The sequence below is a fragment of the Rhinolophus sinicus genome, chromosome 2 (assembly GCF_057876585.1).
Source record: "Rhinolophus sinicus isolate RSI-liver-muscle chromosome 2, RSI-T2T, whole genome shotgun sequence".
Classification (NCBI taxonomy): Eukaryota; Metazoa; Chordata; class Mammalia; order Chiroptera; family Rhinolophidae; genus Rhinolophus; species Rhinolophus sinicus.
In genome coordinates this window covers 147,705,963-147,778,051 of record NC_142502.1, presented here as the reverse complement: position 1 = coordinate 147,778,051, position 72,089 = coordinate 147,705,963, and the positions used below count along the sequence as shown (strand labels likewise).

Here is a 72,089-nt window from a genome sequence, read left to right as displayed (position 1 = left end):
AAACTAAATCAGTTCAGGGTCACCCCTGATAATTAAAGTACAATTAATAAGCGTAAGAATAGAACCACACACTAGGAATTTGGGAGCTAAGAGGAGGACACCTAACTAACAGACTCAAAGGAGGCAAAAAGGAGTGTCAGGGAACTGCCTGGAGAATGTGATGTGTGAGATGAAACAAAAAAAGGATGAATGGAACTAGCCAAGCAAAGAAAAAAAACAGCATGCTAGGCATAGAGTACAGCCGGAGCAAAGGCACAGAGGCAAGAGATAGGACCCGTAGGAGACTACAAGCCATTCAATGTTGTTGGAGTATAAGATTCAAGACAGGGAGAGGGGACAGATAAAACAGGGACCAGATCTTGAAGGGCTCTGTTAGATCAGGTTAGGGAGCTTGAACTGTATTTTATAGGCCAGTGGTCCCCAACTGAGAACTGTACACACCCCAGGATGTTCACCGGAATCCAGGAAGAAAACGTTAGAACTTCTATCTTATGCTTTATTATTTTATTTTTGTGTGTGTTTTATAATGTACATACTATATTAGTGCCATAGGACATGTTTTATAATAAACAAATAAATAGTAGACATACAACGAAATTTGGGTTCAACCTCAGAATTCAACAAGTCTGCCAGTTAACGTTGGCTCTGACCAAGCGCCCACTTTCATGTCATTTTGGACATCCGTGAACCTCCTGTGTAATCAGTGATCCTGTAAAAGCACAGATCACCATCCTATCTAATCAGTGTAACAGCAACAATTACATACACAAGGCATGTAATTTGGTTTCATTGTTAGTATTAAAATATTTTCTAAAATGAGTGAGCATTCTAGATGTAATTTCAAGTAAATTTTCCTTAAGTGTTTTATTCGTGGAAATTCTACCTATTGGATGAAATAGGTATAAATGTATATTCATTATTGCAAGAGTAAAATGCTGCAATAATTAATGATGACTGTGAAACTAACAATTTGACATACAAAATCAGTTTAAAACTTATAAATTGTTAAGTAAATGGAAAAATAGATTGACACTTCATATAAAGATTTAGAAAGAGTGCAGTAGCTGAATAACTTTATGAAGAATTTTTTCTTTTTGAGCCAATATATTTATAAAATTTAAAGAATAATATAATGCAGAATAAAGGGGAGTCTATTATATTGTAATTCTAATATTTGTAGAAGTACTTGGTGTACTAGCCTGAATTCACAACACAAAATAACCTGTAAGAACTGTGTTAAAGTTTTAATTCTTTAATTCCATTTTGGCAAAGAGACTTTCAAGAAAAGAATACTTACTTGGGTGTTCTTTACATCTTGTGGACATGCAATCACAGAAAAATGTCAACTTTTCTACTTCAAAATTTCACTCCTATATCAAGTACCACAACATCCATGTAAGGTTTCGTATTTACAATATCCATTAAACACGATTTCATAAATTTAATGTGAAACAGGATTGTACAGATTAGAGATTCCCTTTTACTCTTTCACAATTTATTAAGGTTATCTTGACAAATCCTTTATTCTTAGCTAAATTCTAAAAGTTGCCTGTGGTCAGATGGTTTGGTACAAGAAGAACCAGAATTCCTGTGTCTCATTCCTGGCTCTAATTTTACACAGAGCACTTAATTTCTTCAATGCTTGCTTTTTCATTTACAAAGTGGGACTAATAATTCTGGTCTTCAAAGTACTTTCCTCAGGAGAGAGTCATAATTTGAGTGCAATTAACTGCTTCTAATTTTTCAAACATAAAATTCTCCTTGATGTTCACCTAATAGTAGAAACACAGTATCTCAAATAATTGTTGCATAAAAGTGATTCTTTTTTTCAAAGCCATCAATTCATTTTGCAGTAGCTTCATGAAATGGAGATTAAATTGGAAATAACTCAAACAAAATAATGTCATTTAACATTAGCCATAACAACAGCTCAACATTATCCTAGTAGGAAGGTTGTGCTACATGAGGGGGGTGGGGAAAGAGATAAAACGAAACAGTCAGCTCCACAGTTTCAATAATTATTGGTATCCACTCCTCCTGTAAGTTTTCTCAGAAAACAGCAGTGTCAGATTTTAATAGTGAGGACCAGACTTGGGGCCATACCTTAATTTAAATGGGACTGACAGGGGGATAGAGCATTCAGGTAGACACCAGGTACAAACAAGACGCTTTTGTTTGCTTATTGTTAAGCCCCTTCCCCCATGTCTTCAGAGGGTCTTTCAGGTTATTCTTTAGAAGACCAGGGAAACTGAGGGAGAAAAGATTGTTCATGTATTCATTACCTCTCCTCACAGAGAAATGATTACTTTTATAGTACAATAATTTTTTAAATGTTATTGCTCCTTTTTATTTTAATGTGAGTCTTTAGTTTAAATAGACAGACTCATAAAATGATAATAGTCATAAAGTCATGAAATATGCCTGTAGTATCAGAAATGGAAGAAGCTAGTGCTTAGAACATGCCTGAATAAAATTCTACAGTCCCTGTGCAGGGTTTGAAGGGCCATAGATCATAGAGTCATTTGATAAAAAAAAAAAAAGAGAGACTTTTTAGAAGTATGACATACATACAGAAAAGTATACAAATCCTAAGTGTACAGACAGATAAATAATAAAAAGTGCCACAGCTGTTTAAACAACAATCACGTCAAGAAATAGTAATCCATGAAGAAACTAATTCATGGTTAAAAAAAAAAAAAGGACAGAACAGTGGTTAATGTTGGGAATTATCATCTGGGAAGGGGACAAGTCTGCTGGGATATTCAGTGTTCCACATCTTGATCTGAGTGATGGTTACGAGTATTTACATATTTAAAAATTATCCTGTACATTTGAGATTTGCACATTTTCTCTACTTATGCTATAGTTCAATAAAAAATAAAATTTCTGGAAGGATTGGTTTTGCCTGTATGTAAATGGAATCAGACCACATGTGTTCTTTTATATCTTGCTCAACATTATGTTTGAGAAACTCATCCATGTGGCTGAATATAGTTGCAGTTCATTCGTTTTCATACTAAGAGTGCTCAATTGTATGAATATGCCAGTTTATTCATCCATTCTACTTTGGGGTTAAATCCAGTTTGGGACTAATATGAATATTTCTGTACATGTCTTTTGGGATATATTTGTATACATTTCTGTAGGGCATATATTTAGGAGTGAAACTGCTGGATCTTAGGGTGTGTAAATACTCAGCTGGATATACTGCTAAACAGTTTTCCAGTGCAGTCATACCAAGTTACATCCCCACCATCAATGTATAAGAATTCTCACTAGCTCCATCTTTACCAATAGTTGGTATTGTCAGTCTTGGTAATTTTAGTCATTCTGGTAGGAATATACAGTGCACTTCTTTGTTGTTTCCATTGTAATTTCCTTGATTACTAATGAGTTTGAGTACTTTTTCATTTTTTAGTAGTCATTTTTTGAAATCTGTTCATATATTTTGCCTATTTTTTAATAGTTTATCTGTATTTATCTTATTGATTTGAAAGAGTTCTTTATATATTCTGGGTATAAATCCTATGGCTGCCTTTTCACTCTCTTAATGATGTCTTTTGGTGACTAGACGTTGTTAATATTAGTTTGGTCCAATTTATCAATATTTTCCTTCATGGTTAGAGTACTTTTTGTGTCCAGTTTAAGAAATCTTTTTCATCATGCTCATTGTTTCCCATGTTACTCTTAGAAGCTTTATACATTTAGATCTGCAATTTTCTGGAATTTAATGTTCTATATGATATGATACAGAGGTCAGGCTCCATTTTATTTCCATATGGATATCCAATTGTACCAGCACCATTGATTTAAAATATTATCTTTCCCCACTTCTTTGAAGTGTCAACTTTGTCATAAACCAAATGTCCCTGTGTGTATCTATTGCCAGTTATTCTATTCTATCGAATTGGTCTATTTATCTATTCTTGCATGATACTATGCCGTCTTAATAACTGTAGGTTTATAAATTTGATACTCAATAGCAAGTCTTCTACTGTGTTTTTATTTTTCAAGATTGTCTTAACTATTTTTGACTTTTTGCATTTCCATATAAATTTTTAAATCATCTTGTCAAAACCCACCAAAACAAGAAAACAGATTTTACTAGGATTGCATTAATATTTGGATCAATTTAAAGAGTATTGTATTCTAGTCTGTGAACATGGTATTTTCTTCCATTTACATATTTTAGAGTAAATTGCAGGTAAAATTATTCTATTTTACCTCTAAATAGTTCAATCTGTAGTTTGTGCAAGGAATGATATCCTCTTGCATAACCACAATACATATTTTTTAAAAATCAGGAAATGAACATTCATATAATACTGTTATCTAATCTGCATGCTTTATTTAAGTTTCATCAATTCTTTCACTAATGTCCCCTGTAGCAAAAAGAAAAAAAAAAGTGTTGGTTTTTGGGTTTTCTTCTGGTCCAAAATCCAATCCAGGACCATGTATTGCACTTAGTTGTCATGTCTTTTTAGTCTTCATTAATCCGAACAGTTCTTCCATCTTTCTCTGTTTTCATGTATTTTTAAGAACGCAGGCCAGTTTGTAGAATGTCCTTGATTCGAGTTTGTCTGATATTTCCTCATGATTAGATATAGATTATGCATTTGGGGCAGAAAAAACTATGAAAGTGATATTGTGTCTTTCTGGGTACACCGTATCAGCAGGTACACAATGTTAATTTTTCTCTTTGCTTGTAATGTCACCTTTGTTCATTTAGTTAATGTGGGATCTGCCAGGTTTCTCAACTGTAAAGTTAGCTATTTTCCCTATTTGATGTGTTTTTTGATGCGATTTTAATGGTATTTTAAACCTGATTGTTGATGGTATATAGAAATTCAGTTGATTATATATTACCTTGTATCCAGCAACCTCGCTAGATTCTAACTTCTTTATAACTTTTAATGTTTTAACTCTAAAAATTCTTTTCATTCCAGTAATTATTAAATACTGATAATAAAATTATCAGATTATTTATGAATTTTCCACATATACAAATATGTCAGTTGCATATAATGATAGTTTTTTCCTTTTGTTCTAAGCCTTACACATTATATTTTGTTTCTTGCCTTTTGTGCTGGCTAGGACAGTATTAAATAAAAATGGTGATGGCGGACATCCTTGTTTTGTTCCCGACTTCAGGGAGAAAGGTTTTGATATTTTATTAGACTGGTGCAAAAGTAATTACAGTTTAAAAGGTTAAAAATAATTGCAAAAACCATAATTACTTTTGCACCAATCTAATACTATTCAATATGATATTTGCTATAAATCAGGTTAGGAAAGATCTTTTTCATCCATAGGAACAAGACTTTTTTTTTCAATCATAAATATATGTAGAATTTCACCAAATGCCTTTTTTTCTGTATTAAATTGATAATATTTTCCCTTTATTCTGTAAATATAGCTTATTACATTGATTAACTTTTTAATGTTAAATCAACCTTGAATTTCTGGAATAAATCCAACCTAGTCATACATATTTGCTATGGTTTTTGCTAGGTACTTATTTTTAAAACTGAATTTATACCTAGGTCATGGTCAATTTTGGTAAATATTTCAGGCTCCCTTTTCCAGACACTATGGCTGTGTAACAAAACACCAAAACTTAATGGCTTACAACAACAATAATTATTTTTATCTCTTATGGTATCTATATGTCAAGCTTTCCAGAGCAGAAAGATCCAAGATGGTGGAGTAGAAAAGCACTGTGCCTGCTTCTTTCCATGAACACATTAAAATGATAACTAAATTACAGAACAATCAAGCTGGAGAACCCTCTGAAGACTAGCAGAAGAGAGTTTTATAACTAAGGATATAAAGAAGAAGCCACGTCAAAACTGGTAGGAGGGGTAGAGACACAAAACAGGCCAGTCCCAAACCTCCATGTGGCAGTTGAGAATCAGGAGGATATCTCAGCTACAGAGGTTCCCGTCATAGAAGCAAGGGGCCCCAGCCCCACATCAGCCTCCCCAGTCCAGAGTGCTGATGCCAGGAAAGGAGGTCCCTACAACATCTGGCTGTGAAAGACAGTGGGGATTCTGATCATCCAGGTGGGACGAAAGACTGCGGGAAACCCAGACATCCTCTTGAACAGCCCGCACACAGACTCACTCACTCACAAGCACTTACCCTGGCCTCCGGTGGAAGAATGATGACTCAGGGGGTGTCAGAGGACAGTCGCTATTTTCCCTGTGAGGGGGTTACCTCCCATGCAGCTAGCAGGCAGGTGCCATCTTTCCTCTGTTGAGCCCTCCCCCTCCAGCCAAATCTGAATCTGATTGGCATGGTGAGCTCCACTGCTCTGCCCTGCTCCACCCAAATTTCTCAACGACAGAGTCACTTTCTCCATGAGCAGCCAGTCCCACCCACATTGTACTCTTTCTTGGAAAACCATTGGAGTCTACAGAACCCAGGTGGGTGGGGACTAGACTCAGTGTGCTCTGAGACTTTTGTTAAGTAGCTCCAGGCTCAGCCCTGGCACCAAACCAGAATCTACATTAACCTGGTAGCCACAACTTTTCCCACTCTAGTGACTCCCTGAGACCTTGCTTCACCCAACTTGTGTACGCACGAGCCTTTATCAGTGGCTGAAACTTAAGGGAGCCTGCAGGTGGCAGTAGGCCTCAGGGTGTCCTGGCTTTTTGCTCAGCTACCCCATACCTGGTACTGGTGGCAGCCGTCCTCAGTTCACAGTGTGGCCTCTCACACACACCTACAACTTTAGCACAGGCAGTGAACAACAGTAGTCTCTTTGGAGCTCCTACTAGGTAATACCCAGCAGGATACAGGCAGTGGGTGACCTGGGCCTGCACCAGAGCCTCTCCCAAGAGGCCCCAGAACCAACATACTTGGAGGCTGGCTTCAGGCCACAGCAGAGCACCACCCAATTTGCCCCACAAGCAGCACACCCAAACGGCGATCTCAACAGGCACCAAAGCCCACTGGGGTGAATCCCACTCAATGGGGTAACCCCCCACAAAGCAGCCTATAAGCTGTGGATATGGTCGAACTCCACAGCCAACCAGCCTGAGGGTCAATCCCACCCACTGATGCACAATGGCAATCAAGACTCAATTATAACAGGAGGGCACAAACAACCCACATAAGGGACACTCCTGGAGCACCCAGAGCAAGTGACCAGGGACACTGCCAGGGCCCCACAGGGCACCTACTACATAAGCTCACCCAGCCAAGACTGGGAGACATAGATCTACCTAATGTGCTGAAACAAACAGAGAGGCAGCCAAAATGATGAAACAAAGAACTATGCCCCAAATAAAAGAACAGGAGAAAACTCCAGAAAAAGAACTAAATGAAATGGAGGGAAGCAACCTACCAAATAGAGTTCAAAACACTGGTTATAAGGATGCTCAAGGAACTTACTGAGAACTTCAACAAAGAGACAGCAAGCATTAAAAAGGACATAGAAACCATAGAAAAGAACCAGTCAGAAGAGAAGAATATAATAACTGAAATGAAGAATGTACGAGAAAGGAACACCAGAGACAAGATGAAGCAGAGGATTGGCTCAGCGACTTGGAAGAAAGGTAGCAGAAAACACCCAATTGGAACAGCAAAATAGAAAAAAGAATACAGAAAAATGAGGATAGTTTAAGAGACCTCTGGGACTACATCAAGCATAACAACATTCACATCATAGGGGTCCCAGAAGGAGAAGAGAGAAAGCAAGGGACTGAGGACCTATTTGAAGAAATAATGAGTGAAAACTTCCCTAACTTGGTGAAAGAAATAGACATACAAGTCTAGGAAGCAGAGAGAGTCCCAAACAAGATGAACCCAAACAGGCCCACAGCAAGATACATTATAATTAAAATGGAGGGGCGGCCAGTTTGCTCAGTGGTTAGAGTGTGGTGTTCATTATACGAGGGTCACCGGTTCGATTCCCATATGGGCCAGTGAGAAACAACAGCTTGACCTGGAGCTGAGCTGCACCTCCCACAACTAGATTGAGAAAACAAACAAACAAACAAAAAAAACAATAACTTGACATGGAGCTGATGGGTCCTGGAAAAACAAACTGTTCCCCAATATTCCCCAATAAAAATTAAAATGAAAAAGGTTACAGACAAAGAGAGAATCGTAAAAGCAGCAAGAAAAAAGCAACTAGTACCTTATAAGGGCGATCCCTGTCAGCTGATTTCTCAACAGAAACTTAGCAGGCCAGAAGGGATTAGTGCAAAATATTCAACATGATGTAAAGCAAGGACCTACAACAAAGATTACTCTACCAACAAGGTTATCATTTAAAATTGAAGGGCAGATAAGGAGCTTCCCAGACAAGAAAAAGATAAGGGAGTCATCACCACCAAACCAGTATTACAAAGAATGTTAGAGGGACTTTATGATGAGAAGAAAAAAAAAATCAAAATTATGAATAATAAAATGGCAATAGCTACATATCTGTCAACTACTTTAAATATAAATGTATTAAATGCTCCAATCAAAAGACATAGGAGGGCCAAATAGATAAGAAAACAAAACCCTTACACATGCTACCTCATTTCAGATCAAAGACACACACAGATGGAAAGGGATGGAAAAAGATAGCTCATAAAAATGGAAATTAAAAGAAATCTGGGGTAGCAATACTTATCCCAGACAAAATAGACTGAAAACAAAGGCTATAACAGACAAAAAGAGACCCAATAATCCCATTTCTGGATATTTATTCAAAGAAACCCAAAACGCTACTTCAAGGGGACATGTGCATCCATATGTTCATTACAGCAGTGTTTACAATAGCCAAATGGATGAATGGATAAATAATAGGAGATATATTATATATATATATATATAATGGAATATTGCTCAGCCAGGAAAGAGAATGTGTTCTTGCCCTCTGTGGCGACATGAATGGACCTGGAGGGTAATGTGCTGAGTGGAATGTCAGACCAAGAAAGACAGATGTAATGTGATTTTGCTTATATACGGAATCTAAAGAACAAAATAAACAAACAGAAACAAACTCATAGATACAGAGAACATTTTAATGGTTGGCAGAAGGGTGGGGTGAGGGGTGAAAAAGGAGAATGGATTAAGAAGTATGAATTGGTTGTTACAAAGTTTTTATGGGGTATAGCATAAGAAATATAGTCAACAATACCTATATTAATAACTACGTATGGTGTCAGATGGGTACTGGAATTGTTGAGGTGAAAGATGGGAGGGGAGTTGGGGGGCTGGCTGAAAAAGGTGAAGGGATTAAGAAGTATAAATTGGTAGTTACAAAATAGTTATGGAGATGTAAAGTAAAGCATAGGGAACATAGTCAATAATATGGTAATAACTATGTATAGTGCCAGATGGGTACTAGGCTAGTCAGGGGGATCACTTCTTAATTATATAAATGTCTAACCATTATGCCACACACCTGAAAATAATATAGAATAATATTGAATGTCAACTCTAATTGAAAAATTTGAAAAGGGGCGAAAGGTGAAGGGGAGTAAGATGTCCAAATTTCCAGGTATAAAACAGATAAATCACAGGGATGTAATATGCAGCATGGGGAATATAGTCAATAATGTTGTGATAACATAGTACAGTGTCAGATGGTTGCTGGACTTATCATGGTGATCACTTCTCTGGGTATACAAATGTTGAATAACTATGGTCTACACCTGGAACTAATATAATATTGTATATTTGCTATGTTTTTAATTAAAATCCTGTTTAAAAATTCCAGAGCAGCTCATCTGGGCAGTTCTGCTCAAGTTCTCTCATGAGGTTGCAAGTCAGATTGGTTGGAGTTGGAGTTATCTCAAAGGCTTCCTTATCACATCCCTGGGGGCTAGGCTGGAGAGACTCCAACAGCTGGCTGGCTACTGGAACACCCTGTGGATACTCCACAAACATTGTCCTCTAAGTCTGGTATCTCCAGCATGGCAGCTTCAGGCTAGTTGGACTTACATAGCAGCTCAGGGTTCCAAAGGCATGTGTCCCAAGAGAGAGAAGGAAAGGAAAGCTGTGTTAACTTTCATGACCTAGTCTGGGAAGTCACACAGCATCTGTCCACCATCCTATTCCTTGAAGAAGTTAGAAAAGCCTACTCAAGATCAAGGGGTGGGAACATAGGCCCTTCACTTAATGTAGGAGTGTCAAGTCACATTGTAAGGAGAACAGATATATACTGGTGAGGCCATCTTTATAAAACGCAACCTGCGATAGCAGCACCCAACACATCCCACAGCCAACTTACACAGCCATCTTGCCATTACACCTGAGTCCAGCCTGTCTGCATTAGTGCCCATACCTCCTTTCTTATCTCTTCCCCAGTAACATAGTGCCCCAATCTTTATTTCATTGTCCTTCATGCACAGCCACACACTGGGGTCCTATAAACTCACTCGTAAGGTCAATCTCCCATATGTTTTCCCTAGAGTTTTGGAGGGTGAGGAAAAGCCCCAGTGGGCTTGAGAAATAGGTATCACATGTAACCCAGGTTAGAGGTCCTGAGAAACGTCATTGTGCACTTGGGACAACTGGACAGACCCCTGAATGCATTTTCATGTCAATGTGCTAAGATGAAATTCTTCCCTCAATGCCTCAAACATCTCCTCGGCGAGGACCTCCTCCTGTTAGGAGCTGGCAGAACAATGATAAAGGAAGAAGGAACTCACAGTGGAGAGAGGCCTGTATCACCTTGTTGGAGCATGATCCAAAGGATATAGGGAACATTAAAGGATGTTAAGCCAAGAAGTATCATGCTCAGTTTTGCACCTTAGAAAGATCATCACTGTTAAAGCACACATGCCAGGAAGCACAAACCGAAGAAAATCTGCAATGGAATGGAGTTTGTTTTCTTTGCTTCAGAAGACAAAATTAGGAGGTGGAGTAACAATGACCTTATCTTCTAATGAATTTACTCCAAGTGCTGAATTATTCTTTACCATACCAACAGATAAAGGCTAATTTGACTCCCGAGATATGAAAAATAGGCATAGTAAAATCGTTTTTAATACTCTGGGAACCTCTCTGATTTATTAAAAATGTCAGGGATGCATTCGACAACAAAATCCTCTAAAGTCATTAGAAAGGTGCGAAAGGAGTTTCACAATAGCATTTCATGGAATTCAGAACGACAGCAATTCCTAGTAGAACTGTCTTTTCTTGCACCATAACCGATATTGGACAAGGAAACTGTATACCTGATTGATTCAGGAAATCAAAGTAATAACACTACCAGCAACAGTGAGGCCAAGTGATTAGAAGAAGGCTGGTTGAAAATTTAAACACCCTTTTTACTCATTAATCTCCAACTGCTAACGACAAACAAAAAACAAAATTAACATGATTGTAAACTAAGCACTTGTGTCCTGTGGCTACCATGTTGGCCTGCTGAGAGGGAATGAGCTGATCAAAGCCAGTGAGTCTGTGGAGAACTGTGGGATTAGTGCTGCTTCGGGGAGCGCACAGCCAGCATCCATTACCCAGCCTGTTTCAGGAACAGGTGAATACCGTAATTAATCTTGGCTTCAATTTGGAGGGAAGCGGGGAACCTACCTGCTCTGTCCACTGAGTTTATGCGTTAATCCCCCATGCTCTGGGAAAAAGTTTTTAAATTGGCATAAAGACTTTCCCCCCTTCTGTATGTGTAGAGAAGAAACAGTTAGGAGGGGTTGCTGAGTTCCCTAACTTCAGGCAGTTAAGATGCCTCCCAGGAAAGATGTCGATTGCTACCTTGCTAGGTTTGATGCTTCTAAGCGCACAGAGCAAAGGCTCTTCCAATGAGGCTAGCAGGTTTTTTTAATGCAAGAAAATACTCGGAGATGCAGGGGGCCTTACTCACAAACATAAACTATGGAAAGCCAGGTATTTGGAGTTGCAGTTGCTCTCAGGGGCAAATTCATCTAATCAGTGGGCTGTTGAATTGCTTAAAGCATGTCCAGGACTTTACGTATTATTCTACATACAGATAAGTGAATAGGAACTTGCCTTGCCCCTCCTTTGCACCAAATTCATGTGTGTTTTTTAAAAAGCAATAATATGTACAAATGAAATATCTGCATCAATAGAAATTTCACATTAGAAACATTGACAATTTGTCTTAAATTTAATGCTGAATGAACCATGTAGCAAAATAAAACCAAGCCATGAAAGGCAACCCCAATTCTGAGAGGAGACCACAAATTATGGGTATAAACAGGAGGTGCTAGAAGGTGCCCTCTGACACCCTAACGTGGAGTGGTATCGGCCACTCTGTCGAAGAGGGAGAAAAGCTAAGCAGGTTGAGAGGCCTGTTAGCAATTGTAAAATGTGGGCCCCCCTCCCTCTTCAACAACCTCAGAGATGGGCTGAGGTTCCAGTGGGGTGCAAATTAGCCATCCAAGCATAAAGCCTTAAAGAGTAAGGTCCTTTCCCGGAGACCCTACGCACAGTGATAGCGATGTGGCTTCTCTATGACCACCTCCCCAATTCCACTCTGCTCCTCCCCCACAATTCTGTAACAAAATATTACTACATTTCTGAAATGTCATTACTGCCAGCTTTTTTCCTCATTAGTTCATCTGTATCTGATGTCCGACTATTACAATTTTGTTTGGGGACCTGTCTTAGCCATTTTGGGCTATTATAATAAGATACCATAGACTGGGTGGCTTAAATCACAAAAATTTTTTTCTCACAGCCTGGAGGCTACGAAGTCCAAGATCAAGGTGTCAGACAATTTGTATCTGGTGAGAGCCCTCTTCCTAGTTTGCAATGGCTGTCTCAGGGGTCTTTGCGAAGTTATGGCCCCTTTTGCTATCGGTAGAAAGTTTGGGCACAGCCTCTCCTGTTGGCAGAAGGGGAGACCCTAGTCCCTCCTGGCACGATATGTGGGCAGCCCCAGCATTCACTCCTGTCATGCGGGGGACCCTGCTCGCTGCGCCATTTGTCATGCGGGAGATCCTGCAGGGTCTCTGCTCCCGCTCCCCATACAAGAACGCAGGATATGGTGAGGCCAAAAAGGAACACCCACGGAGCCATAGGTAGGGGAGTCATACCACTTTATTCTCTCTGGCGGCACTATACTCTCACTGGAGGCTGGATACACACTGTCCGCAAACCGCCATCCACGCTTGCCAGCCCAGCCGCCATCTCCTTGCTAGCCCCATCCTTCTTCTCTTTCTCTTCCTTCCTCCTCTCCGTAGCCACAGCAGTTATATTGTGGCCAATGGCTCACTGGTTACAGCTGTCGGCCAACTAGCCACAGCTGATGGCCATGCAATCACAGTTGGCCATTTACTACCTGAGCCAGCACCTGTCTATGTGAGGCCGAGAGCCTGGAAACTACTCTCTGGGGCTCCGCCCCCACACTCCACCCCTACAGGCTCTCGCCTCACAATCTACGCGACAAGCGTCTTCCGCGAGGGGACCTGTGCGAGGAGCCTGGGGGTGAATGCAATATCCTGGACACAGCCAGGCTCTCTGGGCACAGCCAGGGTTTCTCAGGGCACCACCAGTGCTTCTGGGCACGGCCAGACTTCCTGGACTTCTTAGGGTACCACCTGTCTTCCCGGACACAGCCAGGGTTTCTCAGGGCACCACCAGTACTCCTGGGCACTGCCAGACTTCCTGGACTTCTTAGGGTACCACCTGTCTTCCCGGACACAGCCATGGTTTCTCAGGGCACCACCAGTACTCCTGGGCACAACCAGACTTCCTGGACTTCTTAGGGTACCACCTGTCTTCCCGGACACAGCCAGGGTTTCTCAGGGCACCACCAGTACTCCTGGGCACTGCCAGACTTCCTGGACTTCTTAGGGTACCACCTGTTTCCCCGGGCACAGCTAGGATTTCTCAGGGCACTGCCACTCTCTCTGGGAACAGCCACACTTCCTGGACACAGCCAGGGCTTCTCAGGGCACCACCACTCTCTGTGGGCACAGCCACACTTCCTGGACACAGCCAGGGCTCTCAGGGCACTGCCACTCTCTCTGGGAACAGCCCGACTTCCTGGGCACAGCCAGGGTACCTTCAGGGCTCTACTACTCTCTCTGGGAACAGCCCGACTTCCTGGGCACAGCCAGAGTACCTTCAGGGCTCTACTACTCTCTCTGGGAACAGCCCGACTTCCTGGGCACAGCCAGGGTATCTTCAGGGCTCAGCCACACTTCCTGGACTCAGCCAGGGCTCTCAAGGCACTGCCCCTCTCTCTGTGCCTCTCAGGGTACCCTGCTGGAACAACAGCGACTCACAACCAAGGTGCTTACATATTCTCAATGGCGGCCAGTCAAGAGACAAAAGCAAATATCCCCCAGTTCCACTAACAACAGTTCCCAAACAAACAGTCAAGCGGTCCATTAAATTAGGGATGGAAGGCAATTCCCCATAGTCCATAGTCATTCACCAGGGCTGTCCTGGGGGTGAGGGACGACCTTGACCTCACCCTCATCTCCCACGGAGGACTCAGCAAGCGTTACCTCCTGGGACTACAAGTCCTGCATCCGGGCTGCCTGAGCAGGAACTTCCCCGGCCCACAGGGCTGCAACGACCTTTGCTTTCTCCGGCCTGTGCTGGTTGGGGAACCGTCCACATCTTTCCACCTCTCCACGGGGCTCCATCTCTCCAGCAGCTGCATGGCTTTTCCTGTGCTGGTGGGAGAACCGTCCACGTCCTCCCACCCCTCCACGGGGGTCCAGCTCTCCGGCAGCTGCTCCTCCTGGTCTTCCTCAGACTGAGTGTTCATACACACAAACTGCTCCACCGTCCTTTGGAGAGCTTTGGCCGGCACCATATCCTGCCGACTACGCCATGTGTCATGCGGGGGACCCTGCTCGCTGCGCCATTTGTCATGCGGGAGATCCTGCAGGGTCTCTGCTCCCGCTCCCCATACAAGAACGCAGGATATGGTGAGGCCAAAAAGGAACACCCACGGAGCCATAGGTAGGGGAGTCATACCACTTTATTCTCTCTGGCGGCACTATACTCTCACTGGAGGCTGGATACACACTGTCCGCAAACCGCCATCCACGCTTGCCAGCCCAGCCGCCATCTCCTTGCTAGCCCCATCCTTCTTCTCTTTCTCTTCCTTCCTCCTCTCCGTAGCCACAGCAGTTATATTGTGGCCAATGGCTCACTGGTTACAGCTGTCGGCCAACTAGCCACAGCTGATGGCCATGCAATCACAGTTGGCCATTTACTACCTGAGCCAGCACCTGTCTATGTGAGGCCGAGAGCCTGGAAACTACTCTCTGGGGCTCCGCCCCCACAACTCCCAAAGTCATTTTTGGATGATCTTACCTGATTCACCAGACTCTTCATTCTTTAAAAAGTGTTAGTCAAAAAGAGTGCAGGAGACGTCATCAAAATGGCGGCGTGAGGTGAGCCTCTGTAAAGCTCCCCTGAAATTTACAACTAATCGAACAATAACTCCACAAAGGACTCCCTGCACAGCAGACAGGCAAGACGAAGAGGCCCACTACTGAATTCACCTAAAGGTGGGTGAATCGCGCGAGCTGGGGAGGAGAGAAGGGAGAAGTGCGGAGACAGAGCCGCTCAGGCACAGGACGCAGACCTAGCTCAGTGCTCCAAGCTCGCTTCTTCCCGGAACTACCGCAGCTGCGGGAGAGGGAAGAACTCGGACTGCTAGGGCGCTGCTTATGGCCCATAGCTCGGAGAAAAGACTGAGGGAAGAAGGCTGAAAATGCTTGTTTAAGCCCTCACTGCCGAGCAGAGCACGGAAGCCGTAGGCACTGAGACTAGCCACCCCCTCCCTCCCCTCCCAGAGCTCGCCCCGCCCCCACCTGCCCGGTGCTAGAAGCAGAACAGTAGCAGTGTCAGATCAAAATAACAGAATATTTGCTGTTCTGAGAACTGTAAACCGCAGACACAGATTCGTAGCCAAACTAGTTCCGGCAAAGGGGAGGGAGCTGTGGAAGCAGGACTGGCTGTGGTGGTAGTCACTGCCATTGCTCTGGGCCACCTCTCACAACTCACCCCGCCCCTGGCCCCACCTATCTGGGCGGATCCCTGCAGGAGTAAACAGAACTGCTGAAACATACGGGCTCTGAATCTGGTGCAGGAAGAGCTTTGGAACTTCAAAAGCTCTCCGCATACCCACACAGACACTGTGCCCTGTGACCCAGGTGAACTATTAACAGAGGAGAAGCCCATCTCCCAGGGAATCCCCCCATTGTGTGAGAAGCTGGAATCGTGCAGAGAAAACATAGCACTACCATGTGAGAGAGAGAAAAAAGGCTGCAGTCGGAGAGAAAATAAAACATTCTACCAACAAATGCTGGAAAACAAAAGAAAGACCTCTTCCTATCAACCTGTTGCAGAAGCCACTCCTGTAGATGTCTAGGAAGAGAAATAATAAATCAATAATTGCCATGAATAACCAAGATAACAAGACAGCTCAGAAAGAAAGTGAAAAGTCTCCAGAAAAGGAACTTAAAGATATGGAAATATGTGACTTAAATGACAGAGAATTCAAGATTGCAGTTCTGAAAAAACTAAACGAGATGCAAGAAAACACAGAAAGGCAGTTTAATGAACTCAGAAACACAATCAAAGAACAACGTGAGCATTTTATGAAAGAGATTGAAATTTTAAAAAAGAACCAAATTGAATCTCTGGAGATTAAGAACTCAATAGAAGAAATTAAGAATGAAATAACCAGCTTAGGTAGTAGAGTTGACCAGATGGAGGAAAGAATCAGTGACAGCGAAGATAGAAACCTGGAAATGACACAGGTGGAAGAAGAAACAGACTTGAGACTTAAAAGAAATGAAAGAACTCTACAAGAACTTTCTGACTCCATCAGAAAGAGCAATATAAGAATAATGGGCATACCAGAAGGAGAAGAAAGAGAGAAGGGAACAGAGAATATATTCAAACAAATTGTCGATGAGAACTTCCCAAACTTGTGGACAGAACTGGATCCTTGAATCCAAGAAGCAAATAGAACACCTAATTACCTCAATCGCAACAGGCCTTCTACAAGGCACATTGTATTGAAGCTGTCTAAAATCAACGACAAAGAAAGAATCCTCAAGGCAGCCAGGGAAAATAAGATGGTAACCTACAAAGGAAAGCCCATTAGATTATCATCAGATTTTTCAGCAGAAACTCTACAAGCCAGGAGGGAGTGGAACCAAATATTCAAACTATTGAAAGAGAGAAATTATGAGCCATATATGAGAAATATATATCCAGCAAAGATATCCTTTAGATAGGAAGGAGGAATAAAGACCTTTCCAGACATACAGAAGCTGAGGGAATTTTCTAATACACAACCTGCACTACAAGAAATACTAAAGGAGGCTATTCGACCACCATCAATAGGGACAATTTGTGGCAACCGAAAACATAAAAAGGGGGAGAATATGGGAATGGAGAAAGTAAGCGTGCTGAAGAAAATGGAATACTCTAAATATTACACTTTCTTTTACATAAACTTAAGGGTAACCACTCAAAAAAAATCCAGAACTGAAATATATACTGTAATAAAAGAAGAAACAGAGGGAAACATCATAGACTACCACCACACAGAAATAATAGAAAACAACAAAAAGGCAAACAAACAATGGAGACACAGCCTTACCAGAAAACTAAAGCTAGAATGACAGGAAATCCTCACATATCAATAATCACCCTAAATGTAAACGGACTGAACTCACCAATAAAAAGGCACAGAGTAGCAGATTGGATCAAAAAACTAAACCCAACCATATGCTGTCTCCAAGAGACACATCTCAGCTACAAGGACAAGCATAGACTCAAAGTGAAAGGGTGGAAATTGACACTCCAAGCAAATGGTACCCAGAGAAAATCAGGTGTAGCCATAATGATATCAGATGAAACAGACTTCAGGGTGAAAAAGATAACAAGAGACAAAGATGGACATTTCATAATGGTAAAGGGGACTATACAACAAGAAGACATAACAGTCATCAATATTTATGCCCCCAATCAGGGAGCACCAAAATATACCAAGCAACTACTAACAGAACTAAAGGGAGAAATTGACCAAAACACAATTATACTAGGGGACTTAAATACATCATTGACAGCTATGGATAGATCATCCAAACAGAAAATAAATAACGAAATAACAGCCCTAAATGACATATTAGATGAAATGGACATAATTGACATATATCGAGCACTTCATCCCAAAACATCAGACTATACTTTCTTTTCTAGTGTACAGGGAACATTCTCAAGGATAGACCATATATTGGGACATAAAATCAGCCTCAGCAAATTTAAGAAGATTGAAATCATACCAAGCATATTCGCTGATCACAAGGCTTTGAAATTGGATATCAACTGCAAAAAGAAAGCAGGATAAAACACAAATACATGGAGATTAAACAACATACTTTTAAAGAACGACTGGGTCAAAGAAGAAATTAGAGGAGAGATCAAAAGATACATAGAAACAAATGACAATGAAAATACATCCTACCAAAATTCTTGGGATGCAGCGAAAGCAGTTTTAAGAGGGAAATTTATATCATTACAGGCCTACCTCAAGAAACAAGAAAAATCCCAAATAAATAACCTCATGTTACACTTTAAAGAACTAGAAAAAGAAGAACAAGTGAAACTCAAAGTCAGCAGAAGAAAGGAAATAACAAAAATCAGAGCAGAACTAAATGAAATAGAGAACAAAAAGACAATAGAAAAAATTAATGTGACAAAGAGCTGGTTCTTTGAAAAGATTAACAAAATTGACAAACCATTGGCTAGACTCACTAAGATAAAAAGAGAGAAGACACTGATTAACAAAATCAGAAACGAAGAAGGGGAAGTTATCACGGACACCACAGAAATACAAAGGATCATCCAAGAATACTATGAAGGACTATATGCCACCAAATTCAATAACCTAGAAGAAATGGATAAGTTCTTAGAAACATATAGCCTTCCAAGGCTGAACCATAAAGAACTGGAAAATCTAAACAGACCGATCACCAGTAACAAAATCGAATCAGTCATCCAAAACTTTCCCAAAAGCAAAAGTCCGGCACCAGATGTCTTCACTAGTGAATTCTACCAAACCTTCAAAGAGGATCTAATACAAATCCTGCACAAACTCTTCCAAAAAATTGAAGAAGAGACAGTACTCCCTAACTCATTTTATGAGGCCAACATTACCCTGATACCAAAACCTGGTAAGGACAACACAAAAAAAAGAAAACTACAGACCAATATCTCTGATGAATACAGATGCAAAAATCCTAAACAAAATTCTAGCAAATCGAATACAACAACGCATTAAAAAGATCATTCATCACGACCAAGTGGGGTTCATCCCCGGGGCACAAGGATGGTTCAACATACGCAAATCCATCAATGTGATACATCACATAAACAAAATAAAGGGCAAAAATCATATGATTATATCCATTGATGCAGAAAAGCATTTGATAAGATACAACATCCATTTATGATTAAAACACTTAATAAAATAGGTATAGAAGGAAAATAACTTAACATAATAAAGGCCATATATGGCAAGCCCTCAGCTAATCTCATAATTAATGGTGAAAAACTGAAGCCGTTTGCTCTACGTTCAGGAACACGACAGGGCTGTCCCCTATCACCTCTGCTTTTCAACATAGTGTTGGAAGTCCTTGCCAGAGCAATCAGGCAAGAGAAAGAAATAAAAGGCATCCAAATTGGGAATGAAGAAGTTAAATTATCACTCTTTGCAGATGACATGATGGTATATATTGAAAACCCTAAAGACTCCACCAAAAAGCTATTAGAAACAATCAACGAATACAGTAAAGTTGCTGGCTACAAAATCAACATACAAAATTCCATTGCTTTCCTATATACTAACAATGAAATCTCAGAAAAAGAAATACAAAAAACAATTCCTTTGGCAATTGCAGCAAAAAGAATAAAATACCTAGGAATAAACTTAACCAAGGATGTGAAGGACCTATACGCTGAAAACTATAAGACATTTTTGAAAGAAATTGAAGAAGACACAAAGAAATAGAAAAACATTCTGTGCTCATGGATTGGAAGAATCAACATAGTTAAAATGGCCATATTACCCAAAGCAATATATAGATTTAATGCAATCTCCATCAAAATCCCAATGGCATTTTTTAAAGAAATAGAACAAAAAAATTATCAGATTTGTTTGGAACCACAAAAGACCCCAAATAGCCAAAACAATCTTAAGAAAAAAGAACAATACTGGAGGTATCACACTCCCCGACTTTAGCTTGTACTACAGGGCTACAATAATCAAAACAGCATGGTATTGGCAGAAAAACAGACACATAGACCAATGGAATAGAATTGAGAACCCAGAAATAAAACCACATAAATATGGACAGATAATTTTTGACAAAGAAGCAAAAAACATACAATGGAGGACAGACAGCCTCGTCAATAAATGGTGCTGGGAGAATTGGATAGCCACGTGCAAAAGAATGAAACTGGACTGCTATCTGTCACCATGTACCAAAATTAATTCAAAATGGATCAAAGACTTAAGCATAAGACCTGACACAATAAACTGAGTAGAAGAAAACATAGGTACTAAACTTATGGACCTTAGGTTCAAAGAGCATTTTATGAATTTGACTCCAAAGGCAATGGAAGTAAAAGCGAAAATAAATGAATGGGACTATATATGAAACTTAAAAGCTTCTGCACAGCAAAAGAAACCATCGACAAAATAAAGAGGCAACCAACTGAATGGGAGAAGGTGTTTGCAAACAGTGCCTCCGATAAGGGGCTAATATCCAAAATATACAAAGAACTCATGAAACTCAACAACAAAAAAACAAACAAGCCAATTGAAAAATGAGCAGAGGACCTGAGAGACATTTGTCCAAAGAGGACATACAAATGGCAAATAGACATATGAAAAAATGCTCAACATCACTAATCATCAGAGAAATGCAAATAAAAACCACAATGAGATATCACCTCACTCCAGTCAGAATGGCTATCATCAACGAGACAAGTAGTAACAAGTGTTGGAGAGGCTGTGGAGAAAAAGGAACCCTCATACACTGTTGGTGGGAATGCAGACTGGTGCAGCCGTTATGGAAGGCAGTGTGGAGGTTCCTCAAAAAATTACGAATAGAATAACCATGTGACCCAGCAATCCCTCTCCTGGGTATCTACCCCAAAAATCTGAAAACATTTATACATAAAGACACGTGTGCTCCAATGTTTATTGCAGCTTTGTTTACGGTGGCCAGGACTTGGAAACAACCAAAATGTCCTTCGATAGATGAATGGATAAAGAAGTTGTGGTATATATACACAATGGAATACTATTCGGCAGTAAGAAAAGATGATATAGGAACATTTGTGACAACATGGATGGATCTTGAGAGTATAATGCTAAGCGGAATAAGTCAGACAGAAAAAGCAGAGAACCATATGATTTCACTGATATGTAGTATATAAACCAAAAACAACAAAAGAACAAGACAAACAAATGAGAAACAAAAACTCATAGACACAGACAATAGTTTAGTGGTTACCAGAGGGTAAAGGGGATGGGGGATGGGAGATGAGGGTAAGGGGGATCAAATATATGGTGATGGGTGGTGAACACACAATGGGATTTATAGATGATGTAATACAGAATTGTACACCTGAAATCTATGTAATTTTACTAACAATTGTCACCCCAATAAATTAAAAAAAAAAAAAATAGAGTGCATAAAGGAGAGAGATCCAAGGTGGCAGAGTAGATAAACACTGTGCCTGTGTCCTTCTATGACCACCTTAAAATTACAACTAAATTATAGAACATTCAACCTGGACAGCCATCTGAGGGCTAGCTGAAGAGAAGGTTTATAACTAAGGATATAAAGAAGCCATGATGAGACTGGTAGGAGGGGTGGAGACGCGAAATGGGCCGGCCCCACACCTGTGTGTGGCAGTTGAGCATCAGGAGGGAAAACTTGGCCATGGAGTGTCACTCCAGAGGAGCCAAAAACCCCAGCCCCACACCAAGTTCCCCAGCCTGGAGTACTGGTGCCGGGAAGAGGAGCCCCCGCAACATCTGACTGTGAAAAACGGTGCGGATTCTGACTGTCCAGGTGGGACGAAAGGCTGCGGGAAACCCAGGTATCCTCTTAAAGGGCCTGCACACAGAATAACTTACTCACCTTGTGCTCTAGCGGAGAGATGGTGACTTGGGGGGCATCAGAGACATACGGGGGCGGGACGCGGGCAGACTGAGGTGTGTGGCATTGGGCTAGAGCTGGAAGACAATCTCCATTTTTCTGTGCGAGATCTTCCTCCAGTGCAGCCAGCAGGTGGGCGCCATCTTTAATATTTTGAGCCCTCCCCCTAGGCTTACAGCCAAATCTGACTCTCATTGGTCGGGGGAGCTCCAGGGCTCCAGGCTGCTGATAAACTGGGACCCCGCCTCACCCAACATCCCCAACGCCAGAGGCACTTTCTTCATGAGCAGCCAGCCCTGCCCGCATTGCATTCTTTCTTGGAAAACTATCGGAGTCTCAGGACCCAGGCAGGCAGTGGCTGGCCTTGGTGTACTCTGAGACTTTTGCTGAGTAGCTCCAGGCTCAGCACTGGCACCAAACCAGAGTCTACATTAACCTGGTGGCCACAACTCTTCCCACTCTAGTGACTCCCTAAAACACTGCCTCACCCAACTTGCGTACTGCACAAGTCTTTATCAGCAGCTGAACGTTAAGGGAGCTAACAGGTGGTAGCAGGTTTTGGGCTGTCCTGACTTCTTAAGGAACTACCTCAGGCCTAGTACTGGTGGCAGCCATCCTTGGTTTGCAACATGGCCTCTCCCATGTGCCTCCAGGTTTAGCACAGGCAGCAAACAACTGTCAATCCCTTTGTGGGTCCTACCAGGTAGTCCCCAGCAGATCACAGACAGTGAATGACCTGGGTCTGCTCTGGAGCCCTTCCCAAGAGGCTCCAGAACCAACATAGTTGGAGGTTAACAGCAGAGCACTGCTCAATTTGCCCCACAAGTGTCACACACAAAGGGCACTCTCAACAGGCTCTAGAGTCCTTTGGGTTGAATCCCACTCAATGGGGTAAGCTCACCACACAGCAGCCCGTAAGTTGTGAATGTGGCCAAACTCCAAAGCTAGTCAGCCTGAGGGTCAATCCCACCCACTGATGTGCCAGTAGCAATTAAAGCTCAACTATAACAGGAGGGCACATACAACCCACACATGGGAAACCCTCGAGCACCCAGAGCAAGTGACCAGGGAGACTGTGCCAGAGCCCCACAGGGCACTAATACATAAGGCCACCCAGCCAAGCCTGGAAGACTTAGCAAATCTACCTAATACATAGAGACACACAGAGAGGCAGCCAAAATGAGGGAACAAAGAAACACATCTCAAATGAAAGAACAGGAAAAAACTTCAGAGAAAGACCTACTAAATGAAATGAAGACAAGTAACCTAACAGAGACAGAGTTCAAAACACTGGTTATAAGGATGCTCAAGGAATTTAATGAGAACTTCAACAAAGAGATAACAAGCATAAAAAAGGACATAGAAACCATAAAAATGAACCAGTCATAAGTGAAGAATGCACTAGAAGGAATCACCAGAAGACTAGATGAAGCAGAGGATCGAATCAGCAATTTGGAAGAAAGGTAGCAGAAAACACCCAATTGAAAGAGTAAAAAGAAAAAAGAGTCCAAAAAACTGAGGTTAAGAGGCCTCTGGGACAACATCAAGCATACCAACATTCACATCATAGGGGTGCCAAAATTAGAAGACAGAAAGCAGGGGATTGAGAACCTATTTGAAGAAATAATGAGAAAGCATAGGGAATATAGTCAATAGCACTGTAATAACCATGTATAATGCGAGGTGGGTACTGGATTAGTCTGAGGGATCACTTCTTAAATTATATAAATGTGTAACAAGTATGCTATACCCCTGAAATTAATATAAAATGACATTGAATGTCAACTGTAATTGAAAAATTAAAAAGGTGAAGGGGAATAAGAGGTCCAAATTTCCAGGTATAAAACAAGTAAGTCATGGGATGTAATGTACAGTATAGGGAATATAGTCAATAATATTGTGACGGTGTGGTACAGTGTCAGATGGTTGCAGGACTTATCATGGTGATCACTTCTTTAGGTATATAAATGTTGAAAAACTATGGTCTACATCTGAAACTAATATAATATTGTATATTTGCTATGTTTTTAATAAAAATCTTTTTAAAAAAGTATTAGTCATAACCTGCTAATGAGCAGTGTGAACAATACCATGCTACAACAATCTGCCAGGTAAAGGAAGTGCTTTGAGTTAATGAAAGGTTGCTCAGAAATGAAAGAGTTTCAATGGAGTACTTGTATAACATTCAGACCTGTCAGAATATTAAGTTAGAGGAAGAAGGCAAAATGGAGACAGCCTATACATTGGGGCAAAAAGATGAAGCGACAATGAGATAAGGAAACATATAAGAGAGAATAATATTTGAAATAAATTCGTTCAACAAATATTGAACACCTATGTTAAGTTCTAAGGATGAGCTGATGAGCAAGATAGATACAGTCCCTACTTGTCTTGCAGACAAGTAAACAGCCCATTAGATCGTAAAAAACAAAAATAATTTATAAAGATAGTTTTTTCCTGAATTTTAACACCCTCCCAAGTTGCAATTTTGTTTACCTGAATAAACTGGGGGGAAAAAAAGAGTTGATTGATGGAACAGAAGCAATAATAATATTTAAAGTAGAAAACTGGGGACTTACCTAATCTTTAAAAAATACTCAGAAAAATATTTAGAATGTTTATTTTGTTCTAGACACATTTTAGGAAAAGACTGTTATACAAAGACTGTTATACAAAGGCCTTAAAGTTGAAAAAGAAGAATCTTACAAGTGTCCAAGACTCATAGGGTAACAATAAAGTAACATCTACCAAGCTTTGAAGGAAATGTTATGATTTAGTAGAAGGGCATTTTCAAAGATTCCAGCACTAAGAGAATTTACCCTTTTTCTGAATAAGCTATTTCAAGACGCATTCTAGAGTAAGAGATGATTAAAAGAAAAAAAATCAAGCATAGGGAAGTTGCAGCTTGAAGAGACTGTCAGTAAGCACTGAAAACATTTTATTTGTAGGGATGAGTCTTGATAATTGGTTATGCCAAAATGAAAATGAACAAAAAATATGAAGAGGCAATCTACAGAGTAAGAAACATAAATGGCTGCTAAAATATGAAAGATGATCATTTTCACCGCTGAATAGGGATATACAAGTTATTAATAAAACAAGAGGAATATCACTTTCCAACCTATCATATCGATTTAAAAATTTTTTTCTTAAATACTAGCAGAGTAACCACCTTGCTAGAGATAGCCACTGGTCAAAGTTGGGACAGTTTTAGCATCAAAAGAACAATGACTGGGCCGGCCTGGTGGCTCAAGCAGTTAGAGCTCCATGCTCCTAACTCCGAAGGCTGCCAGTTCGATTCCCACATGGGCCAGTGGGCTCTCAACCACAAGGCTGCCAGTTCAATTCCTCGAGTCCCGCAAGGGATGGTGGGCTCTGCCCCCTGCAACTAAGGTTGAACACGGCATCTTGAGCTGAGCTGCCGCTGAGCTCCCGGATGGCTCAGTTGGTTGGAGCGCGTCCTCTCAACCACAAGGTTGCTGGTTCAACTCCCGCAGGGGATGGTGGGCTGCAACCCCCCTCCCGCCCCCTGCAACTAGCAACGGCAACTGAACCTGGAACTGAGCTGCGCCCTCCACAACTAAGACTGAAAGAACAACTTGAAGCTGAATGGCACCCTTCACAACTAAGATTGAAAGGACAACAGCTTGACTTGGAAAAAAGTCCTGGACATATACACAGTTCCTCAATAAAGTCCTGTTCCCCTTCCCCAATAAAAATCTTTAAAAAAAAACCAATGACTAACTGATTGAAACATGCTAATTATTAAAAAACCATGAGTCCATATGAAATCTTTTTAAAAGTAAGAGGACTAAAACAAGCAAGCACATAAATAAAAACTTCTTTGCAGTTGGTCATTATACCAAGTTCTTATTCTGAAAAGGAAAGAAGTATTTTTCCTTTGCAGTAGGAATTACACTGCAGAGTGACCTAATAGTCTTAGTCGATGAAGAAGAGCCCTTCTTCCCAGAAAAATGCCAGCTACAAATGTAGATAGAATTGGAAAATCACAACTCGCAACCCCTAAGGAAATGATTAATTAATCCAAGAATTGTAAACAAATGCTGAAACCATTAGGTGAAAGGTTAATGGAGAGCTAGATCTTCACCTGGTGCCAAAGTTATCACCCCACAGGTTACTAGCTAGTTCCAAGATGACTGTCACCACATAAACCCAGTAGCCAGTCTTAATATCAGCAATAATGGGATAACCTGAGCTTCATCATGTGAATCCTGGTGGGATGTTTAGCCTGAATCTAATCAAGCCTTTAGATCCAACGTCCAATAATAGAAAATACAGGGGTTATTGTTAAATGACACCATAAGGAAGCTATCAGAAAAATCCAGAAATTGGGACATTATTAAGGAAAAACTATCCTGGTCTTTTCAAATCAATGTCATAGGAAAACTAAAAGCTGGGTGGGTGAGAGGAAGATGAGGAAAGACAGGAAAGGGAGTGTCTCTTATAGATTAAAAAAACACTTCAGAGACCCAACAACCAAGCGTAATCATGATTCTTGAACAAGCTTGCTGCAAAAGACATTTTGGGGACAAGTAGGGAAAACTTTGGTGTGCTGATATTATTGTGGCTATGTAGAAAAATGTTGTTATTTATATATGCATATCAAAATATTGGAGTAAAATACCATGATATCCGCATTTACTTTAAAAGATTTCAAAAAAAAAAAATAGGTGAAACATGACAAAATGCTAAAAAAAAAAAAAAAAGCATTAAATCTAGGTGATAGGTATATGGTGTTTATTATACAATTTTCTCTACTTTCCTACACATTTATAATTTTTATAATAATTATTTTAAAAAGTATTTTTAATGTCCAGCATTTGTGAGGTTTGAGGAAACAGACCATTCCATACATATTGTTGGTTGGAGTGTAAATTGGTATAACCTTTATAGAGGACAATTTGGAATATATAAATATTATTTTTAAATAGATGTACCCTTTGACATAGTAATCCCATCATTAAGAATCTATTCAATGACTAGTGACACAAGTATAGAGGATGTATGTATAAGGATGTTTATTATAGCACTATTTATAATATAAACAAATTTGAGATAACAGGGAAATGGTTAAGTAGATTTTGATGAGATATATATTATCTATGACAAAGAATAGCATGCTACTTTAAAAAGAACAAAGTAGGTGCTTACTGACTGTATTGGTTTGCTAGGGCTACCATAAGAAAGTACCACAGATGGGGTGGGTGGCTTAAACAACAGAAATTTATTTTCTCACAGTTCTAGAGGCTAGAATTCTGAGACATGTCAGCAGGGTTGGTTTCTTCTGAGGCCTCTCTCCTTGGCTTATAGATGGCTATCTTCTCCCTGTGCCTTCACGTGCTCTTCCCTCTCTACCATCTGTGTCCAAATTTCCTTTTCTTATAAGAATACCAGTTTTATTAGAGGAGGGGCCACACTGATGACCTCATTTAAACTTAATTATCTCTTTAAAGATCTTATCTCCAAATACAGTCACATTTTGAGGTACTGGGAGTTAGGACTTCAACAAGTGAAATTTGGGGGGACACAATTCAGTCCATACCATTTACTGCCATGGAAAGATGTTCATGATTTTTAGGTTTAAAAAAAACAAGTAGAAGAACATGTACAGTATGATCCTTTTTTTTTTTCTCAAAAAACAATAAGGACAAACCCTCTGGTACACGTTTACATTGGTTTGGGGTATATTGAAGACATTCTGGAAGGATAGATACCCTGCTATTAATAATGGTTCCCTGAGGAAGAAAATTGGAGCTAGGGATGAAAGGGAGGAACAGATTTCTTCTTCTTTTTTATTTATAAGCTTGGGTTACTTTTGTAATTGGCAAATTTTAGCTTAAAAATATAGATACAATATAGAACACCACACCCCAAAATATATTCCCCTTGAAAGAAAGTGTCCTTATTGAAATGGGGGTTGGGGACTGGCATTCAACCCCAGATAGATTCACAAAGACAAGAGAATGGGAAGAAAAACAGCTAAAACTGAGCATCCCCCAATACCTTGCCACCACGTTAAGCATTGGGAAGGGCGAGATGCAGGACAACCAAGATTGTCTTTGTCTGCCAGCTCAGAAGAATGAGGGGCTTAGGGTCAAAAATTAAGTGTTAGAAAATAAAGCGATATTTCTTGTATGTCTGAATTTTTGGACTGAGATTCATATTGTTATACATACTCTTCTCCTTGAATTCTTTTGTGTTTTACAAATGAAGAAAGGACTTTGTAAGATTAATTTTCCTGAGGTCACATAACGAGTAAGTAGCAAAACTAGAACTCAAATTTGGGTCTGCCTCACCCTGAAGCCTGTACTAGCTAGCTATTAATACTACTCTGCTACCTAGAATAGGTTTTACCTTCTCCCTACCACCTGCACCCAATCCCTACTCCCAAATCTTGCTAATTTAGGCAAGATGCCATCCTATTGAAAGGCACTATTGAACATCTCCCTTAAAGTTTAGGTGGCCCTCTTTAGTCCTCCCTAAATCTGATGCCATCTGTATCATAGACCATACTGTATTTTAATAATCTCTGTATACTTTTGTTCTCCACTAGACTGTGAACTCTTGAGGGCAGGAATTAAGTATCTCTGTGTCTGACACACAGTAGGCGCTTTAGTTCTACAACAGAAGAATATCACTTGTATTTCATTGTTTCCTCACTAAATTCTTAACTTCTCAAGTTTAAAGAATACATCTGGTTTTATGCATCACTGAATCACTGGAGCCTAACCCTCGTTAGGCACAAACTAGGCTGTCAATAAATATTTTTGAATAAATGAATAATTCTATAAGTAATCTCTATTTACTGTGACTCTGAGTCACATTTCGAGGAAAAGGAGCTTCTTGACATCCTTTTCTTTATAATGATTTAGTATTTTATTTCTACACTTCAACATTTTAAAATTTGTCATTTCGCCATTTTCATCCTCACACCCACATGGAACATGATCTCCACTATTTGAAGTGTGAGGTTTTGATTCAGCCTTGCATTTATCCTCCTTTGCAAACTGCTATCCATTCCTTTCAATCTCCTTCAACTGCCATAATGTCGTGAATCAGGGGGAGGTACTTAGAGATGAAATGAACTCTTAGCTTCCAATTTACAAGCTCACTTTTCCCTGGGACAATTGTAAAGTTACACTTTTCTGGATGTGACCCTCTCACGACAGAATCTCCTCCACGAGTGGACTGCTGATGTAAGACTATGACTCAATTAAAGATGTGGGATAATGGAAGCGTTAAAATAGTGTTTGCCAAGCAAGGTTTATATTTTTAAAAATACATGCTATAGGCTCTCATTATAGAAACAAGAAAAATATGTTCCAAATTACTTTCCAAGCAGTTTGCCTGGATTAACAGTCCCACAGACAAAGGGGACCAAACGCACTTTTCCGACGGGCGTTTGCCCGCGCCTCTGCAGGCGGGGACAGCCGAGCCTCCAGCGACCCAAAGGAGGAGGGGGCGGGATCGAGGGCGGGTCCAGGCTTCCAGGGGCGGAGCCACGGCGGACGAGGGGCAGGCTGGGAAGCGGCGCCATATTGGCGTCGGCCGCGCTGTATTGTCATAAATACAGCCGGTTTTGTGGTGTTTTCACTACTCGGTTGGATGCCTCGGCCGTAGTAAGTAAGAAAGTGAGCGAGCAAGCGAGCTACAAGCGACCGGAGGAAAGTGGACAGGGGGAGAAGGGAACAGCGAGAATAGGACTCCAGAGCGAAAGATACTCGCTTGTGAGGGAGACGCAGGAAGCGATGAAAGAAACGTCTGCGTAAGTGGTGGGGGGCCGCGGTTGGGGGCGAAGCGCAGAGGGGTGGGCTGGGGTGGTCGGCCCGGGACTCCGTGTCCATGTCCTGCCCGGAGCTCGCCCAAGTGGTCTCCTTCCCCGCTCCCGTAGGGTCGGCAAGGGCACCTCCCCTACACCCGGCGGCTCACCTGGCCGCCCCCTGCACTCTGCACAGACTCGGGGACTTCAGGAGTCCCCATCTGGCCTCGGCTGTCCCGCCTCCGAGGGCGCCTCTAGACGAAGATGCGGCGGGAGAGAGGCGCGTGTGTCGGTGGGGAGAAATTGTCGGTCACTCTTCTGCCCCCAGCACTGTCTGAGCTGGTCTCTGCTCCTGTCTGCATTGGCGCAAATACCATCCCCCTACTTCCCCCTCCTCCCTTCGGTCCCGGCTTCTCCAGGTCTTCAGGAGTGAATGACCTATCCCAGCTCGTGTCTCTTCAATAAAGGCTGTGGTCTTTTCGCCCTCCCTCGGCCTACCCACCTACCCACAACATACCTATCGGTCTGTACCTCCTGCTCACACTTTTTTGATAAGTCAGAAACGGTTTCCGTGCTTGGCAGAAGATTTTGTTGTAGCTTCTTACATTTTGGTTTATTGGGAAATAATATAAACATGCAGAACAATGCAGAGAATAACATGAGCATCATTTGTGTAGCCACCATTCATCTCTCCCAAGGCATAACATATATATGTGTGAGTGTGTGTACACACATACCTTTTTAAAAGAAGTCATGCATTCCAAATACATCTGAGGGATTCTCCTACCACCTGATCTCTTACCCCCACTGGCCTCTCCCCCGAGTTCCCCACAGTGCTGAATTTGATGTTAACTGCTGTATATTTTTTAATGCTGTTACTACATATGCATGTGTTCATAATAATAGGCATTGTTTTTAAGGTTTATATAACCAGTATCACAATTGTCATTCTGCAACTTGCTTCTTTAGTGCAACATAGTGTCTTTGAGCTTTGTCCATGGTAGTATTTTTAGCTCAAATAATTCATACTAATTGCAATGTATTCCATGGTGGGGATACAGCCTAATTTAGTTCTTTTCCTGTTAGAGACTATTTTTAGTTTCTAAGTTTTTAATGTTGGCAGTGAACATTCTTGTGTCTCCTTGTACACTTGTACTGGAATTTCTCTAACATGTTTACCTAAAAGTGAAATGTATCCGTTGAAGGGAATGTGCCTTTTATTTTTTTCCTGTATAGATGAGGGAGGTTCAGAGCCATAGATTTGGAATTTTAGTACTAGTAGGGACCTAGATAACCAACTTTTCATCATACAGATAAGAAAGTGGGACCAAGATCATAATTAGTTTCAGAACTGAAGTCTATGGAAAGGAGAATGCAGTGGTGGAAAGATCTTGGGTTTTGGAGTTCAGATTCTGGCTCTTCCTCTTTCTATCTTTTTAGATCTTGGGTACCTAACTGTAAAGTGGCACTTATTCAATACCTATCTCTCAGGGTTGTTGTTGAGATTAATTAAATGATCATATATAATTAGCGTGTCCCATCCATTTACCATGCACATGTAAACACACAAAAACAATACCAAAATGCCTCTCTAGCTCTCTTAGAAGTAAAAGAGCTATATCTTTAAAATGAAGTTACAGAGGTGGTCGGTTAAGTCATTTGGTTAGAGCTTGGTGCTGGTAGCACCAAGGTTGCTGGTTCAATCCCCACATGGGCCACTGTGAACTATGCCCTCCTTAAAAAAAAAAAAAATGAAGTTACCACTTGAAATAACTGACTGAAATTTTGTTTGTTCTAAAAATACGCGTAAATACCAGACAGAAATTAAAGTGACTAGTATTGATGTTTCTCTTGTTTCTTTGAGTCGTTTTAGAAGATATATGGACTATTTTAGATTCCATTTGATTCTCTCTCCGTACCTAATGAAATTTTTAGCCAAAGAGCATGTGCTAAGCCAATGTTTTGACCAGTAAAAATACAAAAACAATCACTTGTATTTTTGTGTTAATGTTTATAGGGCTAATTTATTCATTTAAAAAAACGCTCTTTGGGATATGTTCTTACTATAGGTGTTAATGATCTTTCATGAAAGGATGGTGAAGATAGGTGATAGGGTTAGTTGGTTATTGTGTATGTTTGTTTTCACTTTACTTTCTTAGCATAATTAAAAGTCTTACCAGCCCAGTCTGTGAAAATCCAAAATCTCAGAAATTCTGTTACATTCAAGACTATAATTTCCTGATGGCTAGGATCTTTTCAAGGGTAGCGTATAGCTTATAAAAAGTTGCCATTTAATGTAAAGAATTTGAAAATTATTCAGTGTGAAAATGGTCTGGGTTCCAGTCTACATGAAGGAACAATTAACTAGAGTCACAAAATGTTAGGACTATAAACTGATTCAAGCAAAGGATGTTAATTTAGGTGTCTCAAGGACAAATCTAGTTGTGATTTCCTTTTAAAAGCCAGACTATTTCATTAGGACCTTCTAATGGGATGTTTTGGGAGGGGCGGGCAGGGGCTTTGTTTTTACTTAAAGCTTTCTTTCAAGTGGCTGACTGCTTTTCAGAGATTAAATCTAGATGATACTTGACTTAAGTCTGCAGGGTATAGTGAAGGTGGCCCTGGCCCAGCTCCCATTCAGGCTCTTTGCATTGGAGCTGAGTGGTGTTGGCACAGTTGTCCTGATGCCAACACATGCTGCGTTTGGCTTGAAAAGACATCCTAACCAGGAAAGCTAGAGACAGTATGAATAGCCTTTCATCAACATAAACACAAAATACCCTTTTTCCTTTTAAAAAAAAGTCCCTGCCCCAACTGTTAGTACTAATTAAACTTTTTAAGGTAGCCAAATTAATGAGTGAATTGATGTATCAGTAAGATATGATACTTTAAATTTTTCTTCTGCTGTTTCATTCTTCTTGAACAGGAACACCGTGCTGGAAAGCCAGCGTCAACAAAAGCATTATGGAATCACCTCTCCAATTAGCTTGGCATGTCCTAAAGAAATTGATCATATTTACACACAGAAGTTAATTGATGCCATGAAACCATTTGGAGTGTTTGAAGATGAGGAAGAACTGAACCACAGGTATGTCACTTAAAAATCCAAAATATAATGTTTTACAGTATATTAATCATTAATTCTACAAACATATGTCAAGTACCTGCTATGTCCCTGTCTAGGGATTAAAACAAAGACAAAACGAAAAGAAATCTTGGCCCTCCTGGAGCTTACATTTTAGGTGGAAGTTAGGGAAGGAGACTAACAATTAGCTAAATAAGTAAAATAAATAAAATGTTATATATGAGGAGTGCTGCTGAGAAAAATAAACCTGGGAATGGAGGTTGTCAGGGAAGGCTTCATTGACATTTGACAGAAATTTGAAGATAAGGGAGAGAACTCTGTGGATTGTTGAGGGAATAACATTCTAGGCAGGAGGCTTGAGGTGGGAGTGTACATGCTATGTTTAAGGAATACACAGCAAAGTAGGGTGGATGTCTGAAGCAGAGTGAGTAAGCAGGGGAATATGGGCTTATAGTGAAGTGGAAAGGAGTTTGGAGAGCAGGGTCACTTAGGATATTGTAAGCCATTATAAAAGTTTTGTCTTTTACTCTAAGTGAAATGGGAAGCTATTAGGGTTTTGAGCAGAAGATTGACATGATTTACTCATGTTTTAACAGTCACTCTGGCTGCTGTATTGACAGTAGTCTGATAAAGGGGTAAAGGGCAGAACTGGGGGAACTAGTTAGATAGCAATTAGTTATAATCAGGGAGGAAATGGTGGTGGCCAGAACTAGGGGGACAGCAGTAGAGATGATAAGAAGTAGTAGAATTCTGGATATATTTCAAAGGTGGGGTTGTTTAATGACTATGGGATGTGTGAGAGAAAGGAGGAGAAGAGGTCAAGGATGATGCCAAGGATTTTGGTCCCAGCACCTTGAAGGACAGAATTCCATTACTTGGGGAAGGCTGAGGGAGAAGCAAGTTTGGACAGATCAGGAGTTTGGTTTTCCATTTTCATGTTATCTTTGAGATGCCTGAAATCTACTTTTCTTCTCTTTTATTAGTATGGATTTGGATATGCCATTGGTTGCAAATTTGTTTTAATATCAAATTGCTTTTATTAAGTAATGTCACTTTATGAAAATCAGCCAATAATTAATATACCCATTTTAATTATCCAAAGACCTATGACTCTCAGTGAGAGAATGCTAATCTCTATTATTACATTGAATTGATTTTAAACCATAGTAAAGCCAAAAAAGTTGACAATTCATTTGGCCTTTGCAGCCTGATTGAAGGTATTTTTGACTTTGTATTAGGCTTTTTGAATTTTGAAAATAGCCCAAAGACCAAAATACTATTATCACATTTATCGTCTCTTTGGAATCCTTAGGGACCTAAGAATGCCAAAGAAATATGCCATGTATCAACAGATGTGATAGCATTAACATGTGTATTATTATGCTTTTACCCAAACACCAACACAGAGGTACTTCCTGTATGTTTAATTACTTTCTAAAATACTGTTTGTTTTTGTGTTTTTAATTTAATCTAACGCGTACTGTTTTTTATTATAGGCTGGTTGTCCTTGGTAAATTGAACAATTTAGTGAAAGAATGGATTTCTGATGTCAGTGAGAGTAAGGTAAGACTCTAAACATTGAATTCATAGTTTTATTACATCCTGGCAATCAGTTGCAAGAGTTGAGAATAATGTCTTTGGTATGCTTGGTAGTGAATTGGTATAGACAGTTGAGTCTCTAAATAAATGAGGATTTACCCCAGAGGTAGCCAATGTCTAGCTACAGTTATCCATAAATGTCTTGCTTAACTCACATGTAGTGGACCACAATTTAAATATCAAGAGATTTTACTTAAAAAGCCAGATTGCAGACTTCTTGTGAAATACCAGATCTGGTAATACTGGGCTTGCCTTTGTGTAAGGCAGGAAGAGGCTTGAATGGAATTGGGCTCCTGCCCTCCAGGAATGTCTTGTGAGTTCCACCACTCCCTGGTCTCTGACACAAGCAACTGTCATTTATGGATTGGTTTCTGTGTTTCTTATGTGTACTTCCCTCGTTTGCATATCTGACTGGCCCCTGAGACACAGGAGTTTGCAAACCCTAATTTATAATTATACAACTTTTTTCTCCTGCAGTGGTAACTTAACTATTTTTCTTCTAAAATCGATTACATGTTTCTTGCTTTCTTATTTTGAATATAATTGAATTTTCATTTGTCTGAGAATCATCACTATGAATATTATTTTACTGGCTGTACTAAAATGAAATACGGCATGTTCATTTGGGTCTATTTGCCCCTTGACTAAGTGGCCCAAACTGTTTTATTTTGTTTATTGTTTGTTTCTTGTAGTTTTCCCATCTCTTAACAGCAATTAGCCAAAAGTTAGTGTCTCATAGCATTCAGTGTGCCTCTCTGCAAACTCCCTTTCTGCCCCTTAATCTGCATGAGTTTAGAAATTATATAAAAACACCTGTTAGATTTCTTTCTTTTACAACTTTTTATTTCTTTCTGTATCTATGATACATTTTTAAAATTGGTTCTTTTAAACCAAACTATGAGGGACTCTACTAATTAGTCTGTAGTCATTCAGTTTAAATAAATGGTCTTTATGCTATTTACTTGTGCTGTCAAATTGACTCATTTCTAAGCTCTCAGAGGGTTATTAATAGTTGAGTTTTTCAGATAAGTTGAATTGTGAACGGGTGAAATGCTCGTCTTGAGGAATAAAAAAATACGTATTTGTTTCTCTGCTACTAGGTGATCAACTCCGTTTCTCTGCTACTAGGTGATCAACTCATTCACCTGCACAACTCCAGAACAGGGCTCAGGCATTAAATAAAGGTTAGGGGACCCTGTTGTCCACGTCTAATCGGCCCATAATTGCAGTGGATGTGCAAACAAAATAGTCAACTTGCTAGAATTATTTTAAAGTCAGTAACTAGCTTTATGACTTCTTGCATATGATCTTTATGTCAGTTATTATGGTTGTGCAGAGGTCTGCTTCCATCCCCATTCAAGGATGCATTCAAGATAAGTCATGTGTTATTTGCAAAAATAGCTACATTAATTATGAAGATGCACCTAATTTTCTTACTGCCTCATTTCTTTGCACTTAAAAGAAGAATCCAATAGAATTCTGTTCCAATGTCAAAAAGATTGTTTTTAAAAATTAATAAAATGTTTTTTAGCTCATTTTAATCACATTAGTGCTTTAATCTGCAAAAACCAGTAGCTGGTTTCCGTTTAATTTCTAGCCATAAAACCATTGCTAAAAATTTGAAACTTTGCCACAATTTGACTTTTTTAAAAAACCAAAGTAAATAAGATATCTAATTATAAAAAAATGTAAATCGGTTTTAACATCTTCCATTACGTGGAAGGTGATTGGTCATTTTCCATGGCAATTATAATTCCCTTTGATTTATGCATATTTTAGTTTGGAAAATATCTGAAGGATTTGAATTAGATTAAAGATCATTTTAATATTCTACATACAATTGGGATACTTAAACAGTCTAGAACTATAAATCAAATCATTTTAGTTAAATACTATGGTTTGTGGCAAAAATATTTTACTCAGTGATTCAGTATGTCACTTTCTCATACGTCATGCAAGAATCATGTTTTTCAAAGTAGGAAGGTAAACTAAAAGGTCCCGGCTTCTGTATCCTTTTGATTCATGTTAGTCATCAATAAATTTAGTGACTCCTTTCTAGCTGTAAAATTATTTTTGATACTTTTGAAACATTAATGTCTGTTAAGCAGAGGAAGTAACAACCAGTAAGTATCCTGTTATATAGATACTTTTATTGAAGTTAATCAGTGGATATTATTCTCTGGAACTTGCAGTGGGCGTTATGGGAAATAAGAGAAGTAGGAGACACAGTTCTCACCTCCCAAGGAATTTAAATATAGTCGAAGAGATGGGACTTACAGAAAAAGAAAGGTCACTAAATATGGTATAAAAGGGGTTAACCGTAGTAATAGTAGAAGAGCCCTGAAAGGGAAAAAAAGCTGTTTATGTAGGAGGAGATAATCAGAGAAGGCTTCATGAAAGAGGAGGAACTTGAAGTGAACTTTAAAAAATAGATGGTATTGAGATACCCAGAGAGGATGGGCAAGCATTTGAGGCAGGGAAAATGGCAAATGCAATGGGAAGAAGACTGAATTATGTAACATGTTGGCAGCTGGAGCTTCAGAAGGGAATATCAGGAAGTAATGCAAGAAAGACCCGTAGGAGCATACTGGGAAAATAAGATCCAAGAACCTTTACCTCAGTAGTCAGGGAAGAATGCATTGGCAAGTTTGGGGCAGAAGAGTTATAATAGAGTAATTTAAAAATGTCAGCCAGTGAATTTTATACAAAACGGAGTAAGAAAAAAATAAATAAAGAGGGCGAAAGGTAGCTTTATGATACTATTAAACAGCCTAAAATTAGGGTGGGTGGTAGTTGAATAGAAAAGATGGTGTGAGGGATATAAACTAAGAATTGGTAAGCCAAGAAGAAAAATAATGACTGTCGGTATGCGCAGTAAGGAAAATGAGGACTAGAAATAGAGAAATCAGGAGGGATACCTGGTTTAGCATAGGAAGAATTTTTTTCTTATTTCAGGCATGGATATTGGAGTGGATCCTACTGTCTGAATATATCTGATGGGCAGTTAGAATTGGCTCTAGAGAGGTGAAAAGTAGCATTATAATTCTGATACAATCAAAAGGATGTTAATTAAAGTTGTTATACTAGTTCTCATATGGAACTCATGTCAGGAATGAACCCCTTTCTTGCAAAGGTTGCAGAGCTAGAATCAAGAAATTAAGCATATCTGTCGCAAAAAACAAAGATGGGATTAGTCAAGAGTATGATGCTGTAGAGAGTTGAAAGCCACATTAGTTTGGTAAAGTTGTTGGTGACTATTACGAATGATGGAGCCAAAGACAGGCAGTTGGAGGAAACAAGTAGGGTCAAGTGATAAAATATGTTTCTCTTAAGATAGAGATGTGTGCATGTGAGTGGGCATGAGTTTTTGTCTTCTCTCTGGGACTACCCTCATTTCTTCAAGTTGCAACCAAAAGAGCACTGAAGTACTTTTACAAATCTCAGTTTACCAAAGTTGACAAATACCGTATATATCTATAACATTTAGGCAATTTTTATGCTAAATAATTTGAACAATTCAATGTCTTTTGTTTACTATTATTTTAGAATCTCCCACCTTCTGTTGTGGCTACTGTTGGTGGTAAAATTTTCACGTTTGGCTCCTATAGGCTTGGAGTACACACCAAAGGTAACAGCTTGTCTATGTTCTGATAAAACCTTTCAATAACAAACTCTTATGTGTTCATAATTTAAAAATACAGAAGAAAAATATTCTCATCTCACTATTCAGAGCTAATCAGTTAACATTTTCCTATACTCATTACATTCTTTCTTGTGTACATGTGTTTGTGTGTATTTTAACAAAAATATAATACATAATATACTCTTCTTGATAAGAAATACTTTGACTTCCAGGAGCTGACATTGATGCACTTTGTGTGGCTCCAAGACACGTGGAGAGGTCTGATTTTTTTCAGTCTTTTTTTGAAAAATTGAAACATCAAGATGGCATTAGAAATTTAAGAGTAAGTATCCTCTGGTGTTTAATATTTTGAACTTGTTAACAAATAGCTATAAATGCTAGGGCTTATGATTATTGAAATATTTCTTAAGAATTTGCTATATCTTGTTAAAATAATAAATAATGATTAAGAACACAGGCTTTATAGTTAATACAGACCTGGATTTGAATCTAGAAATCTACATATTAGCTCATAGATTTTGGTCAAGTTACCTATTCTCTGAGCCTTAGTTTCCTCACTTGTAAAATGTAGATGGAGTAATAAACTTTTTTTATAAGGTTTTTCTGAGAATTGATGAGATAATTTACATTAAACATTTACTATAATGTCTGATAAATGGTCGATGTATGTCAAATGGTGGCTGCTATTATAAAGTTCAGTTAGTAACTTGTATGTAGGTATCTATCCATTCATTGAGCAAATAAAATTTAAACACCAATGACTCACCAGATACTGGCCTTAGTCTGACAGATACAATAGTGAACAAGACATAGTTTATGGGAGGGAGGAATTGGGGAGACTAACCGATTGGGTAGTTGTAATACAATCTGAAGTGCTAGGATAAGATGAAGTTCAAAGGACCTGTATTTGGGTGCATGGCAGTGTAGAAGGAGGTGAAGAGTATGTTAGGTTGGGATATTAAAGAAGGCTCAGAAAGACATTTCTGCTAAATCCAAACTATATTGATGTATTATTTATTTTGATAGGTTAGTCATGAGTTCTGATTATATTTTGATTTCTAACACTAGTGCTGTCTTTAAATTATCAGTTCAATTTAATCTCAACAAATGGTACCCAGGTGATAGCAGTTCTGCCTTCCTGTTTCTGATGAATATTTTTAGGAGAATAAGTTGGATAACTACTGTCATACACATTTTGTTTGCCTTAAATAACACAGTCACCAAGTAGAAGTACTTACCTAAGAATGTAAGATCAAGGACATTTTCACTTTTTCTGTTGAGTTAAAATACAGATTGAGAGCAAAGGTATTTACGTTATTGGCAGTTAGGCAGGATGGAGGAAGGATTACAGCTTACCTAATTGTTTTCTTCTCATTTAGGCTGTAGAAGATGCCTTTGTACCTGTTATAAAATTTGAATTTGATGGAATTGAAGTAAGTGTTTAATATTTATCTGGCTTTGTAGTTGAACTATTTAACCCATAAGGTTTTTTTGTGTGTTTTTTTTTAGTTTTTTTTTAATCAGACTTAAATAGAAACGTATTTTAAAGAATCCGATAGTCTTTAAATAGTCTCTCTCCTTCTTCTCTCCTATATAGAAAATGAAGCAACCTCCACACCCACCCCATTCTTCTCATTCCCATAATTGAACAATTATATCATAATTTTGGTTGGAGCAATATTTGGTGTTTATATTATTATGATCTTATTAATAATGTTAAAACTGAGCATAAAGGATACTGGATTACCATTCTTTGCTGAGTGGCATTTTGTTTTCTTGGGAGTTAACAATTGTTTTGTGATTTGTTTGCTTGGGCTTTATGCTTAAGACTATTTCAAACCCAGCCTCTCCTAGTTGTCTAAATCTCCTCTAAATATTATAGATTTAGATTTCTCAAGTGTTCTGTCATTATCATCCTGAAAAAAAAGCTCACCGAGTCTTCTCACCTGTTGCAATCCACATTGATTATTCTCCATGACTGATACACTATCATCCTGACATGTTTTTTTACTATCATAGATTTCCTTTTCCTTCTCTAGAGAGTTTTCTTTCTTGACTCATTTTAGTGGCACTTACCCACTAGCTTCGTGAGAAGGAGCACATATTTTTGAGATCTTGCATGTTTAAAAATGTCTTTGTTCTATTTTCACACCAAATTGGTAGATTTTGGCTGAGTATAGAGTTCTAGATGGAAAATAATGTTTCTCAAGTTTGAAGGCCTTGCTTCATGGTCTTCTAGCTTCTGTGCTGTGTTGAGAAGTGTGGTGCCATTTTGATTCTTCATCCTTTTTATGTGATCTGTTTTGTCTCTTTGAATTGCTTATATGATTTTTTTCCCCCTAGTCTTCACAGTTATAAAATTCCCCCTAGTCTTCACAGTTATAAAATTCATGGTAATGCACTTTAGTATGTGCCTTTTCAATCAAATAATTCTAGGCACTGAGTAGTCCTCTTTCAGTTTGGAAACTCCTGTCTTGTAGGTATTGGAAATTGTATTGAATTCTATTGAATTTTCTGCCTTTGTTTTCTCTCTCCTTTTAGGAGCTCCTAATATTTGTATGTTGGACCTCCAGAACTGTCCTTTTTTTTCCAAATCTTTTCCTTCCCACTTACTAATCATATCTTCATACTTTTGTTCTGCTTTTTGTGGTTTTCTCATCTTTCAAACTTTCTATTGTTTTCTGTTTCTGCTGTCATATCTTTAATTTCTAAGAATACCTTTTTATTCTCTAAAAGTTCTTATGTATGTATGTATGTATGTATGTATTTACAGCCTCCTGTCCTTATTTCCTAGATACAATATTTTTTATGTTTTCTTAGATCTGCTGACTCTGTACCACTTGCCCATCTACTTTCCAGCTCTCATAGTTTTTGCTGTTATCTCCTATTTTTCTTTGTCTTAGTGGGTTATGCCTTTAAAAACAAACTAAAAAAAAAAAAAAAAATGTTTGCTGATATTTTAGTACCAGCAAGAGGTTTCAAGAGGAAGTGAATGTAAACGTGTTTTGGATCAGCCATCTTTATCTAGAAATTCACTCATAAGGTTTTGATTTTTTTTTTTTTTTTTTTTTTTTGTAATGCTTGGCATATATGCTAAAATTAAAATGCTTTCCCTTAATTTGAAATTTTAATTGCCCTCACAAAACTTTTCGGTGATTTTCCCATGTGAGATTGCCTAGATAGGACTTTTGAAGTTTTGGTAGAACTCCCAAAACTAATAATTACAACTTTTTACATTTTTGAGGTGGGGAGGGGGGAGAATGGACTAGAAGGAGAAAAGGTAATATTTTTCTCTCTTTTTGCATCTTTCCAAAGATTGATCTAGTCTTTGCAAGACTGGCAATACAAACCATATCAGATAATTTAGACCTAAGGGACGACTCTCGACTGAGAAGCCTTGATATAAGGTGTATTCGCAGCCTAAATGGTAAGCTTCTAAAAAGAAATCTCAGATACCTGCTTGAAAACAATTCGACAAATAAGAGATCTTTTTGCAGTACTATTAATGGACTTTTTAATGGATTGTACTCAGTTAAAAATGATGATGTAATTTTCTTTATACAGGTAATCTGACCACATTTAAGCATCTTTAAAAAGAAAGCAAATTATTTGAATGTTGTTTATGTTTTTAGTAGTGGCTCTCAAATTTATTGGTGTCAGGACCCCTTTACACTCTAAAATGTATTGAGGACCCCAAAGATCTTCTGTTTATGTGGGTTATATCTGTCAATATTTACCATGTTAGAAATAAAAACAGAACATCTTGAAGTATTTATTAGTTCATTTTAAGATAACAGTATAAACCCATTATATGTGAATATGAATACATTTTTGTGTGAGAATGTTTTGGTTTTTTTTGCATTTTTGCAAATCTCTTTAATATTTAACGTGATAGAAGACAGCTAAATTTTCATGTCTGCTTTCATTTTGCTTTGAAGCATGGGAAGAGAATCTGGCCTCTTAAAGATATATAATTGGAAAAGGGAGGAATATTTTAACAGCCTTTTCAGATAATTGTGTATTCTTTGATACTACACTAAAACTTGACCAGTAATAATTTCTGTTTTCCACAGCTTTATTGAGGTATAATTATACAGTAAAATTCATCCCTTTTAGGTGTACAGTTCAGTAGTCTTCAGAATATTCAGAATTGTGCACCATAGTTCAATTTTAGAAAATTTTCATCATCCTCAAAAGATCCCTCATAGCCATTTGCAGTCATTCTCCTTTCCAACACCTCAGTCCAAGGCAACCACTAATCTACTTTCTGTCTCTATATATTTGCCTTTTCTGGACATTGCATATAAGTGGGTTCATGCAATATGTGGTCTTTTGTGTCTGGCTTTTTTCACTTAGCCTCATGTCTGTGAAGTTAATCCATGTTTATAGCGTATCTCAGTAGTTTGTTCCTTTTCACTCCTAAGGAAAAGTGATCATTTTTTAAAGGTTAGTTAGAATAGCAAATCTAAAACCATATCAGTTAACTTTTTATACTCTATTACGTTAAAATCCATTGGTCTGTCTTGTTCTTTGAGTGGATCTTTTACCCATACATGACTTTGTACTATCATGCCTTGGTCATTTGAAAAATACTGATTCACAAATTTATTTGGATCTTCTAAATGTTAACACACATTTCATTATAGAACATCAAAAATAAATCACATTCATTAATATCATCACCAGTTTCATCAGAATAGTCTTTAAGTATTGGAAAGCTATCTAAAATTCCAATTTTTACTTGAAAGCTCAAAATTTATTATTGGCAACAAATTTTGTCATTTGTTTTCCTTGAAGTGAGGGGCTCACTTTGTTTTGTTTTCAGGAAATGTCTGCTAAATACCTAAGTATGAATAATCATAGTTTGTGTGTCAATCATTCTTTCAAGTAAAACTGGTGTTCCTTGAAAAAAATCAGGTAGTTCAACCTACCTCAAACATGTTTAAACACCCACACACATTCCTTTCCTGTTTTCTGTGTATGTGTGGCAGTAGATATATATTGTCTACTTAGTACAGTTTGTTGCCACAGCTTTAATTCACTGCTTAAGGTACCAGCAATTTTACCCACCACTACTTTTGTACCATCAGTGCAAATGTTAACACAGTGAAACAAGCAAAGCCTTAGTATTATTATGAAAATAGGTTTGACCAAACAGATTCCAAGGGGTCCACAGACCACACTTTGAGAATCACTGGCTTATAGTATCTTTTGTTTAACTGAAGCATTGTGTTTTGCTGTACTTCCAGAGCACAACAGTAAATCATAGTATTTATGGATAAGGTTTGCATAAAGAAATAACATTTTTATAACGAGGGCATTTGATTAACAGTAAAGGCAGAAGTTGAAGAAAGCTATAAAGAATGTCAGAACCATCGCTTGTTTTAATGTTGGATTGCATACCCATGTGCTTTTGAATTCTTTAAAAGCAAAGTGACTTCTCATATATATACTTGTATAAGTCCTAAATTTCAAATACATAGAGAAAATAAACCCTCACATTTTATTTTTTATATTTTTAGCATTTGAGAGTGGAGGTTAGAGGGGCATTTGAATTAACTGGGTTTTATTACATAATGAAAAATGAATGCTTTATCTTTTTCAGGATGTAGAGTTACTGATGAAATTTTGCATTTAGTGCCAAATAAAGAAACTTTTAGACTCACCCTAAGAGCAGTCAAATTATGGGCAAAACGTAAGTATCCCAACTCTTATTTTATGTTTATATTATAAAATTATAATTTTCAGTTGCTAACGATAAGCATACATCGAAACTCCTCAGCCTATTGATACTGGGGGTATTAAGGTCCAATAAGTTTTGGAGAGGCTGTTTCTTTTTCAGGTGCAATGGTGTGACTCTACCTCTTTTTCCCTTGGGGGAAAACTAAAAGCCCCTGACTTTCTACTTTAGGTTTCATCCAGGAAGTCAGAGTGAGTTAGAACGTGAAAAGTGAACCCTCACTGGCCTTTGAGCGCTCTATGGGCAGGACCATCTTATCTTTGTCTCCCCCTCACCAATAAAGTTTTTAGTAGGTGTTCAGTAAATTTATTAAATGAAGAGCCTACAGTGATAGTTTTAACTTGTTTTTGTTTTTACATTATAGCACTCTTCTAATAAAACCTGCAACTGCACTAGTTTATATGTTTAGGATATGGTTCATAAAATGCCCAGTCCTAAGCTTGCACAGCACATTTTGTATTATTTGTAACTACATTGGAGTAGCGTACACTTTTGGCACCAGATGTTACACCAGTCTAAAACAGGGCTCTCCAATAAAACTTTCTCTGATGATGGAAAGTTTCATATCTGTGCTGTCCAGTACGGTAACCCTGTGGCTACTGAGCACTTGAAACGTGCAACTGAGGAAGTGAATTTTTCAATTTTATTTCATTGTAATTCATTTTAAAATTAAATAGTACCTAAAATAAGTGAAAAGATGTGTCCACACAAGACTTGTATACAAATGTTCATAGCAACATTAAGCATAATAGTCAAAAAGTGGAAACACCCGTATGTCCTTGAACTGATGAATAGATAAACAAAAGGTGATTATGTCCATAATGTGGAATATTACTTGGCAATATAAAAGGAATGAAGTATTGGTACGTGTTACAATATATATGAACGTTGAAACCATTATGTTGAGGGAAAGAAGCCAGTCATAAAAGACTACATATTATACAGTTCCATTTATGTCAAACGTCCAGAATAGGCAAGTCTATAGAGACAGAAAGTCAATTAGTGGTTGCCTAGGCCTGGGAGGATTACGGGGACCATAAGAGGGGTGTGACTGTTAAAGGTTTATTTTGGGTGTGATGAAAATGTTCCAGAATTAACTAGTGATGATTGCACAACTCTGTGAATATACTCAAAACCATTGAATTTTATACTTTAAATGGATAACTTACGATATTTGAATGATGGCTCAATAAAGCTGTTACCAAAAAATATATGTATAGCTACATGTGACTTGTAGCATCTAAAAAGACCTTAAGCAAGTGGAATTTGTCCTTGGGCTCAATTATCTTGTATAGTCAGGATCAAGTAATTTTCAGTGAAGGGCTATCATGAACAATTTGTGTTTCCTTATAGATTAAATACCATGTTTTGTTAATTCTTAGAGACATATTTTTCATATTTAACATCTGAAATTGATATTTTGTATTTTTTCTCTTGATTGCTTAATGGGATGTAAAATCATGCTATATTATACAGTTGAGAGCATCTTGGGTTTGATGAAATATGGTAGTGCTCTTTTATAGATTATTGTAACAGACAATCATGTGAGAAATGAGTAATGTCAATGGTGTATTGTACTTTATGGAGAGATATTTAAATTATGCAGAGTACTGAATACAGAATACTGAACTTTATACTTGGTTTTAAAATGTCAATGAATATAATAACTAATGAAATATTTATTCTTCCCTATTTAGATAGGGAAGAATATGAAATGTTAAATAAATAGACCCTTCAGATATCTTTCCTCCTTCTTTTCATGTCTCTCTCAACTGTAGATATTGAAAGGTGGGAGATTTCCAGTGTTGTATCAGCAGAGCCCAGTTGGGCAGTCAGAACTGAGGCAGGGAACTGAGGTGTCTGTATTGGAGGGCAAAGTGGGGGGATGAGGTGAGCAGCTTATGGTTTACTAATAAGAAGGTGTGCCTAGCATAAGGTCTGCTTGTTGATTTTAATGTTCCTATAAGGGAAAAAGAGTTGTAAGCAACAGTCTTAAGAAGGAAATTACCCTGTTCCTTTCAGTTGAATGGCATGGATAGTAGGTCCTAACAATAATTAACAAATGTATTAATTTTATAGGACGTGGTATTTATTCCAACATGCTGGGATTCCTTGGTGGTGTCTCCTGGGCAATGCTAGTTGCAAGAACTTGCCAATTATATCCAAATGCAGCAGCATCTACTTTAGTTCATAAGTTCTTTTTAGTTTTTTCCAAATGGTAAGTATTCATATGCATACTTGAACTATTTACTAATCTCTGCCTATATGTAAATTTGTTTGGAAATTTAAGAGCTATACATGGACTTTTTCTGTTGTCTTAACATTCCTTTTCTAAGTTAAAAGTATAAAAACATCAAATTTGAGGCAATGATGGGACACCAGATGGCACTTTTTTTCTTGGGGGTCTGTAAATGTGTGCCTTTAGCTTGAGAGAGAGGTTACAGTAGATTTTGTTCTGCCAATGTGGAGGTTGTTTAAGATCTCTAACATGGAGGTGATAATCATAGCTACCAAATGGATTTGTTAGGAGTATTCTCAGTAGGTAGTCGCTGTTATTAAATTACCTGTCAAATCCATGAAAGCAAATGAGAAGGGAAAAATTCAGATTTAAATTAGTTATAGCTAATGGGCAAAGAAGTATTTGCCCTTTCAGAGAACACTGCTTTAAAATAAGCAGCTTTTTCCTTTGTATACTTCCTTCCCTTTCCCATTTCTTTTTTTCAATATCAAATAACCAAAACATTTGTTGTATGAAAGTTGAAACAAAGTCTTATGATTTTCACATTTCCTATAATTCCTGAAGTGAGGTCCTATGTGAGTTAATTTGTCTTATTCATGTTAGGGAATGGCCAAATCCTGTGCTGCTGAAACAACCAGAAGAAAGCAATTTGAATTTGCCTGTTTGGGATCCTCGGGTATGTGACTTATTATAGAATTTCATTAAACCTTTTATGAAAAGGACTATTCTCTAAATTACAGTCCAGTTAAATTCCTCTTATGCCTGCTCATCTTCCTTCCATGTAATTCTAGTCCTTTCTCTTCCCCTGCAGTGGTTTTTTGGTGCAATTGATGTGCATCTCCAGTGATGATCCAAATGTTATGTCATTAAAAATCACCCATATAAGACTAGATGAGTGGATGTATCAACCAAAATGTCATAATCCATTGTTAAAAACTATTTTACAAGTAGTTACTAATAATAAAGTGCTGAAGTATGTAAAATAAACGTTTTGCAGTGCAATTTAAAACAGATTCATGGTTCCAAGATAGCATAACTTTCACTCACCTTGCATTTTAATTTGCTTTTAGAGTGAGTGCTCATTTCTCAGAGTAACCTAGCGGAAATCATCCACTGAGTAGGTGCAAAAAGAGGCTTGAGAACCATTGGACCACATAATGCTTTTTGCAGCTATGATATTGTGTTTCCTTGGTTCAAAAGACCATTGTTTATAAGATGTACCATAGATTTAACAGCTTTTCAGGGGAGAAATAAACTTCTGCAGAGTTTTCTTTGACTTCATCTGACTTCAGAAATAAATGTAGTTGGGGAGGGGAATGTACTTCTTAGACTTGAGAACATGTAGTATTAAATTTATATTTCATATTCTTCAGACTTTTGGGGAAATGAAGTGAGGACAACTGAAATAGGAGAATAGATCTATTATTCTGCTTCTAATTTCACAGGTAAATCCATCAGATAGGTATCATCTCATGCCCATAATCACCCCTGCCTACCCACAACAGAATTCTACGTATAATGTGTCCACATCAACTCGAACAGTAATGGTAGAAGAATTTAAACAAGGTAAACCTGTTGGCCCTATTGCCCTTTACATATTCCCACAAGTTTTTAGTTGACAGCAGTTTTACTCTGTCACAGTTATGCCTGTTATTTCTTAAAATTCTTTCAAACGTGTGTTTATTTTTTCAGTAATTGGTTTTCCAAAATATAATATTAAGGCCAAAAAATGGAGCCAGCCAATCTGGTTGAAATTGATTTTTGTGTTCTGAGAAAGAACATAGTAAATTTACTTTTTTTTTAACTTAAGAATTTGGTGGTATTAGAGGTTTTGGGGTAGGGTGGTACAGGGGCTGATAATACAGTGGTCACTGTTCAAAATCAGTCTTTTTGAATTTAGGTCTCACAGTCACAGGTGAAATTCTTCAAGGGAAATCAGACTGGTCGAAACTGCTGGAGCCACCAAATTTTTTTCAAAAGTATAGGTATTTGAAATTTTGCATTTGTGTGTGTGTGTGTGTATGTGTGTGTGTGTGTGTGTTTAAAGAAGGAGAATGTTAAACTTAATATATGCTGGGTGACAGTTGTCACATTTCAAGTGAGGTAGAGAATCAGCAGAAATCCTAAGTTACGAGTTTCTGTATTCTAGTAGTATCTAACCCAGTGTTAGTAGTTTTTGTTTTTTGTTTTTAGTAAATTGTTTTTCATTGCAGGGTCTAGAATTAATTTTGTGAATATCACAGCATGTTTTAATTTTCATAAACTGTGTGCCTGTATTAGTTCTTTTGTTCATTGGGAGGGAGAAAGAAAAAGTAATGATGAAAAAGCAGACACTAACAATGTTTCTGGCTTTTTTCCCTAATTGTTGCTGAAAATTCTTCCTAGACATTATATAGTATTGACTGCCAGTGCATCAACAGAAGAAAACCATCTAGAGTGGTAAGACTTATATTTCAAGTTTTCTACCTACTGTGTGGTGATAACATGTTTATGGATACTTTATCATTTATAAAACACTCTCTCGCCTTTCAAAATTATTAAATCTTATTGGTGACTGTTGCACATGACCATGGAGCATCACTGTTTAAGAAATGCTGTCAACAGTGTGAGGGATATAAATGATAAACGTCTAAGTATTTTTGTTTTGTGCACCTGAAACTAATTTTTTTTAAAAATGCTGTCAAATTAATATTTCAGAATCAAAAGTCATACAAGATAAGGATATATATACATATCTTGGCCTTTTGTTGCTTCTTAGAGTCAGATTTAAGCAAAATTTTGAGGCAGTTTAAAATCATTCTGATACTAGACTCTTATTGAGTTTTCCATCCTTGCCATCGTGTTTTCCCCATCAAAACTAGAAGGAAAAAGACATTTTATATATTTTAATTTAGGGGATGGTGGCCTGAAAGTTTTCAGAATTTTAAGCTTCTGTCAACTGAGAGGAGATATTTTTGGTCAAAGAGCAGTACATTCTTTCTAGTGCACCTAAATTCATTTCATCTTCCTCTAGTGTGTTGACATCCCTAGCTACATCAGGCAGAAGCTATTAGGCCACCAGAGACAGTAGTGCTTTCCTCAGGTCTGACTTCTGGAAAAGGAAAACAGAACAATATTCTCTTATTTTTGCTTCAAGTGTTTAATGCTTATTTCACTGATAAGAAAAGGGACCGTGAAAAGAAACCTTTCACTAAAACAAGAGTATTTAATTTGTCTGTATCGGGGGTCAGGGAGCTATGCTATGGGCCAAATCCAGTCTGTTACCTGTTTTTATAAATACGTGTTTTTAAAACAGCCACTCTCACTGATTTATAAATTGTCTATGGTTGCTTTCCTGCTACAAAGCAGAGTTGAACAGTTGCAACAGAAACAGTGTGGCCTACAAAGCCTAAAGTATTTGCTATTTGGCCCTTTACAGAGTAAGTTTGCCAACCTCTCATTTAGATAACACTGAGGAATATCTCAGTGTTTTGTGTATCTGTTGTTAAAGCACACAGTTATAATGCGTTAAGCTTTTTCAAGTGTTTAAAAGATGTAAAAATGTTCTTGTAGTTATTCTTTCTAACTCAAAATCATTAAGTTAATATATCTTACAGTCACATTTTTTAAGTGAGGTAGAACAGTTTCAGAAATCTGATGAAACTATATTTTAGTAGTATCTGATCTGATTTTGGTAAATTTTTAAATGCAATATCTAGTATCAATTTTGTGAAAATCAGAGCATGTTTATTTCATGAATTAAGTGCTAATTATTAGCTTTTATTGGGTCACATTATTTAAACATATCTTAGCCTTAGGGTTTAGACATAAAATTTGAAAGTGCAAAAAGATTTAGAAACAGATTAACCAATAGTTTTTGTTTATGCTCAAATCATAATTATTTTATGGTCTTAACAGGCAGAGTATTTTAGATCAGCAATGCATTAAATAGATCAGTTTTTTTAAAAGGGGGCAAAACAGAAATTCACTAACTTGTCATTTACTTGAATGGTGTTTTAAAGGGTCACTAATATGTAGTGGACTGAATTTTTTAAATGAATATGTAAAGCATCTAGCTGATACACTGTTTAGTTTACTTGTATGTAGTTTCCAATTTTAATATGGAAAAAATATTGTCCATTATTTTATTTTAGGGTTGGATTAGTAGAATCTAAAATCCGTGTACTTGTTGGAAACTTGGAACGGAATGAATTTATTACTCTTGCCCATGTAAATCCCCAGTCATTCCCAGGAAATAAGGAATATCATAAAGAGTAAGTTAATTATTTATTAACATTGTATTTCTTAAATAATGTTATTTGACGTATGCATTGTCTAAGATCAGTTGTAGCATTGTCATTAACAGGCATTGATGGGGGGGTGGTACATTATGTATTTGAACTTGAGTAGTCATGCATTGAAACTAAGTACATGCTATATTGGTAGCCCAGCAAAAATATTTGGAGCATCTTTAAGTATATATTTAGTAAGTCATTTTCAAAGCCATTTAATCCTCTATAACAACACAATATAACTTACCAGTGTTCTTGGTGTCAGTTTTAAGAATTTGACCAAACCATTGAAATTTGTATTTATGTTTCCCTAGAGACCAAGTTTTAATTACCAAATAGCATCTGTAAAATTGTAAAAAAAAATTAATAGAAATTCTTAAATTTTATTTTATAGCAACAATTACGTATCAATGTGGTTCCTTGGAATAATTTTTCGGAGAGTAGAAAATGCAGAAAGTGTTAACATAGACTTGACATATGATATACAGTCATTTACTGATACAGGTAAGACTTTGTCCTCATAGAGCTATGGTTCTCAACCCTAGATGTAACGCAGTATCGTCAAGTTCTACAAGTGATTAAATGAGTATGGTACCATCCATATTATAAAAATCCAGGCTGCTATTTAAAAAGCAAAGGTATGATGAAACAATTTCCACGGCATTACGTAGAGGGAAAAATTGCAGAACAGTGTGTATAGTGCACTACCATTTTTATAAGTCAGTAAAGAGAATAGATGCATGTTTGCTTATAAACAGAATATTTCTGGAACAATATATAGTTTTAAAAAAAGAAACTGGCAGAACTGGTTGCTTCTACGTCAAGGAACCAGGTGTGTCTAGGGAAAAGTGGTGAAGAGACTTTCCGAAATGCCCTTAAACTCTGAGTTTGGTACGATGTTTGGTATCTTTTAAAACAAAAAGAGGGAAGAGTAAAGAAACTCTGTAGGTGATTCTTAGTGTGCACAGCCAGGGTTTGTAATCACAGTCATAAAGAGGACTTGATTTTTATGTTTTTTACATGAAATAAATAATCAGTAAACACAAGCTTGCTGAATGTTGCAAAATCAGTAAAAAGAGTCTTTCACATTTAGGTCCCTAATAATACCTTTTTGGAATATCTTAATATGCTTGTATATTCATTACAAATTTAGAGTTATCTTAATAATCTGGAATAGTGTACCTTCATACTATTAATATTCTTGATTTGGCTCATCTGAGTTCTCTGAATTCTTTAGAATTAGTGCTCATGTTAATCATGAAAGTGCAGATCCCTGCGTGTCTCCTTAGAACTACTGAATCACCCTGGGAGTGGAGCCAGAGAATCTGCAAGTTGAACAGACACTCCTGGTGATTCTTTTATAAGCAATTTGGAATGAAAACATAGATATCAATTTTTCCATTTTAATTTGGGCTCATTTTTCAAAAAGGAGGAGGTTGGGAAACTGTTGATTATAAATTTATAAAATGTTCGCCACATAAATACAGAGGCCCCAAGAGATAATTCACCACATTTCACAGTACTGACTGTAAAAGAAACCCCCCAACCCTGTCTTTAGTAAGCATATAATCTAATCGGGTATTCACTGTTAAAATACATTAAATAATTTATAAAATTGATTTACTTACAAGGTATGAAAAGTACTAGGATGGGAATCTAGGGCTGTGTGTATTCCAATCCGGGAAAAGATGTTCAGACCTGTTGAGCCTCATTTCCCCACCCGTACAATAAGGATGTATTTCTAGAAGGTTTCTGACATCTGACATTCATGATTGGTATAGTAAAAGAAGTTTCATGGAGAGGGAGAGCTTGAATTGCATCTTGGATATTTGGTATAAGGATTAGCTTAGACTTGGGCAAGTAATTATGTGAAGAGACTGCATTTTGGGAAAACAGCAGAAAACAGGATTTGGAAAAAAAGCTTTTTCGTACGTTTATTTTGTTAATGAGATTTGATTATGGGAAATTCTTAGAAGTTAGACATGAGAAAACTAGTTGGTACTCGAATAGGTTTGTGACCTTTTTAGAAATACTTATTCTGTAAGAGGGGTGTGTGTTTGTGTTTGTGTAGTGATGGGTAGTATGCATTTCAAAAAAGAAAACAACCCTTGGTTCAGAAAGAAGTTTCCATTTAACATACTGACATTTTTACAGTGTACAGACAGGCAAACAATATAAACATGCTAAAGGAAGGTATGAAAATTGAAGCAACTCATGTTAAAAAAAAACAACTTCATCACTATCTTCCAGCAGAGATTCTTCAAAAGAAGAAAAAGGTGAGTTTATAATTTTAACTCCAGTATGGTTCCTGGGAACAAATTTGTGTACATACAGCTCCCAAATATTGAGAAGAGGGACAGTACAGACAATTCAATCTGGGACCAAAATCTTACCTTCATTAATCACAAAAGATAATGTGTTTTATATGTATTAGGTTGGTACAAGAATAATTGCAGTTTAAAAGGTTAAAAATAGTTGCAAAAACCGCAGTTATTTTTGCACCAGCCTAATATTTCAGAATTGAAAACAGTCATTATTCTCATTTGCTTTTTGAAATCCTGAAAGCTTTCCTCTCTTTCAGCAAAGTCTTTCTGATGTCAGTCGAAGTTCAAGTGGACCTCAATCCAAAAGATCATCTCTGGATAGCAATTGTTTGGATAGTTCCAGAGACACTGATAATGGAACACCTTTTAATTCCCCAGTGTCTACAAACAAGCCTTCCAAGCCTGATATTCCTTCTTCAGGAGAAACGGAAAGGTCTGTATTTCAAAATTGTCCTTTCAGTCTTCAGTGTATTTGAGGATAATGGAAAACTTCTCTACCTTTGCTAAATACTTTTTTTTAATTGTTAAGTAATTTTATTTTACTAGTTGATAGTTTGTTTGTTTCAAAATACTGGACAATTTGTGGTAATGCTGTGGGGCATGGCCTAGGTATATGAATATGTGGGAATAGCTTAGTACACGGAAATGAACATGATTTCTGTTTAATTTTTTCTCTTAATTCTTACTGGGTCCTCTGCCTTTTTCTCCCTTTTTCTTCCTTCAATGAAATATTAAAGTAGGAATACTTGAAAGAAGCAATCCTAAGTGTTAAAAGTGTTTTAAATAAGTAATATTTAAATAATTTAATGATGACAATTTAACACTTTGAATAGGGTTAGTGCTGAGCCTGCTGCTGTAATTGTGGAGAAGCCACTGAGTGTCCCGCCAGCTCAAGGACTATCTATTCCAGTCATTGGTGCAAGTAGGTGTCTATACTTTTGTTACTAATGATTCTACATATATATATATATAAATAGGTATTTAATTACTAAAATCTTTCTTTTTTCCTTCTCAGAAGTTGACTCTGTAGTAAAAGCTGTGTCACCCCCAGCTGTGTGCACCATTCCTACTGTAGTAGGACGAAATGTTATTCCTAGGATCACAACACCCCACAACCCGGCCCAGGGACAACCACATCTAAATGGAATGTCAAACCTAACTAAGAATGTTATGCCCAAGAGATCCCATTCCCCATCCATAGATGGGTCTTCGAAGAGGTTGAAAGACATAGAAAAGGTAAAGCTACAACTTTAGTCGTGATTCAGTAGTAGATGTTTTTAAAAGTTAAGAGTACTAAAGAAACAATTCTCCATAGCTATCTTAGTGTTCTATTAGGATTTGACTGTTTAAAAAGAATATTTACCCTAACCCTAAAAGAACAATATTAATTGTTCGTCCTAAATTCAGATTACTAATGTGTGTGTCTGAAAACTTGAATGGTTGGTCTAAGTTTCTTCTTGACTTTCACAGAAGTCATTATTGGTAACTAACCATATTTATTGTGTTGTAATGTCGATCTCCTCTGCCTCCAGTAGGGGGTGGTAAAACTATTTTTTTGTTATAAACTGAATTGATTTAACCAAAAAGATCAAAATGTAGAAATTAAGGGTGGCAGTTAGATTCAGTCTAATTTAAATTATCTTCTCTAATCAACCCATGTTTGTAAGTAGTTTTGATGATAGTGTAATCACTAATTAGTGTTTCAGTTTACATAGGGTTTTTTTGTAGGTAATAATAGCAATCATTTTAATGTTTGTATTTTAGTTTATTCGACTTGAATCAAAGTTTAAGGAATCGCGTGCTGCTGAAAACAGAAAAAGAAAATCAGTGGTAAATATATTAATAGTGTGCTTCAGAATACTTACTTTTTAGAGTCATGTATCAGGAAAGTACTGTACTTATAAGTGAATCAGATTAGATCTGCCTGTCAACTTTTTGATGTGTCTTATTTTATGTAGAAATGAGCATTTGCATGTAGGAGAGAAAGTTGTCACTTGTAAATAATTCTTCTGTTTTTAGGATGCCATTGGAGGAGAATGTATGCCTATTCCAACTATTGATACATCACGGAAAAAGGTAACACTTTATTCATAGGTAGTATGTATAGGTTAAAATGCGTAGTTAATGTACAGGTACAAAAAGCTTATTTAGAGCCTAGCACTGGGTGAAGGAAAAGCGTAATACGATTTTGTCCCTATCCTGAAACTGAAAGACCAGCAGTATAGTTGGGAGTTGGAAGTGGAAATAGCAAGCAAAGTGTGATCCTAAGTGTACGTACCTCAGAAGTCTATTAAAGATGAAGTAGTTTAAGACTTATTCAGATTATGTTCAACCTTTGTTTTGTATTTATCTTTAAAGAAGTAGCTTAATGCTCAGCACAGTAATTTCTTACCAATACTTGATACTATATCTTTTATTGTGTATGACTGTTTACTATCAAAATTTAGGTTTGATAATTAGGAACCAAAGTTAATATTTTAAAAGAACCAAATGTATCAGTGTACATGCTAAGAGCTAAAACTAAAGAGCTCTTAAATGTCAATTTAAAATTTTATTTTTCAAAGAATTACCATTGAAACTAATAATATAGTATTATTAAGCAAAGCATGGTAAGTTGATAAACAGTTGCTCAAAAATCAGCCTTGTGTAAATCAGAAAAATCCCTTCTCTGAGAGTTTATAGGGAATAAAGAACAAAATGGCTTATTTTCACCCCCCATTAAAGAATAGTCTCATCATAATCAACTGTCATCCTTCCAAGTTCCCCTGGATGTATTAGCCATTCTAAAGCAAAATAGAAAGTGTCCTCATTCTACTAGTTGTAGAATTTGTAAAATTTCTTTTAGCATAAGAGAGGATTATAAAAAATATATGTGTATAATTATGTGCAATAATGAAAGAAAAAACTTTGAAATGGATATTGAAGTATGAAAGCATGAAATGACATGTCTGCGTTTTGCTTTAAATTTCAAGTATAAAGGTTAAGTACATAAACCAAACAAATGTAGCGAAATGTTGATAATGTCTGAGTCTTGGTTGTGACATCTAAGTCTTCATTGTCCTATTCTCTATTTTTATGTGTGTGAAATTTTTGGCAGATGTGGATATGATGTAGCTAATTTGTTTAGCCAAGGTAACATGAGAGGAGAATTAAGTCTTGAGTCATCTCTTGACAATAAGCTAATATACTGTTCCTGTCACACAACCATCTGTATTTTTGTTTTTTGCTATTTAAATTTTATTTTCATTAATAAATTTGTTTGTATTTTTTAAATTAAATTTATTGGGGTGACAATGGTTAGTAATATTACATAGTTTTCAAGTATACATTTCTATAACACATCCTGTATATATCACATTGTGTGTTCACCACCCAGTCAGTTCTCTTTCCATTACCATATATTTGACCCCCTTTGCCCTTTTCTACTATTCCCCCTACCCCTTTCCTTCTGGTCACCACTAAACTATTATCTATGTCTGCGAGATTTTGTTTGTCTTGTTCCTTTGTTGCTTTCAGTTTTATATCCCACATATGAGTGAAGTCATACGGTTCTCAACTTTTTCTGACTTATTTCGCTTAGCATAATAATCTCAAGATCCATGTTGTCACAAATGGCACTATTTCATCTTTTCTTATGGGAGAGTAGTATTCCATTGTGTATATATACCACATCTTCTTTATCCAGTCATCATCTATCAATGGATACTTTGGTTGTTTCCATGTCTTGGCCACTGTAAATAATGCTGCAGTGAACATCAGAGCACATACATCTTTACAGATAGATGTTTTCAGATTTTTGGGGGTAGATACCCAAGAGGGGGATTGCTGGGTCATACCATTGCTAGGTAATTCTATTCTTAATTTTTTGAGGAACCTCCATAATGTTTTCCTTAGCAGCTGTACCAATTTCCATTTTCATCATCAGTGTATGTAGGTTCCTTTTTCTCCACAGCCTCTCCAACACTTCTTATTATTTGTCTTATTGGTAATAGCCATTCGAACAGGTGTGAGGTGATATCTCTTTGTGGTTTTGATTTGCATTTCCCTAACAGCTAGTGAAGTTGAGCATTTTTTCATGTGTCTGTTGACTATTTGTATGTCTTCTTGGGAGAACTGTCTGTTTTGGTCCTCTGCCCATTTTTAAATTGGATTGTTTGTTTTTCTGTTGTTGACTTGTACGAGTTCTTTATATATTTCGGATATTAACCCCTTATCGGAGGTGTTGCTTGTAAATATCTTCTCCCATTCGGTTGACAACTGTCTTTATTTTAGGTGTCTGTCTTTGTTTCTCAATTTCTTAGACTTTGCCTTTATTATATAATAATTTTTAGTATCCTCAAAAACCCTCATATAGAAATCCTTGAATTTCACCATTATGGAAGTTACCTAGCCTGACTACGAAGTCAGTTTTCCTGAAAACTTAAGTATCTCACAGTGTTCTTCCTGAATGTATTACAGAAATTGATTGAGGGATATAACTACATATCAAATTTTCCTCTGTAACACACACTCATTTCTCACCTCGTACCCCAAGAGTTTCCTGTTTCGTGACCGTGTTCTGCCAATTTCTCTTACTATTCGCCTGACTCGAAGAGGACTGTGTTCTTTATGCATGTCTGAGTGCAGCAGTGGCGATTGATTTAACAAAGTCTTCTTTCCTGTACTCACACTCCTCACACTTCCACCCTTTTCTTACCCCGCTGCTTTTCACCTGACTATAAAAAATAAAATTAAAACAAAAGAATTCCCGAAAAGAAGAAATGCCTATGAACATTGAGAGAAAATACTCAACACATACTTGAGTGTTTAGGAACTTAAGGGATTCAGAGAAAAACTCAGTTTCATGACTGATTTACTAGTTGGGCCTTATGTTTGCTTTTCCTTTGTTTCTATTTCTTTCTACTAGAGACTACCCAGTAAAGAACTACCAGATTCATCGTCTCCAGTTCCAGCAAATAACATCCGTGTCATCAAAAATTCTATTCGACTGACCCTTAATCGGTAAAAGCAGTGCCTCCTTACTTAAGTGAATATGCAATCATTTAGTGACACAGGTACAGCCACTTTTTTAAAAACAGAAGTGGCACTCATACATAAAATTAGGTGAAAGATATAGTCATCGGCTTAACCTTGAAGTGGTTTTAGAACTTTCACACTTTGACCTGCAGATGCTGTAGCATTCTCTCATTGATTGCTACGTATACTTCTCTGAGGATCACCTGCTATCAACTTGTCACCTATAATATTATGGCTTTGTGTTGGAGGTTTTACTGCCTTAACTTTTGATGTTTGTTTCTCTATTATGGGAACCAGTTCTTGAGTCTTTGGACACTGATAAAACAAGTCCTGAACTTTTTTTTTTTTTTTTCTTGTCTTATATTGTAATCATTGTATAGAACTGAAAAAGTTGAAAAAAAAATTGTCTTGTAATTTTCCAAATGTTAACACATTTACTTTAGCATTGAAGCCACTTTGTGAAACCTGAGATTAATGAATGTGAGGTATCTTCTGATTTCCTCATTTATGTAGATGTACCTATTGTCTGTTCTGTTGATTTAAGTTATTTTTTTCCAGAATGGCACATGGAATATTTAAATTTTTATTTTTTTGTGCCTTTCTGTCCAAATGTTGCATAGTTACCAGAGAGGATTAGTCCAGTGATTACATAAGAGTTGGGCACCATAAATTCTCTATATTTTGCCTCCCATGGAGGCCTTTGAAATGCATCTTTATTAAGAATCAAAATATAACCAGGATACTGAAAGTCAGTATATGAATGGTGAAATTATTACATATTCTATCTCATGCCATTCTTATTAGTTGACTGGTATTTTTTACTGAGGAGCAACTTGTTCCAGCATCAACAATAAGATACCTTTAAGTATGGCAAACTTGTATTTTTGAGGTGTAAAATTAAATTGGCATGATAATTCCTGACCATTACTTACCCCACAATTTCACACATTTTCTTCACGAATTAGGCATGCAGAAGTCAGCAGTGGGTTTTATTGAAACCTGAAGGCATTTTTGAATGACATTGTTACCAACCATTAATTGGCTCAGGACCTTTGTAATTTTTATTTAATTATATGAGTTGTCTTTTTTTACACTGCTTTTTTCAATGCATTTCTTAATATTTTTTAAGTTTCATGACTGCATGCTCAGTTTATTAAAATCCATAACCATGTAATTCTTGTAATATGTTGATTCAGTGTTTTGTAAATGAAGTCATATGTATTTTCAGAGTATTTTTGTATGTACTGTAAGATACCATCTTTTCAAAGAGAAAACTTTAAAACCTTTACTGTCTCTCTTTAGTCTAATTTTTTAAATATGGATTATGCTTGAATTATTCTTAAAATGAAAATGTATAGGTTGCACAGCCAGAAATGCTGGTATATGTTACCTTCTTCAGCTTTCACTCAGCATTTAGTAGGCCCAGTAGGAAAAACACAAAATGGTCCATTTGAATAGTGCAGGGAAAATATTTGGTTGTGTATTTTATAACTCATGGGACACTTCTTAGCCAGTGGAGTAATAGCAGTCCATTTTCTCTTGTGAGCCCTTTGCTATTGATTTGAACTACTTGAATTCTGATTGTCAGAGAACAGTATTCTTCTCCTCCCACTCCTGTGCTATGACCCCTAAGTCTCTGAAATGAAAATTCTAGTGTTTAACTTATACAAAGGAAAACTTCTGAGAAGTAAAGAAGAGCAAGGAAAGGATAATGGTTCCATTATTCACTGTTTACATAGCAAAAGACAGGAATGAAATTCCACAACCAAGTTTTAGCTTCCTTGGCAAAGCTGTTCTTATAGCTGACCCTTCTCCTTTATTCCGATATTTTGAGAGTTGTTCTACAAATACTCTACTTGAGCAAAAGAGAAAGATGATGAAAAGACTGGAGAACTGTCACCTGACTTCAAACTTTGAAAAATTCTTTAGTAAAGGATTTTATTAAATTTCATATATGTGATGTGTTTGCATTTTCGTATTTAATATCTAGCTATTATCCCCTTCCGTTATCAGTTTTCAAAGTCTCTTTAAGAATCCCCTCTATATACATGTTTACCCTATTATATAAAGATTCTTTGGAGCGACTAGAGGAGTTTGTCTTTAATAAGAAAACAACAAGCCTAACCCTTGTACTCTATAGTGTAGTCATTTATCTTGTTTTAAGGGTCCATTCATCGTGGGTTTAAGACATAGCCAGTGGTTCAAGTTAGACTTCTCAAATACAGCATTCTTCAGCCTGTTTGGTAACTGGGGAGTTGATGAGATGCTTTTGAGACGGTGAGTTTGGTCAGAATTGAAGTTTTCTATTCTGAACAGTAGGTAAAATGTTTAGTACATTTTGTTACTATTTAGGAGACTCCCATTGTACCGATTCCAAGTAAGTAAAGGCAAAGTGTGGCCTGGGATTGTAGGTTATGTTCAGAGGCACTAAGTAGATATGTTTGGTTTCAGGTGTGAAACTATACCTAGAAATACATTTTTATAAAGTCAGATAACCTGTTCTTCATTTTGTAGACATATGTTCATTTTCACAAGGGTGTTAGATTTTAATCTGCTCGTTTTTCAGTGATGGGCTCTGAAAAATAGTGTGTATCAAAGGAAAACAATTACCTGCTAGTTTAACCGTAGGGACACTTTGAGAGACAGGGACTGTGGCTGAAAACCTTGTAAAACTGGAGCAGGAGAATGAATTTTAAAAGACTAGGTGCTTGCGATAACAATAACTTTGTCTTAAGACGGCAGTTTAGTAAATTATTAAGATGCTTACTGTAGAAGCAATGAAATGAAGATAGACAATGTTGAAATGGGCTAAACTTTCCACTGTGTCCCACAGTTTTCACATTGGAATTCCTAATTGGGTGTCATGGATCCTAGGGAAATCTTTGCAAATGTATATAAGAAGTTTTTGTTTACTATGCATTTTACTTGGGGTGGGGGGTTCATAGATTTCATCTTCTCAAAGTGGTTCATGACTAAAAAAGGGGGCGGGGAGGTAGGAACCACAGCTTTCCAAAATTGAATAATCCCGGACCCTTGGGAATTTTTTCCATACAATTTTTCTGTGGTATATTTCTGAAAATGTACTGTGGCTCTTAACAAGTGGCTGATGGAGGACACTGGAACACCAAATTTCTCTCCAAGTTTCTTTATATTTTTTCAGATGAAACTTCATCAGTCTTTAGAAAAATGCTTACTCTTGGGTTTATAAATGTTCTCATGTTAATTTAGATTCATCAGCAGGGTCAAACTTCAGTTCAACAAATTTCAACCTAAGATTGATCAGAATAGAATAACTTAGAATGATCATTAGAAATAGTAAAAAGTAGAATTAATCATCAAAGATCTGATCCTTTGATTTCAGCAGCTTTGAAGTTCTCTTGTTCCTCCACGTTTGTGGTCCAGACCAGAACAGACTGAACAGACCAATAAATAAAACTTTGGTTTAAAAAATATTTTTTATAAATAAAATTGTGTGTATGTTTAAATAACTACCTATTAAGTCTTCCAAGGCTTAGCATTTAGCTCATGATGATAGTGATAAGTAAGTGCAGATGACGGAAGAATACCAGTTTCAATTACGGTAATTATGTATTTCCTTAGGATTTTTTAAAAGAATTGTACAAGGTCAGATCCTTCCCAAATTCCCTATTTTTTCTGAAATAATTTTTCTGATATAATTTTGTATTTGAAGTTAGTTGAACATAAGATTATCGTCAAACTTAACATAATTTTTAAGCTACTGCTACATTTTAGCACAGACCCACATAATTACCTTATAAAGTACTTAGGATATCTTTGAAGTAAATGGTGCTACATCACTCCACAGTGTTATGTAAAATGAATGCAGCTGCTTTTCCTTTCTAGATAGCTATTTGTGTAGTTCATATTAATTTTTCCTGCCTTTTATTTGGATTGTCTTATTTCTTAGTTGTACACATGAGCCTCATTATTTGTTTGGAATAAGTAATGAAATAAACTTGCTTTGATAAATAGATGTTGATGATTGATGTTATTTGGGAGTAGCTTAAATGTACCAGACGTCTTTACTTATTTTTCAAACAGACAGCCAGTTTGGTTATTTACCACTCAGACTGTTTTTTTGGCATATGATGGTATCCACTACCTGCTTAATATGAAAGCAAAACTCATACTCAGTTTGCCTCACAAGAATGATGTATTAAACATTAGCAAGCAATAGCACAATAGCATCTGCCTCAAGTGTTCAGGGCAAAATTCTGTCACCCTTGTGGTCAACATCAGGTGACCAGAGTCCTCTTCTAATGGCTAGACAGAGGTCCCTTGAAGCAGTCATGCCTGTGGTACCGTCTACAGAAGAACAAGTACAGAGCTTGTTTCATTCTTGTTAATGAACAGTGACTTCTCAGCCAGTCCACATATCTTGAATACTAGTATTGAACTAGTGAATAAGAGCCTGTGTCTACATCATTAAGATTATTAGCAAGCCACTCACAGCACCAGTGAGACACATTTGACATGTATTAAGCTAATTAGCAAAGCTGCCTACATTGATGGAGCTATGGATAAAAAAGGGGCCCTAGTAATTTTGAAGCATGGTCTTTCTGATTGGATTGCCCGCGGACCATCTCAAGTGTGGTTTTCTGGTTGGGGCAACTCACCGCTCCTACGACATAACACAATTATCACACTGTGCTGCAATATTTTAAAGTAAATTAACATCATAACAGGTTCTTTGTGGATCCGAATGCATTAAATTAGTAAGGGCAAAATAGAATTCATTGTTTTCAAAGCACATGTTCTAAAACTATCTTTCAGACCATGTGATCCAGCCAAAAGTCCTTAAAAAGACATACTTTCAAGCCCTTCCTTAACAATCTTATTATTGGCATTTTGGGCCTAGTGGCTGCATAAAGCCTTCCATGATAACTTGGCCAGAGTGAATCATTTTACCTTTCTAACATGTTACTTGTACCTTTTAACATTTCAATTCTAATTTTTGTAATGTTCAGTTTACCTATTTGTTCCCCCTGACGAGGTTGTAAGTTTATCCTAGAATCTATGAGTGGGTGCCCAGAAAATGCTGAAGAGGGAAATGCATGAGTCTTGTTTGGTTGGTTGGTTGATTTTTTTTTTTTTTTGTAATTTGAATAGATTACCTAGAAGAGAGGCCTGATGAAAAAACTAAGACACAGAGGCGTACAAAACTTAGTGAAACTCATTAAGACATGTTTTTCGAGCTTTTTCAACTCTTAGTGAAATACATTTAAATTGCAAGTCAGCACATTTATACACACAAATATGTGTGTATAATTTATATATGTATATACACATAAAACAAGTGTCACAAAACAGTGTTTTCCCTTACTGTAATACAGGTTAATACTTTTTATTTCTTTTTAAATGTTAGTTGTGATTTCACTAAGGTGATTACACAACCTCCTGAGTCATAACCTACAGTTTGAAAATACACGATGTTAGTTCTGTCCCCAAAAGTTCATCTCAAACTTGGATCATCTTTCTTTATTCAGTCTGTCCTAGAATGTAAACGAGTACCGTAAGTACTACTGGAAAGGACAGTAGTATGAAGCACGTGGGAGTAGATGAAATTTAGATACTGCTTTCTCCTAAGGAAAAATGTTACCCAGAAAACTTAATAGCTTTGCATTAACCGATAATTTTTTAAAATGTAAAAACCAAAAATCAACAAAGAGCAGGAACTGGGACATTTTGGGGGTATTTTACTATCGGTCAGTTGACCTCAGCTGGCCAAGGGATGTTATCAATCCCTGGAGGGTGGACTGGGGGTGAATAACAGACATATTAACCAAGAGTCACTCATGTGAGGCCCATAAAGTAGTCAGAAAATTCTGTTGTACACAGCTCTCATGTAATACCCCAGCATGGTCGAGGAACTCAGGGATATTAGAAAACAGGTCTAACAATAAAAGTATTACTATCTCCTGAGAAATTCTAGACCATAATTATAAAACATTAACTAAGCATTTTGATGTACCTTTTAAAACATGGCACTTAATACTTACATTGATCCTATGAGGTAGCACTGTTTTTACAAATGAGGAAATTAAGGCTTAAAGAGATTTTGTGACCAGCTTAAAATTGCATAACTTAACTGGCAGACGCAGGAAGTATGACTCAAAGCCTAGAGCTCAGTCATGTCTCCCATTTATGAAAGAAGTTAGATGGAGGTGTGGATCAAATCCCTGCCACCCTGCATTCTTCTGTGGGGTCTGGAACTTTTGAGGTGAACCTGTCCAGCAGCAACAATGGTCATTTGTGCCAGGCTGCAGGGGGCACTGTGGCTTCCTGCAGAGAGCCCAAGGCTAAGAGTGAGGAAAGCCCAGTTAGAGCCCTGCTCTGCCACTTACATTGGTGTAATTTTGACTTTCACCCCCCCGCCCCCCCCCGCCCAGCTGTGCTTTGTTTTCTTCCATCTGAAACACTTGCTCTTCAAATCTTACAAGAAAGCAGTGATGTGAAAGTACGCGTATGCCAAAAGATTAGCAGGGTTCTACAGATAGGATGGATAGAAAGTTAACAGCTATATAACATTCCTTAGCCCTCAGTCTAGGTTGGAGCAGGAAGAAAAGTCATTCAGGAAAAATAGTGCAAGAAAAGAAAAAGAAAAATGAAGGTTTACCTGATAAGCTTGCTCATAGTGAAAGGATATTAACATTTCTGTCAGAGTTTGAGAATAGCCAAGTAAATGTTTTAAAATAACACATTAATTTCAGGGAAATCAAAAAGCTAAATAAAAAGGAAATATAACTACAGTGGTCAGCTGTGAATATTCACATAGTCGTAATAATGTAAGTAGAGAATATTGAACTAGCCCCAAATTGTAACTATACTGAGAAGGTGGGAATGGAGAGAGGAAGGACAGGGTAAAACGAAATCCTCATCTTCAGGGGAGGTAAATAGAAAAGTCTCTAAAACTGAAAAGTCTAGAATAGTGTAAACATGTTATTTAGAAATAATAGGAGAAAAGTAAATTGTAATTAAGAGTAAATAATAGAAAAGTCTTAAAATGAAAATAATTGCCTCTAGGGAGCCGAAATTGAGAATGGGGGGAGGAAAGAAGGAAAGGACATTTTTCTTTTTTAAAAGAAGACTTGTAGAACATTTCGACTTTTAAACTAGTGTATCCACTATCTAACCAGTATACAGAAAGAATGTTGTAGACTTTGGAACAGATAGCCCTCAGGTACATCTCTTAATGCTTGTAGGACTTTTGGAAAGTCGCTTAACTTCTTTGGGATCCAGATAACTAATCTGTAAAGTGGAAATACCAGTATCTATTTCATAAGAGAAATATAGTAAAGTGGTTAAGAGGCTCCATAGTCAGACTGCCTAGGTTCAGATTCTAGCTCTTACTATGAGAAATTGTAGAAAGTACTCCATTTTTCTGCTAAAAAAAAAAAAAAAAAGGTGATTATAATAACAGAACCTATCTCAAAGAGCTGCTAAATGGATTAAAAGAGATAATCCAGAAATTCCTGGCACATAATGGAGTTCAATAAATAACTCTGAGGCATTAGGAGGTTTACACAAAGTACATGGCACTTGATCCATACTGGGCATCCCCTTCTCCTAAAAACATGGGGAGAATCAAGGAAGAAGGCCAGAGTCTGTCTCCCCAGTCTGACTGAAGTAATAGATCACTACCTTCCGTGCAATGATGTGGAAATAGTGTTTCTTGCCCTGCCACCAAGTCCTTCTCCAAACATACTTCCCAGAACAGTTTTATTTGGAGAGACTCACCTAATTCTTAAAGAGGGTTTCACTGGCTTGTTCTTCAGTCTACTTAAAGGTTACAACAGGTTAGGCTGAGATTAGGAAGCCTGTGGAGGCTGTCCCAGCCCGCCCAGAACTCCCAGAATGCCTAGCAGAGCAAGTGCACCACCAGTATGCATCCTTGTAACTCCACACAATGGAGGAACGGCCACAGGAATGATCTAAAGCCACACCCATTCCCAGATCACCTATACCTCATTACTCCCACTTCTCCTGGGAGTGAGACAAGACTGTCTAACCCAGATCCCAAGTCACTTCCTGCCAGGGCTTCACAACAATTCAAAGAACTTCTAAGTGCAGGTTCTTTCCAAATAGATCGGTTTCTTGAAACTCACAAGAAGCCAAACACCAGAAAAGAGGGGATTTCTGAAAGCCACCCACTAGGATGGCAACTGGTACTTGGTAGTTTCAAATATTAAGAAAAAAAAAAATCAGCGTTGATTAGGCAGTATCTAATCTCCCTGAGCACAGGAAATGAAGGCGATTGAGCCTGATTTGCAGGAGGCCCTGAGGTTGCACAAAGCAGCCACTCCTCCAACAAGGCCCACTCACAGCCTGCAGAGACACCCGCTTTGCCTGCCTCCAGCTGAGCACACCAGAGGGAAAGCACCATTAAATTCCCTGTGAGCTCTGAGCCAGTTAGCTGCACCAAGGTCACCAGGTAAAGGGGATGGTGGGGAAGGAAGGGAAGGATGGAAAAAAGGATGAGATCAGTCTGAGAAGTCTAAGTTGATGGGGCCAGGGGGACAGTAGCCATGAGGTCATTCGTTCCATAAATGTTTATCAAGCCCCTAACATTCACCAGGCATTGAGGTAGGTACCCAGGACACAAACAAGAATTACGTTTGTCTCTACACTGAGGACCCCTCAGACTGGTGGGAAGTTGGCTGACATCTTGGTTACCCCTGCCTTTGTCAGGGATGGTGTTGGGGAAGAATAACCTCAGGGTTGAATGTTGTAGGGAAATTAGGAGGTTTCCCGACAGACAAACGGTTGGGAGACGCAGGAGGGTGGAGAGCAATGCAGAGGAAAATGCATGTGCAAAGGATAGAGGTTCTGAAAATTAGATGTAGGAGCATGTGGAAGGGGTATTGGCAGCATTTAGGGAAAAGGTGTAAGAAGCTGGAATTGTAGGCAGAGTCACACTCTCTGTGGATGGGAAAGGAAGGGGCAGAGGCAGGGAGACAGTGAGGTTCTTGTTAGGGTACAGCTAAGAAATGGGGAGAGAGAAAAACAAGGTGGAAGAGAGGGGACATGTTTCGACAGGTTTCTGAGGTAGAATGGATGGAATCTGCTGACAAACTGGATTAAGGAAAGAGTAGAGAATATTTCCCACTTTCCTTGGGTTGGAAGACAGAGTGCATTGTCATTAATCACCTCTATAAATATAAGGGGATGATTGGGTCAGAGGGTTATGAATTCAGGTTTGGTAGTGTTGAATTTGGATTGCCTCAAGTTCATCCACGTGCAGCTGTGCAATAACAGTGGGAAATAATGTCCTGAAGCTCAGGAGAGAGGCCTTGGCTGGAAATCCAGATTTCATAGTGTGGCAGTGTTGTCTATATAGATATTTGTTAGTGGGGAAGTGGGGAGGAGATTAGCCTCATGAGACAGGTTCTCCTACTAGAGAAACAGGGAGGAGTCAGCTAGAAGAAGGAACTGAGCGTGCACAGCCCTGTCCCTGGGGGCTCATCCCCTCTTGATCTGTCCCGCCCTGGGCTGAGTGGCTCCTCTGGGACCGTAGTGGGTTGGTCTGTAGAGAGACCCACTTGCAGCAGTCGCAAAGCTATGGTCTCCAACCAACTTTATCAGTAATAAAGCAAATGTTTTGATCTCCATCTGTCTCCTACAAACTCACAAGGGAGAAAGTGTTAGTTACTGAAACCACTGCCAAACTCCCAACAATATTAATGTATGTTTGGTTTGCTGTACTATTCCCTCCTTTGCCTTCCAAGCAGGTGGTCAGGCCTGTAGTAATTCCTTTCCTAAGATGATTTTGCAGGTGAAAAAGCAATCACTGATTGTCTGTGCTTGGTGATCGTGGGGTGGGGCTTTGAGAGCTGCAAGAGGAGAGAGAAGAGATTTGACCCTGGGACTGGATAAAGGGGAAATATCAGCAGGTCCCCCAAGGACTGGGTTCTGGATGCCACTCTGTGTCAACTCTCAAGGGAGGTGATAAGTCCTCAAAGAGGATGATTGATCAGGATAGTTAGAAAGGCTGGACCCCAGGCCCAGGAGCACTCACTTTGCCAAAGAATCCTTTGCTCCAAGAAACAAGGCCATTGGACCTGAAGGGACCATGTGGCCAGACCAGGGAGTGTCTCAGTAATTATCAGCCAGAACCAAAGACCAATGGCTTTGCCTAGAGGGGCCTCCCAGGAGGAGCTGATGTTGGCACAGCCCTGGATTGAAGCGGGACGTTCAACGATTCCTGAGATTAATTTCTTGTCAGCTCAGTAGAATGGGGACTCCATGTCAGATTAAAGTTGATTTAAACAAAGTTAAGAAGTGTGTTATTTCCTTCACTTGAGATGTGGAAGGCTAAGTAATTCATGGCTCCAACAATAGTTATCAGAACATTAGAGGTGCTGGGAGTGAATGTGGGAATTCAGAGGGAGTGAAGCTGAAGAGTATGGGCAAAGTCTACACAATCTCAGATTTAGGGGTAGGTTAAAAAAGAAGGGGCTGAAAAGGTAAAATCAGCAAGGCGAGAGATGCTAAAGAGGAAAATTAACAACATCAAATACAGCAGAGGTCCACTAAGACAAGGATTGAAAGGTAGCCATGCGAGTTGGCATTTAGGATGACCTTAGCAGAGCAGTGCTGTGGAGGTGGAAGTGAATGCAAGGAATAAAGGTCACATTCTCAAGAAGAGCAGCGGGGGGAGGAGGGAGAGATCAGGGCTCAGGGCTCATAGATCAAGGTGGAAGGAAGGTTTATATTTAATTTGGGAGATTTCTGAACGTACCTCAAAGTTGAGGGGAAGAAGCCAATGGAACAATGGTAGATACTTTCTAGTGCTAGATCCAGAGGACAGGAACATTTGCACATTTTGAGGAGCTAGCCTAGACGAGGAGCAGGAATATAGGAAGGAGAAAAGTGGTGGGAGGCAGCTTCTAAGTTGGCCCCCAATGATCTCTGTCTCTGGAATTCATGCCCTGTGTAATCCCCTTCCCATAAGTGGGGGCTGGACGTATTGACTCACTTCTAATGAATAGAATGCTGTAGAAGTAATGGTATGCCACTTCTGACATTTGGTTATAAAAGGACTGTGGCTTCCATCCTGGATACTCTTGTCTTTGCTCTCTCTTGACTCAGTCCCTCTGGGGGAAGTCGCTGCCATGTTGTAGTGCAGCCCTATCCAAAGGGCCACAAGAGTGACCTTAGGAGTGCCCCCTTCAGCCTCAGTCAAGCCTTGGGACAACTGCTGCCCCAGCCAAAAGCTTGATTGCAATCTTATGAGAGACCTTGAAGGAGATAGATGTACCCCACTAAACCACATCCAGAGTCCACGAACTGTAAGATAATAAATGTGTGTTATTTTAAGCCACTAAAATTTGAACGCAGATAACTAATAAGAAGGAGATAAGTTTGCATGCATGGAGGGTAAACATTGAGGGAGAATGTCCCCCAAAGCTTTCCATGTTCCGTACTGAGAATAAGCTGAAAAGAGGAACAAAGGTTTGGCATGGCCACAGTGGAAGACCGGAAATTTATGGACCAGGACTCTTAAAGACCCAACCGAGATTGGTGACAACGAAGTCGAAACTACTGCAATATGCAGTTACGGAATTGTTGTCCAGCTACCTCAACATCCTGAAATAGAAGAGAAAGGTTTGTTGAAATGACCAGGGTTGGGAGTTTGTAAGATGATGCAGTAGAGAGCCAAGGAGGCAAATCAGTTGAAGATGCTAGTAAGAGACAGGCTATAGTGATGGAACCACAGGAAGGGAACACGAGGTGGTTAGAAGGTCATGGTTGCATGGGCAGAAAAATGGCAGTCTTAATGAAACTGATGAGCTGATGTGATGGGTTTAAGAGTGAGAGGAACCGAAAGGCCCCAGGCCTATGTTCAGAGGGGAGCCGTTCTGGGTAACCAGACAACTCAGGGTGTGACTATGGGTGTGGTTTTCTAAAATGGCATGCCCTCTGCCAACTCCTCCAGTCTGACTCAAGCCAGGCTGAGCTCCCTCTATCCCATCACCACAAATACTATGCTTCAGCCACAGAGGACTCCAATGGTTCTGTTTTTGTCACATCTGCCTGGGGTACCCTCCCTTCCACCCCCATCTTTCCCTAACATATTCCTTTCATCTTTCCCAAACACATTCCTTTTCAACTCTCCACCTCCAGCTCATGTTCTGCTTCCTTAGTGAGGTCCTCACAAATGTCTCCAGCCTGAATTAATGTCTCCCCACCCCCTGCCAGTTACCGCCCCTGTTACAGTCCTGTTGTTTAACATGTTATCATTAGGTTGATGGGGTTTTCTGTTTTCTCCGTTGGAAGGTACATCCTTGGAGGATAGAAAGTGTGAGCTAGAGGCGGCCGTTTAGCTCAGTTGGTTAGAGCACAGTGCTCTTAACACCAGGGTCACCAGTTCAATTCCCACATAGGCCAGTGTGAACTGCACCCTCCACAACTAGACTGAAACAACTACTTGACTTGGAGCTGATGGGTCCTGGAAAAACACACTTAAGATAAATAACGTTTTTTAAAAAAAAATGTGTGAGCCAGGATCTTTAGGTAGCTGATGTTCCCAGCAGTCAGTGCTCTGTACTGAACTGGATAAAATAGTTAAATAGTAAGACTGAATAAGTGAAGTGGACAGTGAGTCTGACTGAGGAACTCTGAGATGAAAAGGCAGTGGGAGAGCTACAATCCACTGAGCACTTTGCCCACAGTGCATCTGCCAACATTCACTACAATTGCACAAGGTAGATTTTGCATAGTTTGGAAAACTAAGTGTCTAAGGTTTAGACACTTGGCCATGGCTTGTGTCTTTACTCCTCCCTAGGGTCTCAACCAGTCTCAAGACTATATTCCATGAATATGCTCATCACTCCCAGATTTCATCTCCTGCCCAGACTGTTCTCTTGCTGAATCTAGACAGAACTCCCACCTGCCTATGTGGCACCTCTAATACACCTCCCAAGCTTCATGTAGTCAAAAACAAAACCCAAATTGTGTTGCTCCCACAGTGGTCTTCATCCTAGCAAATGGCAACTCCACTCTACAGTTAGGACTAAAAACCTTTGACTCCTCTCTTTCATACACCCACACCGGTCGTTCTGTCGGCACCTCCTGCTGGCTCTGCCATCAAAGGGTGTCTACATTCAACCACCTGCTGCCCTGCTTCCAGCACCTGCTGGGAGCCACCAGCACCCCTCACCTGGATTATCACGGGAAGCTCTTTATCATCTCCCCACTTCCACAGCTGCCCCTCCTCCAGCCAATTCTCCTCACTGCAGCAGAGAGGGTCTTTTCAAACGTAAATCCAATCCTTTCCTTCTTCTGCTTAAACCCTCCTAGGAGTGCTCCACCCCAGAGTAAAAGCACAAATCCTGATGATGACGCACCGAGCCCGGCATAATTCAGTCTCCTGTCAGTCACTGCTCTGATTTTTAAAATAGCTTTTTCAGATATAATTCATATAGCATACACTTTACCTACTTAGAGTGTACAATTGTGTGGCTTTCAGCGTCTTCTCAGAGTTGTGCAGTCATCACCTCAACGAACGTCAGAACACTGTCATCATTTCAAAAGGAGATCCTGCGCTGCCCAGCCACCGCCTTCTCCACCCCTCCTTCCTCTTCCTCCCCCACCCACACGTCACACCTTGGCCTCCTGGTGCCCCCTGAACACTCCCAGCACACCCCCTTCTGAGGGCCTGTGCACTGCAGTTCCCTCCACGTAACACCCACTCTCCCCAGATCTCTGCACAGCCACACGTTCCACTCTTCATATGTCTGTTCAGATGCCGCCTTCCCTGGGAAGCCTTCCCTGACCTCCTCCCAAAATAGCTTTCCCACCATTTCCTTACCCCTGCAGCCTGTGTGATCTTTTCCGTGTCATTAGTCATTATATATTATATGTATCCTACAGATCATAATTATATATAATATATATTAAATATGTATTATTTATTTTTTTGTCAGTGTTCCCCTGCCCCGCATGGAATATAAGCCCCAAAGGCTGGCATGTTATCATTTTTGTACCCTCAGTGCCTTGAACAGCACCTGAGATATATGCTATAAATATTGTCAAGTGAATGGCAGAAATAGGTTTAAACGCGAGTCTGTCAGACTCCAAAACCTATACCCTTAGCCATTACACTCTCAGATTTTAGAGAACAGGAAGAATTTGAACAGATGGTAAAAGGCAGGAAGGTCTAAAGTGCATGCTCAGTGTGGTAGATGCTCAGGAATGTTGCCCAGATCTCCCCTCAGGACGGGGTGCTCATTACCCAGC

General features: G+C 38.4%; 1 protein-coding gene across 3 annotated transcripts; it reads left to right on the top strand.

Annotated features, from left to right (window-relative positions):
* The first annotated feature begins 29,669 nt into the window (after window positions 1-29,669).
* On the top strand, window positions 29,670-59,118 carry PAPOLG (poly(A) polymerase gamma). Of its 3 annotated transcripts, XM_088796144.1 has the most exons (23): window positions 29,670-29,919; window positions 32,840-33,001; window positions 34,495-34,561; window positions 38,144-38,225; window positions 38,453-38,562; window positions 39,620-39,673; window positions 41,556-41,667; window positions 43,846-43,935; window positions 46,060-46,198; window positions 46,823-46,895; window positions 47,665-47,785; window positions 48,120-48,204; window positions 48,605-48,658; window positions 50,353-50,472; window positions 50,885-50,994; window positions 52,645-52,766; window positions 53,072-53,247; window positions 53,648-53,736; window positions 53,830-54,050; window positions 54,579-54,644; window positions 54,834-54,890; window positions 57,721-57,815; window positions 57,983-58,236. In XM_088796144.1, the coding sequence occupies exons 1-23, from the start codon at window positions 29,903-29,905 to the stop codon at window positions 58,098-58,100; spliced, it is 2,340 nt and encodes a 779-aa protein (XP_088652270.1). In that variant the 5' UTR covers window positions 29,670-29,902; the 3' UTR covers window positions 58,101-58,236. The 3 variants fall into 3 exon arrangements, with proteins under 3 accessions (XP_088652270.1, XP_019572881.2, XP_019572889.2); XM_019717322.3 differs by having other exon boundaries at window positions 29,678-29,919; window positions 57,721-59,118; XM_019717330.3 differs by lacking the exons at window positions 54,579-54,644; window positions 57,983-58,236 and having other exon boundaries at window positions 29,678-29,919; window positions 57,721-57,954.
* Window positions 59,119-72,089: the final 12,971 nt, after the last annotated feature.

Bases quoted from the DNA above. Each gene is read 5' to 3' on its own strand.
- PAPOLG (XM_088796144.1), top strand. The intron at 53,248-53,647 runs GTCTGTATTTCA...CACTTTGAATAG, and splicing joins TCTTCAGGAGAAACGGAAAG to GGTTAGTGCTGAGCCTGCTG. The intron at 53,737-53,829 runs GTAGGTGTCTAT...TTTCCTTCTCAG, and splicing joins TATTCCAGTCATTGGTGCAA to AAGTTGACTCTGTAGTAAAA.